The 59,986-nt window shown below is 41.0% G+C and overlaps 5 protein-coding genes and 1 long non-coding RNA gene across 8 annotated transcripts; 5 read left to right on the top strand and 1 right to left on the bottom strand.

Moving 5' to 3' along the window:
- The first annotated feature begins 10,623 nt into the window (after positions 1-10,623).
- LOC145450850 (regulator of G-protein signaling 21-like) lies at positions 10,624-16,408 on the top strand. 2 transcript variants are annotated; one of them, XM_080329356.1, is made up of 4 exons: positions 10,624-12,633; positions 13,091-13,155; positions 13,390-13,553; positions 13,853-16,408. In XM_080329356.1, exons 1-4 carry the CDS (start codon positions 12,467-12,469, stop codon positions 13,997-13,999), a joined length of 543 nt encoding a protein of 180 aa, XP_080185482.1. In that variant the 5' UTR covers positions 10,624-12,466; the 3' UTR covers positions 14,000-16,408. The 2 variants fall into 2 exon arrangements, with proteins under 2 accessions (XP_080185482.1, XP_080185483.1); XM_080329357.1 differs by having other exon boundaries at positions 13,390-13,476; positions 13,853-13,996.
- Positions 16,409-16,764: 356 nt separating this feature from the next.
- Positions 16,765-18,869, top strand: LOC145450848 (uncharacterized). Its single transcript, XM_080329355.1, has 5 exons — positions 16,765-16,983; positions 17,087-17,360; positions 17,706-17,770; positions 18,082-18,236; positions 18,541-18,869. The coding sequence occupies exons 1-5, from the start codon at positions 16,809-16,811 to the stop codon at positions 18,697-18,699; spliced, it is 828 nt and encodes a 275-aa protein (XP_080185481.1). The 5' UTR covers positions 16,765-16,808; the 3' UTR covers positions 18,700-18,869.
- A 14,239-nt stretch (positions 18,870-33,108) lies between these two features.
- LOC145451108 (uncharacterized) lies at positions 33,109-36,157 on the top strand. Its single transcript, XM_080329594.1, has 7 exons — positions 33,109-33,237; positions 33,302-33,529; positions 33,633-33,897; positions 34,052-34,189; positions 34,457-34,521; positions 34,846-35,000; positions 35,819-36,157. The coding sequence occupies exons 1-7, from the start codon at positions 33,198-33,200 to the stop codon at positions 35,975-35,977; spliced, it is 1,050 nt and encodes a 349-aa protein (XP_080185720.1). The 5' UTR covers positions 33,109-33,197; the 3' UTR covers positions 35,978-36,157.
- An 11,149-nt stretch (positions 36,158-47,306) lies between these two features.
- On the top strand, positions 47,307-56,318 carry LOC145449649 (uncharacterized). Its single transcript, XM_080328044.1, has 6 exons — positions 47,307-47,585; positions 47,690-47,972; positions 48,123-48,269; positions 49,117-49,181; positions 55,571-55,734; positions 56,027-56,318. The coding sequence occupies exons 1-6, from the start codon at positions 47,525-47,527 to the stop codon at positions 56,174-56,176; spliced, it is 870 nt and encodes a 289-aa protein (XP_080184170.1). The 5' UTR covers positions 47,307-47,524; the 3' UTR covers positions 56,177-56,318.
- Positions 49,701-52,705, bottom strand: LOC145450781 (uncharacterized). 2 transcript variants are annotated; one of them, XR_013918588.1, is made up of 3 exons: positions 52,259-52,705; positions 50,773-50,958; positions 49,701-49,879 (listed from the first exon to the last, which is right to left on the bottom strand). It is a non-coding gene; the product is annotated as an uncharacterized LOC145450781 (long non-coding RNA). The 2 variants fall into 2 exon arrangements; XR_013918587.1 differs by lacking the exon at positions 52,259-52,705 and having other exon boundaries at positions 50,773-52,248.
- A 2,585-nt stretch (positions 56,319-58,903) lies between the features above and the next one.
- On the top strand, positions 58,904-59,772 carry LOC145450050 (uncharacterized). The gene has a single exon (XM_080328507.1). It carries the CDS (start codon positions 59,140-59,142, stop codon positions 59,770-59,772), a length of 633 nt encoding a protein of 210 aa, XP_080184633.1. The 5' UTR covers positions 58,904-59,139.
- Positions 59,773-59,986: the final 214 nt, after the last annotated feature.

Raw genomic sequence — 59,986 nt, 5'->3', positions numbered from 1 at the left:
ACAGCTATTGTCAGTGGCTACGGATGGCTTAAACCAAATTGATGATGCAGTTCATCAGCAAAGATATATTCTACGATATCGGCCACGCTAAAGACAAATCTTATGTAAGGCTATGATTGGTAGCTCCTTCAAATGAATGGCGTTACACTCACAGTGAACCGTGAATCAACGAAATAAAGGGCCTCATCTTGACCCTAGAATCATCCCATTTCGGCATTTGTGAAGCGCCGGGTACCAAGTAGAGTTATATTGACTTATAGTGTATAGTTTCATAGGCGAATCGCAATGAGGAATTGGAAGATGGAGATTGTTATGTTCTTGATCTTGTTTGAACAATAACTCAATACGACGAGGTTGCAATATGAAATCAGTATATATTAACAGCAGAATAACTTAACGGCAGCGACACGATCCAGAGTTCAGTTAAATGAAAGACGCCGAGACAATAGAACACAGGGTATAAATACAACGCAAGACACACGAGGAAATAATGATTGGCGCTAATTACTAGTCCTATACAAAATAGAATGAAACGATACCAACGTTAATACACGAACATAACAGTCCTCCCCTATAAGTTGAAGGGTACAAAGGGATTCACGTCGGCCGATAGAAATCTGTTTGTTTTCTATTTCTAACGGGGTAACGTCTACCAGACGTACGTGCAGGACTAGCTGCAGGACGTTGTGCCCTATTACTGACCAATGGTTGCTCAGCTTGGGACTGTTGAGGCTGAGCAACTTCCTGTGTGGCTGTATCATTGCCAGCTGAAATCAAGCGTGGTTGGAGTTGGTTTTTGTGCCTTCTCCAATACCCGTGATCTGTTTTTACGATGTACACAACACGCCCCAGTATTTCCGTCACCACGCCAGCAACCCACTTTGGTCCGCTTCGGTAACTGCGAGCGTAAACCGCGGAACCAATCTCGAAATGAGTGACTGATTGTCCAGGCGTAACGGGTTTCGATTTGTCGAAGGGCGAGCACAAACTTAACAAATTGCGCGGCTGTCGACCATGTAAAATCTCGGCAGGCGTTTTCCAGTCTATGCCCGGGTGCGGTGCACATCGGTACGTAGCGAGAAGTGTTTGGAGCGCGAAGTTGGGATCTTTTCCCCCGTCGCAATTTTATTAATCCAGCTTTCAAAGTCTGGACGAAACGCTCCGCTTCCCCGTTCGAGGCAGGGTGAAAAGACGGTGATACGATATGGCTGATTGCTAAATTAGAGCAAAACGTATCGAATTCATTCGACGTGAATTGCGGCCCGCCATCCGTGACAATTGTTATGGGCAAGCCTTCGATAGAGAAAACTTCCCTCAAAGCGTTGACCACACACGAGGTTGTGGTAGAACCGACATTCATTACTTTAACGAAAGGATATTTCGAATGCGCATCGACGATGACAAGAAACATTTTATTGTTTATTGGACCTGCGAAATCCAAGTGAATTCGTTCAAAGCTTTCAGAAGTTTTTGGCCATTCGCGATACTGACGATCAGGCGCTTTCATTACCTTGCGGCAAGCGTCGCAACTCTTCACGAGATTTTCAATGTCGCGATTAATGGAAGGCCATGCGATGTAACGTCGAGCCATCTGCTTCATTTTCGCGATACCCCAATGTCCTTCGTGCAACAATGATAAGGCTCGCGAGCGAAGTGACTGCGGAATTACTACGCGCTGAAAACCATCAATGTTGAGCATGACTATGTCTTCGTGCAGAGAAAGCGAATGTTTGCGAGTCGAAAACCAAGAAAAATCATCATTGTGCGTCTTTGGATTCCAATTACCATGAGTGACAGATAATTTTACTAGTTTCATGGTTTCGTCTTTCAGCGTCGCGTCGCGAATAGGGCTGGGCAAAATCGAGTACCTGAGTGATTCGATTCTGAATCACGTAATATGCTTCGAGTCGAGTCGAGTAATCGAGTATCAGTCATTATGACGTCATAACAGAATGTAATATGTTAAAGTTCAAATATGTACCTTTTATGCTACCACAAAGAATATAATGCCTGTTATCCATCACATTAAACATAGTTTGGTATTTTTTCGACCATACCGATTTCATAGGACTTGGTGACAATGCTGTGGGATGATCATGACTTCGGAAATGTGCTATTTACAGTAATGTTCCTAGCTTTGTGCTATATATTTCGTATGCTACAATATGAAAAATCAGGTTTCAAGGCTTTAGCAGTGAAAATCAGTATCGAAACTATAATTCTCGTTGATAAATTAACTTTCAGTGGCGAGGAGCGTATAATTTCAATACTCGAAAAATTCGTCTTTTACTACTCGACTCGAATCATTAAAAATAATACTCGATTCAGATTCGAGTACTCGAATCATTGTGCCCAGCCCTAGTCGCGAATTTCATTGCGAGTTAACGGTAAGCCATCGAATGCCATATTAATAGCGTGAACGATCTCCGCGTTTCACGAATTTCCAGTTCGTCAAACTCAGGGTCTGGGCCCTTTGGTAGGCGAGATAAACCGTCGGCGTTTCCGTGCTGATTAGTCGGTTTATAGCGAATATCGTATTGATAAGCCATGAGCGTTAGTGCCCATCGCTGTAAGCGTTGCGCTGTAATCACGGGAATTTTCTTGTCTGGCGAGAAAATAGCTAAAAGCGGTTTGTGGTCCGTTACCAGCGTAAATTTTCTGCCATACAAGAATTGACGAAATTTAGTGACTCCGTAAATGATTGACAGAGCTTCCTTCTCTATTTGAGAGTAGGATTTTTGCGAATCAGAAAGTTTTTTCGATGCGTGCGCGATCGGTCTCTCTTCGCCATTGTGCTCGATTGAGAGGACAGCGCCGATTCCGAATTGAGAAGCATCAGTTGACAAAATGAGCTGCTTGTTTACATCATAATGAGCTAACTGCGTAGCGTCGATTACGTCGTTTTTAAGAATGCGAAAAGCTGCGTCACAGTCCGTATTCCAAATGAATTTCGCGTCTTTTTGAAGAAGGCGGTACAAAGCAGCGGCTTTATTCGTAAAATTAGGAATAAACGCGCGATAATAATTGACTTTGCCCAGGAATGCCTGTAGCTGGCGAACATTCTGAGGTTTAGGCAACTGTTTGATTGCTTCAACGGATTTGTGAGACGGTCGTTTGCCGTCCTTGTCGATTATGTGACCAAGGTACTCGATACTACTTTTGAAAAATTCACATTTAGCGAAGTTGACGGTAAAACCGTATTCGGTGAGGCGCTCAAAGAGTAGCGATAAGTTGCGAAAATGGTCGCGTTCATCAATGCCAGTAACGATAATGTCATCGATAAAACTAGCAACACCGGGTAAGCCGGCGATCATGGCATCAATACAGCGTTGAAAATTTGCGGGACTAGATGCGACTCCGAAACACATGCGTCGATAACGGAATAGACCGAATTGCGTGTTGATGACACACAAATTCTTCGCATCATCATCTAATTCTAGCTGAAAATAAGCATCGGCAAGATCAATTTTCGTAAAAATGCAACCACCCTGTAACTTGTGAAGAATTTCATCTAAAGAGGGCAGGGGATGTTGATCTATCTGAATCTGTTGATTCAATGCTTTGAAGTCACCACAAATGCGTACTGATCCATTTGATTTAGTGACAGCAACAATTGGTGCTGCCCAATCACTGTAATTGATTGGTTCGAGAATACCTTGATTGACTAATCTATCCAATTCGGTTTGAACAGCGATTTGCCTTGCGAAAGGCAAAGGGCGTGGCTTGTTGAATACGGGCTTGGCATTAGGTTTCAAGTGAATTGTCACCTTTGTCTTGGTGCATCGTCCTAATACATTAGAGAAAACGGAGGGAAATTTAGATTGAAAAGATAGCAATTTGTCGTTCGAATCAGAAATGTCAATAGTATTACATGATTGCGATTTGACCATCTGCGAAGAAATTGCATCCAAAGCAGGCGAAGAAATTGCATCCAAAGCAGACGTTCCCTTAGCGGTCATGGAGAAAGCATCGCTCCAATCGAGACCAAAAATGTTTTGCCCACGGTGTTCGTCGAGAACCACCAATTTTAAGCCTACTCGAACTTCCGAACCCACCTGCACAGTTACAGTGCAAATACCTTTCACTTTCAGTGGCTTGTCGCCATACGCTACGAAAGAGCAATGGTATGCTGAGAGTTTCGGAGAGCTCAAAGTTTTGTACCCAGTCAATCCCACCATGGCGGAGGGTGCACCAGTGTCCCACTGTGTCGGCAACGGAATGCCGTTGATGCTGGAGTTGATCCAGAGCTGGTTTCCTACGCGTCGATATAGTTGATCGATGTCGAAGGAGAGGAGTGGCACTGAGCAGAAATTGACGGATGTAACCTGTTGCGTGATGCTAGGTGTCGTAAACTGACTATTGCGTTGAATAACTAACTGAAGCTTTATTAAAGCAAAGGTAACCAATGTGGCTTTAAGCAACATAGAACACAACTGACAGCAGAACAGAAGAGAATAGAATGACACGGTAACGATAAGGCGACACTGTACTGTACAACGTAACTAATCAGATGAAAGTAATTATTGCCTAATTGCGGATCACCACATTCTACCCCCCTTTCATTTTGTAAATTCACATAGAAGAATGACACAAAAACATCAATGACTAACAAAATTACCATACCGATCCGGCTGGCGCCTAACTCTAGTTGAACGCCGAAGCTCGACGTCTAGATTTCTACTCGACTCATCTGGTGCATCCTCGGAATGGTTAGATTCTTGAGGCTCTTCATCAGATGACTTCAACTCAACGTTACAAACTTCGCGACTTGGCTCGTGACCATCGATATCAACAGAACAAGGTTCAGCTTGTTTCGTTTCAGGATTAGTCGATGGTGTGTCTTCTCCAGTAGGAAAACGGGCCAAATCGTTGAGTGAGACGTTTGACTCGCGGCCGTTAGGAAAACGAACACGTGCGTAAGTCGGGTTGGCTTCAAGAAGTTCGACCTCAGAACATAGTTCGTCGCCCTTGTTTCTGACGAATTTGCGTAAGAAAACTGGCCCCGGTGTCAATAGCCAGGATGGCACGCTATTCCCCACCATACTTTTTCTTGGAAAGGAAAAAAATCGGTCATGCGGTGTTGAATTAGTTGACGTGCAAAGTAGCGATCGAACTGAATGTAGCGCATGAGGAAGGGCGTCAGCCCAACATGATTCTGAGACTCCGGTTGATTTCAAAATGAGTTTGATAGTTCGCCATAATGTTTGATTAAGGCGTTCGCACTGCGAATTTCCTGTTGGGTGGTAAGGCGTAGTGAAGCTAGTTGCAACCCCGCGAGAATGTAAATAATCCTTGACTTCCTTGGACACGAAAGCGGTGCCTCGGTCACTGTGAACGTATCCCGGAAGTCCAAAAACAGCGAATAGTGTCGACAAACACGAAACGACGGTTAGCGCGGAAGTGTTGCGACATGGAAAGGCGAACGGAAAACGACTATATTCGTCGATGACAACGAACATGAAAGGGGATTTGTTAGATTTCAAAGGCCCTTTGAAGTCTACATTGATTCTTTCCCAAGGTTTCGTTGCTTTCACAAGCACTTGCGGATTGCATTTGTAAAAATTTGGTTTGATCTGAGCACAAATGCGGCAACGAGCGCAGGTCTCACGGACGTCATTTAGGGAGAACGAGAGATTTTTCGAACGAACGAAATGATGCAGCCTTGTGACTCCTGGATGACCCAGAGTGTCGTGTATGCGATTTAGATTAGAACCCAACTCACAGGGTGAAATCGATGCGCAATACGAAGATGTGGTCCGCGAAAACATATCAGCCGCAACATTCAGTGCCCCCGGTTTGTGTACGATATCATACGAAAATTGACCAAGTTCGACACGCCACAGCTGGATTTTGGTATTTTTGATTTTACCTTTAGATTTGCCGTCAAACATGAACGCGACAGATCTTTGGTCAGTAACAAGAGTGAAATGTCTGCCATGTAAAAAATGAGCCCATTTACGAACTGCCGCGATAATTGAGGACGCTTCTTTCTCAACAGAGGAGTATCGTATTTCACTTGGCGATAGTGCTTTTGACATGAACGCGACCGGTCGACCGTTTTGACTGAGGATAGCTGCAATGGCTGCATTGGAAGCATCACACTCTATTGTGAACGGACTTGTCTCGTCAATCCTACCAAGAGACGCGTCAACTAACTCGCGTTTTAAATCGTTAAATGCGATAGATGCATTTTCGGAAAGCGGAAATTTTTCGACTGAATACAAAGGACGGATTTTGTCGGAAAAGTTGGGCAACCATTTGGCATAGTAGGCAAACATACCACACACTCGTTTTAGTTCTGGGTTGTTGCGTGGCGGCAATAAATCGATTAACGGCTTTAGTCTTTCTGGGTCCGGTTTGATCACGCCATGCGACACGCGATAACCGAGCAAGTCTATTTCCGTAGAACGGATGATCGACTTCGGATGATTGAAAGTGAGGCTGAATCGCTGAGCGGCATTGAGAAACGCGTCGAGATTTCGATCGTGGTCGTCCTTATCCATACCGCAAACAGTAATATTATCGAGATAAGCGAATGTGCCGGTGAGCTTGTTGTCTTTTATGACGTTGTCTATTATTCTTTGAAATGCCGAAACTCCGTTGGTGACTCCAAATGGCAATCGACGGTATTGGTAAAGATTTCCAGCGGTTTCGAATGCCGTATACGGACGATCATCAGGTGATAGTGCCACTTGATAATACGCGGACTTCAGATCTAACGTACTGAAAACTTTGAAACGGGCGATGTTGTTGACTTGGTCATCGATCCTTGGTAAAGGATAGGCGTCTAGTAAGGTATACCTGTTGACCGTCTGAGAGAAGTCGATGACCATGCGCTTCTTGTGTCGACCGTCATTTACAACAAGAACCTGTGCTCGCCAAGGCGATGAGGACGGCTCGATGATTCCTTCCTTCTCGAGTTTCGCAACTTCCGCTTTAATGAAATGTAGATCGGCTTCGCTATATCTTCTGGATTTAGTGGCAATCGGTTTACAATTTGGTGTCATAAACTTGAAAATTTGCGGTGCTTCGACACACGCTTGAGCAACTCCGCATACACTGTACTTCTGATCTCGAGGGAGTTCCAAGGTATCTTTATCTCCGTCCATATTGAAAATGACCCGTTTATGCAAGTTCATGAAATCGAGACCAAGCACCACATCAGCGCATAAATCTTCCATCCCTTTAAGAGGGAATTCCGTATATTTCGTTTCGTTTACAAGAATGTCCGGTCTGTAAAGTTCTTCAATCTTGCGGGAATGGGATTTAGAAGCAAATGTAACCGTAGAGGAGTACGGAGTGGATTTCAGGTCAATTTCGTTGGCGTATCCAGTGCTTATGAAGCTTTCCGCGGAACCGGAGTCGATTAAAGCAAATGTTATGTGGCAGCCGATCTTAACCACGATTCTTGCTTTTATGAGACATTTGGGTACTCCGATGGCGCTGAAGTATGAGATCATTGCAGTTACTGTTTTCCTGTTGTCGGTGGCCTTTCTCATGCAAACCACTTCATAATGACCTAGGACTCCACAATAGCCACACTCGCTCCGTTTCGCTGGACATTTATATCGGGAGTGGAATGACTGACCGCAAAAAAAGCACTTCCGATCAGGTTTGATTGTTTTGCTCATTGCGTTGAGTTGACTGTGAGTTTCTGTGGATGATAGTTCGACTTCGGGATTCAAAGATTTTTCCAGCGGTTCGACGCCGACAGATGAACATGGAGTGTTGCAATAGATACTAGAGCTTCGCTGGGCGAATTCTAATGAGCGGGCTTTTGAGATCGCCATTTCGAGGGTTACAGCCCCGTCACTTTCTAATAATCTCTGTCTGATAACGTTTGATCGGAGACCAGTAACGAAAGCGTCGCGGATGGACTCCTTGCGATGATCTTCCGCCGAGATAGTCTTGAATGTGCAATCTTTCGCTAGATCTGCCAAGGCGCGGGAAAATTCCTCGATCGTCTCTTCGGGCTTCTGAATACGGGTTACTAGCATGTGGCGGACGAAGATTTCGTTCTTTTGCTTGATATAAATTTTGTCGAGAAGTTCTATTGCGGTATCGTAAGTCGAACTTTCTTCAAAATAGGAATAGACAGACGACGACACGAAATTTGTTAAGATCTTCAACTTGTCGATCTGTGTATCTTGATCAAATGATGAAAGAAAATTATCGAAGGTCTTCTTCCAATGCTTATACTGTTTTTCAGCAGAGGCGGAGTCCGGACTGATATCGAGCTTGTCTGGTTTCAGAATCCTTTGTGCCATAATTCTATGTTGCTTAAATTGTCGTAAACTGACTATTGCGTTGAATAACTAACTGAAGCTTTATTAAAGCAAAGGTAACCAATGTGGCTTTAAGCAACATAGAACACAACTGACAGCAGAACAGAAGAGAATAGAATGACACGGTAACGATAAGGCGACACTGTACTGTACAACGTAACTAATCAGATGAAAGTAATTATTGCCTAATTGCGGATCACCACACTAGGTTTGGTAGACATGCACACAGGTTTGATATAACCTTTACGACCACATTTCTGACATACTGAATGTCGATATTGACAGTCTTTTCTCTGGTGATCGATGAAACAGCGGCTGCAGGATTTCAGTCTTTCCGGGAAGTTGCCTTGGATGGATTTGGAAGGTTTTTTCCCCTTCTGATAACTTCCCGTCATATTGTTGACGATGGAAGTGTCTTTACCGCTACTCTCGCCCTGGATAACCCTATCAGTTTCCAGCGTTCTCACGTATGTTGCGGCTACCTTGAGAACGTCGTCAAGGGATGGATTGGTTTGTGTTAGACACTGCCGTCTCACATCCGCGTGCGGCGTTTCTTTAATGATGAGATCGCGCATTAGCTCATCAACGTAGCTTTGATCACAGCCATCCCTTGAGCATATGAAGTTGCAATCTTTGGAGATTCCGCGTTAAGTAGCGATCCAATCGGCGTACGATTGTCCCGGTTGCATTTTACAGTTGTAAAATTCGTACCTGGCTGCTTGCACATGAATTGAGTCCTTGAAGTGTGTAGACAACTTCTCAGTCAACGCATCGAAGGTTTGCGCACTGACATCAGCAGCACCAAACAAATTACGAAGGAGCGAGTAAGTTTCAGGTCCAACCCATGAGAGTAGACACGCTCTTTTCTTCTCCATATTGGAAATGCCGTAAATTGCAAGGTGATGGTTGAATCGTTGCAGATATTGGTCCCATTTCTCCTTTGATTTGATGAACGAATCAAACTTGGGAGCGGTAGCTTCAGATGTTGACGTACCGGGACTCGACCTCTGTGCTAATTGAGATATGGCTTCCTCATGCTGCAGCTTTTGCTGTGCCATATCTTCTTTGTGCTGTGCGCGTTGTTGGTCCAAATCTTCTCTGTGCCGGGCATTTTGCTGCTCCAGCTGTGCCTGTTGTTGCTTCAGCTCTTCTTTACGCTGTGCGCGCTGTTCCGCCATCATTTCTTGCTGCTTCTCTAGAAGCTTCAATATACTTGCTTCCATGATGTATCTCAGTCGCAGAAATAAATATGAATCCGACTTCTGACACCAATTGTTATGTTCTTGATCTTGTTTGAACAATAACTCAATACGACGAGGTTGCAATATGAAATCAGTATATATTAACAGCAGAATAACTTAACGGCAGCGACACGATCCAGAGTTCAGTTAAATGAAAGACGCCGAGACAATAGAACACAGTGTATAAATACAACGCAAGACACACGAGGAAATAATGATTGGCGCTAATTACTAGTCCTATACAAAATAGAATGAAACGATACCGACGTAAATACACGAACATAACAGAGATGTTAAAGGCAGGGCTTTGGAGCCGGAGCCGGAGCCCCGGAGCCGTGCATTTTTGCCGGAGCTGGAGCCGGAGCCGGAGCGGAGCTGGAGCCAGTTATTTGAGAGGTAGCTCCGGCCCCGACGTATTTCATAAGATGCTATTAGATATGCAACAACCATATCTGCTGAGTTCACATAATTCAATATCAGGCCTTCGCGAAATTAGGAATCTTTTCCTCTTGGGCTCTACCTTTTCCGACTAACCATGTTCCTAGGGATTTAACAGCAGAGCAGTCATATGTTCAATGTTCAATTTTCATACAGGAGTGCCGAACCTCGGTATGCGAAATATGCCTGTGAATTATGTGGGTATTCGGCATACCCGCAATTTCATCATCAGCACAACCTTGTTGGCCAATTGTATACGGTTCGAAAATAATGATCACTATATATTACGCGAAATGGGCGAGAGGATAAAAACGTGATTTCGTTGCACATGTCGATATCACGAGCACGAGCCGAGAAATTCTATCTTATCGTTGCTATGAATCGGATGAGCAAATACTCGTTCTTTCGTGATAGTTCTTTAATCAGGCCGCGAAATTGGACAGTGTTATTGAGTATGCAATTATGCATGCTAATTGGAATTCATTACTGCACATCATCGTCATTCACTCCAGTAAGGATTTTAGAGCGTAAATAGGGGATGATAGAAGAGTAGCCCAAAACCCCATGGTATTTTATGTTGAAGACAAATTACTGATTTGATACGCGATTTCCAATTTGTAATCATCTGTTCCGTTAATTCATTCTTGATGTCTGCTCAGGGTTCTAGATATTCCTGTGTCTGCTTGATACTCTAGTATTCCCGGATTATCGCGCAATGTGCATACTGCATAGTTTAATTCGTTTTGGGCATGGCGCAATGTGCATGGCACAGTGTTTAATTAGAATATTCGATTTGTTTCAACCGGAAAATATTATATTCATATAATCTTGATGGGCACTGGATGGACTGGTAACAAGTGCACCAATATCGAACGTCAAACCATTGGCCATTCGGTACAAATCGAATTTCTATTGATCACGTCGTAATATCCGCCCATATTGCTCTTACTACAGTTACAGTTCAATAATAATCGCACATTTAAAAATTGAATTGAGCTGTATGGCTTAATGTTAACGAGTACAGTGCCAGTGTTAAAACGCCGCATCAGAATTTTAATGCTGTACACAGCACTGGCACGGAGTAAAGTGCGTTCTAGTGCAACTATGATGTTATCGACAATTGACAAGTGTTCATTATGTCGTCACAAGCCGGTACGGCGGCACCTATGTCTTAGTTGCTGCATCCGATGTAACTGACGGCTGACATACTCTAGATTACTATAGATAACTAACCTACGGGTAAATTATTAATCTAAATAGACCAGGGGCGGCCCACCTTTTCGGCTATATAAAGGGCCACATGAAATTGACGAACGAGTGCGATGCCCACTAGCCGCGCCAGGCGCGTAAAATTTTCAAAGGTAATATTATTATTACTTGGGTATATTGCGGGTCGACTGTATACCGCCCGCTGGACACAGTTTGCAAGGACAGGACTATTCGGCATCTGGACATATCGATATCGAAGATTTCCGCTAATATACGACAATCATTTTGTGCCTACATTTCATCGCCGACGATCATTCTGCGAGCGCAAACGCGAAAATACTTTCTCTCGTAATTACGAATATAGTTAGACTCAATCGGCTAAATCAGGCGTTTATTCATTTTCAGGTGGGGGTAGGCTACAAAGAAAGAAATCGTGCGACAATTAAACACGCGAAGCGGGAAGAAAAATTTTACTACTATTTTAGTTTATTGTAATGTATGACGATTTACTAAAAATGTGACTGGACCCTGGATCTGCCAATGCGTCGAAACTGATATTTTAGTCATTAACATCCCAAGTGTCACTGGCAGACTAATCATATTTTTGGTTGGCCTTGCAAGTTCACAATCTGAGCAACTCAATTTCGATGATATAACAGAATTTAGATAATATAATGGGAAATTAGCTCGCGGGTTACTCAAAACCTTCTCGCGGGCCACATATGGCCCGCAGGCCGCGGGTTGCCCGCCCCTGATATAGACAGACAACTTCGATAGTTCCGGAGCCGGAGCTGGAGCCGGAGCAGTGGTTATAATGCGGCTCCGGAGCTGGAGCCGGAGCTAATGTATGATAGAAGAAAGCTCCGGAGCCGGAGCTGGAGTAATGCAAATTTACGGCGGCTCCAAAGCCCTGGTTAAAGGATTCATGTCCTAGTTTTCCACAAACTTCACCAATGGGTACCATTGCTGGTAAGTCATTCAAGTCATTGCTATCGTTATGGCTGGCGTTACTTTATGAGGTAAAATCTAGCTACATCTGCAAAGATTCGTACAGTTATATATTTTAGTTGATCACTACTCTTGTATTCCAGGAAGCAACTTTAGGACGCGATTCATCCGGTCCTCAGTCAGTAAGCGGCGAATGCGAATTCGGTTCAGGGCATCCACTAATCCACTACCATATTTTCCATCTCGGTTTGCTCATGGTGTTCCAAGTCCATCGACGAGCGTTGATAATAACTTGCATTCAATCAGGGCTGTCGCCCACGATGTATACATAAATCCCATGACAGTATGAATTTCAATTCGCAGGAACGTGCCGTGCCAGGAACAAGCAATGGGCTCGCGCAAAGTAGAGCACGGGGCCTGTCCGAACTATTTGCATTGCGGCAAAGACGCAACAGGAAAAATTCAGGACCGAGTCTGATTAATGCCGTGACGAAGAAAGTGAATAAAATAAGGTGAAAAGTTGAACGTCTTCACGTCTTACAACTACAGGTTTCAATTATTCACCCCGGGCGCCGAGGGTATAATTTCATGTGACAAGAATACATATATTTAAAATTGCTTTCAGTTACTTATCCGCACTGGGGTTTAGCATATCAAAATATTACTAGAGGAAAATATTATTGACAGTGGCGTACAAGGCCAGAAACAGCAACCGGCGTCACTGAAAACTCACTATTATAATAAGAAAATTAGGTTTCATACCAATCGATATATAAGACCGCTAATTGAAAATGGTTCTGGGTCGTTGCATATAGCTTAAAATTGTTTGACGCGTCAAACTTATAATGATTGGATTTCATTTCGGGTATCATATTCGGTACGTAAAGACTGGTAGTTGTTGTGTGAACAAATATGAACTATTCTTTATGTTATATAAAAATTATGCATGAGATGGTGTAATTTGTCCAGGTCGAAACGAAAACAGATGGCGATCAGACCGGAACTCAATCTACATGAGCTTCTTACAAATAAAGGTAACGCGATCATACAATTCTCTTTGAATGTAAGAGTCATGACAACAATTTCTCACTAAAATAATTCGTAAATTGACAGTAAACATAATGGCATCTGACTTTGGCCATCTCGAACCCATCAGCGCGATGTATATATTTCGTATACTCGCAAGATTTTTTGCTGACAAATTTCATGAGAATTTACCCTGTAGAATTTTGATGAGTTCTTTATGTCTATTTTCATATTATTTCCAGATTTGGTCTGTGAGTTCCGTACGTTCCTTTGCTCCGTGTTCAGTGTAGAAAATTTGGATTTCTGGAACGATCGTGAAACACACAAAGGTACGAAGAGTAGTAAGCAAAGGAAAATTGCTACAATGATACATCAAAATCACCTGGCATCTTACTCTCACAAAGAGGTAGGAATAACTCTTTAATGCGGTTAATGTTCATCGCTTATTATGCTAATGAATTACTTGGCGTTGCTATACCAAGACCAACTACATGGGGTTTATGATGTCTGTCTATCAATGAATTTGAAAAGTGCGAAGCACCTTATCCTTCAGACAAGCAAATTACAGCTGATCATTGTGCTGTATAATCAATTAACCAAAATAATATGAAATCTGTTATAGAAATGGTCAAAGATACTTCAAATTCGCTGTATTATGTTTTATATCGCAGATTCAACAGAATTATTTGTATTACTCATTTTTAGGTGAACCTTGATGCAGATACAAGGAGGAGTACCCTTAAAAGTCTTGAAAATCCCGATCAAAGCACTTTCGATGAAGCGCAAGACCACATTTTCCGCTTGATGCGAGGAGACACGTTCAGGCGACTCATGAAATCTTACGAACATTAATGAAGAAATGCAGGACCGGACCATGTACGGCAGCTCGCGATACAAATATTCGCGACAGATTAACTTTGTCGGAGTCGTGAATCAGTAGGCCTACATAATAATGGTTCGAAAGGGGCAGGTCGAGATTTAACTCGGATTGTGCGGTAGCTTCGATTCAAATTTTTGTTTTGATGAATGAAGTGTGGACTTTCGGTACTGGAGATTGAAGTAATCGATGACATTAACTGCCAAAGCTACTATTGATTATTTTAGCTGCTAATTGCGGATTGAGATCTCATCATAACGACGTCAAATGCAGACAGTTTAATAGACTTACAACTAGGGATGGAGTCAACCTCTCAAAGGTTCAGGTTCGTGTGAACGCGAACCTTTTTGAAAAGTTCTGTGAAAACACGAACGTGAACCTCATGACGTCACGTGACGTCATATTGCTAATTTCATCCCTATATTTCAATGAAGTGATAGCCTATATTAATGTACGCGATACCTGGTGACGACTCGGACCACGTAATGCCACAATGCTGAAGGACGTATTGACGTTTTACACGTCGCTAAATGTATCAACTGAGGCAATCAAATGATATAATAATCTCGTAAAATCAATATCTTCCATCACTTTGCCTACAATTTCGACGAGGACTTGTCAGGGAATATAAGCTTACGCCTTAACGGTCTAGACTCTAGAGGACATACCGGTCAATGTATTCGGCATGTGAGTAAGGCTATATTGATATTGAGAAGAGTGTAAAACTGGTTTCTATACATGCTACCGATATTACCCCTTTACCAAGTTATACAGCAGTAGTCAATACCTCTATTCGCAAGAATTTGGTTTTTATGATACAGTAAACTTATGAAGTCAACATTGACCCCGTACGCCTGCTAGATTTCTTACATCAGAAAACGATATCAATCTCATTGATTGGTTGAATAAGCATCATTCGCTGACTAAATGTAGTGTATATCGCTCTTTATGTTGTGTGATTGGGGGTCAAGCTTACAGCAGAGAGTCACTAAAACTTTTGTAACAGGCAAGTAAACTTTTTGAGATTTTCAAGGTGCATGCTCGTTTCGTGTTGATTTGTTATGCTGTCAGCGCCATGTATAGAGTGGCCTGCAGTTGAAATGCAATAAATTTGAACCAAGGATGTTATAGTGTAGTGATAATTGTAATCGATAAAAAAGGTTCACAGTGCAGAACCGACCAAGGTTCGTTTTGTGAACGTGAACCTCTTAATTTCCGAGGTTCACACACAGAACGCAAACGTGAACGTCACGTTCACATCATCCCTATACTTACAACCATACCTTCATCAATAAGTATCATGCGCTGTTGTATAGGACAAGAATCACCAAACGAGGTATCAGCAATAAATACATTGCATTGTGTGTCTTGTATATAGCATTGTACATTGTGCGTATGTCTTGGGCAGATGAAGATATATTCTAACGAATATCGAATAGAACGTAAAGACATTTATGGTATTGGCCTTTATAAGGGAGTGAAATGTGTACACTGTACGTGTACGTACAGTCTGTACACTGTACACTACTATGATAATTACAGTGCCTGTCAAAATTGCTGATTTGCTTCCCATCAATGGTCTGTTGTTGTCGTTATTTCTCTATTTCGAGTTGACTACCAAAATGCGTGAGGGGCCAGCACAGCCGTGATCCATCTCTGTTGGAGATCAGATCGACAACAAATATGCTCAACAGTGCGCACCCGCACCCGCCGATCCAAAAACAAACTGACAATTCAGATTGCTGGTAACAAATGGGGTTCGGTATATTGCTTACATTAATGAAAATCTCATGTTACTCTATAAATGGCAGCTTCTCCACATGAATGGGTTTCTTGAACTGGCATTGAACAAAAAATTATGGACCTGATTACCAAATAGCTGCAGTCGTACAATCTTACACCTTACACTCGAACATTGTACGCCGTAGTGTAAACCTTACATTTTGGAACCTGAATGTAACCTATTATTGAGTGATATAAGCCTACCATCAATAATTGGATGTTTTTCGATTGCATAACAAGCAATCGATGCATGATATTAGTATTTGCTTGGACAGATAGTTGCACTGCTCAAGGCAAAACATTTGTAGGTTACCTTACATGTAGGCCTAGTCTGTAACAATTGGGAAAATAAAATGGTCACGATAGTCTTTCTTCCGAAGGGTCGATGCCGAAAAATAGATCTATATGCCCAGCAGGGTGGTACATGATTGAATTGTCTCGAACATATTGATACAAGAATATTTCCCTGTCTGCGGGTTTCAGGCCAATAATACACTGCGGCAACAGTGGTGCTTATCGGATGTCCAATTGTCCATACGTTGTGCTCAGGACAATGCATTTCGTCTTTCCGATAAGAATGTATCCCGTGTACGATGAAGCTCTAATTGGATGAAATAATTCTATAGATTAGAAAACAAAGGTATTTTTTGATAAGCAATATGACGTATCCCGCACGTTATCGCATCGAGGAAGCGCCGATAGCTCAGAAGCAATGAGTTTATACATCACCCCCAACCCCTATATAAAGCTCTTCAGCTGTGGCTGAAAATCATTCCATAGCGGCGTTTGCGAAGCGCGAGATAACAAGTGCACGGTGGAGGCTATCGTTTTGCAAGCGAACAGCAACGAATAATTTGAAGATGGCGGAGTTACAAACTCCACCACCGTTTAATATTGCTCGTAAGTCATCTAGAACCGTACGAATATGATTAGGTTTTCGATCGCTATCATAATATTCCAGGAGGCAACTTCAGGAGACGTTACATTCGGTCCTCAATCAACATGCCAAGACGGAGAGTCCGTTTCAGGAAAACCAGGATCCCAGTACAAAATTTCTCGGGTCCGTTACCGGATGATTTTTCAAGCGTAAATAGCTCATGCGCGATCACAGCGACAGTCGCGGTGAACGAGTCCACCACGAGATTGTCACAAACTCCGCCAGTGCGCGGTAATTCTCGTAAGTAATTCATATTCATGTATAGATAACTTTTGTATCCAGAAGCACATTTCTGAAGGCTTGTACAGCTATGCATCTGTTGATCGTTTTCATTGTATTCCAGGGAGTAACTTCATACGGCGCTTTATTCAGTCCCTACTCGACAAGCGACGACGGAGAATCCATTCTAGGGGAGGTAACGCTCCGGCATGTGATTTGCCATCTCAGCTTGATCACGGTGACCCACGCTCATCGAAACGCGTTGATGACTTACGTGACATGACAGCAACTCCCCGCGATGATAGAGATTCTACTGTGAACGACAGAAAGAACAAGATCATTGCTTTCTTCTTACGAAAGACGACCTCGGAACAATTGCAAACGCCAAGAACTTCGAGGTATAATGCATATTATCACATTTTAAAGATATAGGTAGATATAGTTCTTCCTAACAAATAGAGGACTACGTTTACTGCTTTCGTATCTATGAATTCCTAATAGCTTACATAGTGTTTTAGCTGACAACTGTACTAATAAGAAAGGTATTGCTTGCTCATGCTCACAATATAGGAGATATGCCGCATCGCATTTCGTTTTTTGCATTGCACAATTGCACATGTATTACATCTGGTGCAGTTTGATTTAGGTGCCGGCTACAAGTATAGTTATGTCGACGACTAGGTCTATGAAATAACAAAAACAGTAAGCATCAATATCATACATAAAAAGTGAAATTAATTCAGGTCAAAGCGAAAATCAGAAGAGATTACTCCGGACCTGTCGCTGCGGGAGCTTCTCGCAAGTAAAGGTGAGATGATTTTTAATGCAAATTTTAGATTCTGTACAAAAGATATTGGAAAACAGAATATAAATGAAAACATAACAATTGGATATTTGATAACGGAACAACATTTTCCGCTATTCAGCTGACACCATGAGTCCGGTTTATTGTATCAATCGCGGTAATGCCATCAGTGCTGTGTGACTGCCTTACAGCCTTAGACTTCGGATACAAGCATGTGCAAAAACACATTGCGTACATTCTCATAATGCATTATACAGGCCAATTCCGCTTTTAATATAACTTTCATATTGTATCGAATTTCTCACTAAATTCAGCCTTGGCGCGTGAATTCTGGGCGTTCCTTCGCTCCAAGTCCTGCGAAGCCAATCTGGATTTTTGGAATGAGTGCGAAGCATACAAACGTAAGCAGAGACGCAAGCAACGGAAATATGCTTTGGCGATATATGAAAAATACTTGGTTCATTCAGAGGTGAGTATCAGCTCGGCGTTAACCAATGATTATATTACTTGTCGCTGAATTTTGCTTTATTGACGGTGATTGTCTGAATTTCGTTACTTGGCTTGTAAGCTTGGCAAATGACTCGGATATATTATTTTAGACAAAGCTTTGAATAAAAATTATACATATGCCTCTATCCAAGACGTACAAATTGCAACTGATCATTATTGGAGCGGTAAAGATGTATTATAAAATGAACGTGTTACGCAAATGCTCATACGCTGAGAGATGTCTGTAATTTCTGACGAATTTAACAAACACATTTTATATTTAGGTCAGCCTTGACCGCGACACTTTGTGCAGCACTCTGACAGGCATCAAAAATCCTGACCAAAGCACTTTCGCTAAAGCACAAGACCATGTATTCCGCGTGATGGAAACGGGTCAGTTCAAGCAATTTGTGACATCATCTGAACAAATCCCAGGCGAATAAGCGCAATCCGACGTTGACCAGTCGACAATATGTCGATATTAGCGATGATTGAACTTTGTTGGGATTCCTAAATCCGCATAGGCCTATAGTTTCTGAAGCAAATGTCCGCACGTATCATGTTAGTACCAGTAAATGGTGTTGTTTTAAGCTCAATTAAATCATGAATGATATACTGTTGCATAGTATTTCGAACAGTTATCCAGAAGGCAGTAGTAATATTAAGCTGGTTTGGTGTGGTGCAGTGCAGTGCAGTGCTAGTGACTATCAACTCTATAAACTGGAAGTATATATCATACACTCAGTCGTGGCGATATACTGCGTCCTAATGTGGTTATTTAATATTCTTGATGTTTCGACAGCTATCATCATTTTACACCGGATCGTTATTCCGTCATAGTACAGACTTATAGCACGACCCACTTTCATTCTAGGCTTTTGTAAGACACCGCTTAGCTGGATTAGAGGAGCCTAGATAAACCTTAAACTCCAACAATTAAGCAGGGATTCTTGAGTCGATACGAATGATGTTTTCTTTCAAGGTATTCAAGGTGTTTGCCTACTACCATGGTCATTTACACCACGCCAATTTTCTTCATTTTTATTCCGTAGCTATGCCGACTCGTAGCACGACCCACTTCTAGGCTTTTAAAATACACCGCGCACCGCCGTACACGGATGAGATGACTAGGAGGAGCCTATAGATAAACCACCAACACTTAGGTAGGAATGCTGGAATCGACCTCAGTCGGACTCGAACCCACAACTAGGGCTGGGCACAATGATTCGAGTACTCGAATCTGAATCGAGTATTAATTTTAATGATTCGAGTCGAGTATTAAAAGACGAATTTTTCGAGTACTGAAATTATTCGCTTCTCGCCACTGAAAGTTAATTTATCAATGAGAATTACAGTTTTGATACTACTATTTTTCATTGTTAAAGCGTTGAAACCTTGATTAGCCATATCGTAGCATGCGTAACATCTCGTACAAAGCTATGAAGGCTACTGGACGTAGCACATTTCCGAAATCATGATTATCCAACAACATTGTCATCAAGTGGAATGAATTCGGTATGGTCGAAAAAATACCAGAGTATCATTTATGAGAAGGATAACAGGCATTATATTCTTTGTGGTGGCGTAAAGGATACATATTTGCAATTTGACGTATCGCACTATGGTATGACGTCATAATGAGTGATACTCGATTACTCCACTCGACTCGAAGCATATTACGTGATTCAGAATCGAATCGCTCAAGTAATCGATTTTGCCCAGCCCTACCCAAAACCCGTTGGTGCTGCAGCAGCACAATTTACGTCGGGCGCTGAATGATAATCAACGGAATTGACTGCAGTAAGTCTACCTGGATTGGAGACAGTCGCTCCTGCGCTTGACATATCGTAGCAACCAATTGGAACACGGCGAAGAGACGTAATTCTACTGAGATTGAGAAGCGGCCATTGCAGACTGAATCAACATCTGCATAAGATCCGTTGTTCTGAGACTCCACTATGTCAGCAATGTAATGCAGAAGAATCTGTAGAACAATTTTGTTGCATTGTGTGAGATGGTACGTGGACATATTAGCATGCGACACAATAGCAAGCGACATTTGAGCATGCGACACTTGAGCATAGCGACTTTTGGCCATGTCGACTCGTGGGTATGTAGACATATCAGCACAGGGACATATTAACATGAGGACATATTAGCATGGGGACACATAAGTATAGGGACACACGAGCATGGATACACGTGAGCATAGGGACACATCAACATGGTGACAATTTAATAAGTGCCACTTGAGCATGGTGACACATGAGCATGCGATGCATGAGCCTGGACGACACATGAGCATGGGTACACAAGAGCATGGGCAGACAGGCGCATATGGACACATGGGCATGGGGACATAAGAGCAAAGGTGCACATGAGCATGGGGTCATGTACGCATTCGACACTTGAGCATGCGACACGTCTACATGCAGACAGTTGAGCATGCGACACGTGGATATGCAGACACTTGAGCATGCGACACTTGAGCATGCGACACTTGAGCATGCGACATTTGAGCATGTGGGCATGCGACACTTGGGCATGCGACACTTGGGCATGCGACACTTGCGTGTCTTAGGCGACTTTTGAGCATGCGACACTTGAGCATGTGACCGTACAGATTCGTCTGAAAAGCTCCAAATATCACGGTAAAGCGCGATAAAGGTTGTCATTGCTCCACATATATTGGAATCATTTACACGTATCAGACGAACTAAAAGAATATATCCTTTTGTGAGACGAAAGCGTTTGCAAATTCGCATTTCGACACGGGACTTGTTAGATTATTTTAGTTTTACGTGCCATGGGTGGGTAGGGGGAACATTAGGGTTGGAGGTGGGTTAGGGTTATGATTAGGGTTAGGTTAGGGTTAGGATTAGGGTTAGCTTAGGGTTAGGATTAGGGTTAGGTTAGGTTAGGGTTATGATTAGGGTCCATGTTGGGGTTAAGGTTTCCCAAGATTAGGGTTGGGGGATGGATATTAGGGTTGGTTAGGGTTAGGGTTAGAGTCAAGGTATCGCAAGATTAGGGTTGGGGGTGATGAGTATTAGGGTTGGGAGGGGGGATATTAGGGTTGGTTAGGGTTAGGGTTAAGGTATCCCAAGATTAGGGTTGGGGGTTATGAGTAATAGGGTTGGGAGGGGGGATATTAGGGCTGGTTAGGGTTAGGGTTAAGGTTAAGGTATCCCAAGATTAGGGTTCGAGTTAGGGTTGGGAATAGGCTTTGCGTTAGGGTTACGGTATCCCAAGACTAGGGTTGGGGTGATGGGTATCAAAGTTGGGAGGGGTGATATTAGGGTTGGAGGAGGGGAGATATATCATTTTCGGACGGGTATAAATCCATGATTTTGACGCTAGTTAACCACACACTAAGAAATGACAAATGCTCAAGTGTCGCATGCTCAAGTGTCGCATGCGCAAGTGTCCGCATGCTCATTTGTCACCATGCTAACATGTCACCATGCTCATATATCACCATGCACAAGTGTCAACATGCTGAAGTGTCCCAATGGTTATGTGCCCCCATGCTCACTTGGTACCATGCCCATGTGTAACCATGTTGATTAGTCCCCATGCTAATGTGTAACCATGCTCAAGTGTCGCATGCTAATATGTTTCCATGCCCATGTGGCCCCTTGCTCATGTTTCACCATGCTGATATGTCCTCATGCGCATGTGTCCCCATGCTCATGTGTCCCAATGCTCTTGTGTTACCATGCTAAAGTGTCCTCATGCTATAGCGTCGCATGCTAAACTGTCGTTTTTCATTGTGTCGCATGCTCATTGCTCAGCTCATATGTCGGGCAACAACATCAAAGGAGACAACTACGTCATGCTGCGCGAGTGAGCCGAATAAATTGGGAGTTGAAAGACGTTTTAACAGATCCAACGATATTGGATAATGTTGTACAGTTCGTGATATCTTCGGGACGACTTATATAGTATAGCTAATACATGTTGTATATTCATTATTTGTATAACCAAATGTCATGTTTGTATATTGTCGGCTATAGCTCCTTATATCGAATGTACATATTGGTATACCCATAGAACTGAGCGATGCTGTATATACTTGGATAATGCAAATTCATTGTAAAAACAAGTATAGAAGTGGCGCACAAAACCTGTGCCGTGATAAGCGCCACTATCACGATTTTTACTTATAATAATAATAATAATAAGTCTACCTGGATTGGAGACAGTCGCTCCTGCGCTTGACATATCGTAGCAACCAACATTGGAAGCGAGGCAAGTTCAGAGTCTGGACACGGTCTTATTGTGTCGTACTGAAACCTTAACTCTTGCGGTGAAAGTGAAGGGCATTTGGTCGATATAGCAGATATCGTTTTTTGTCACTTCTTTCGTGAAAACATCAAAAATCCTCTTAACGCGATTATCAGTTCTTATCCCATAGTAGAGATTCTCTGACGCGACGCGTGTGTGTTATTTTTATTTCGCTCTATATGCGCGATCATCTTTGGACCATATCGTATAGCAATTGTAACAATATTCCAACAATTTTTTATGATCTCAAATCCAGAACTGGTCAAAGTAGTCTGCCCCGCTACTCAAGTAGAGGTAGTATAGTAACGCCGTAAATTTCTACTCAATTAAAAAAGTAGAAGCAGCAACTTGCTAAACATGCCAAACTTACCTGAATAAAGCAGAAATGGGTAGATCTGTACGTAGCTTCAAAAAGTAGATTTGATGAAGATCATATTCCGCTTGATGCAAGAAGACACGTTCAATCGATTCACGAAATCCTATGAGCATAGATGAAGATAGAGATATTCGCGAAGGTTGAACTTTGTAGGGATGAGTAAATATGGGTCTACAACTCTACATAGTTTGTAAAGTAATAACACGAATGTATCATGTTATACTAATAAGTAGTTTTAATCAGTATTCAAGCATGAACGGTGTACTTGTAGGCCTACATTGTGAAGTCTGTACATTGTACAAGTACATGTAGCCTACATTGTACGAGTTGTGTTTTCAATTGGCGCACTCTGAAATTCGGAAGAAAATAACTGATGGCTCAACGCCTGCGACTAGCAGCTTCAGACGGGAAACTGCAGGACGAAAGGGACATGCCCAGATTCAACTCGGCCCATGCGGTAGCTTCGATTATGTTTTTTGGCTGTAGGAGCTGTGGAATTTCGACGAAATTAAATGCCAAGACTGCTTTGGATTACTTAACTGCTATCTTCGGATTGATATCTCAGCCTAACGAAGTAAATTACAAACGGTTTAATGTTGCCTACTTACAACCACAGCCTCGTCAAAAAGTCTCATACGCTTCTCTATAGGACAAGAATCACTAAACTAGGCCAAAGTAACAGAAATAGAGCAAAAATACATCATTGGTATTGGCTTTTGCAAGGGAGTGAAATATGTAGGCTTCTGTGATAACTGTGATTTTCAATCTGCCGTTAGAGTTATTTCCGTATTTCGAACCTACTACCAAAATGGCTGAGGGGCCAGAACACATGATCAGTTAGCACACCCATGATCCAGCTCTGTTGGAGATCAGGTCGATAGTCGATAGCAAATATGCTCAACAATAAGCACCCGCTGCGCCGCAGAGACGATGCTAAAGGATTCGATTCCCGCATGATATTCGCGGTGAGACTGATGGACTTTAGCAATCCAATTTATTTGTAACAATTGTGATTTGGTATATTGCTTACGTTGATGCAAAATCCCACGTTAGGCTACATATGGCATCTTCTCGACAGGAGTAACTTCTCACGTGACTCGAAATTTCGAAATTGGCATTTGACTCAAAATAAATTACTTGTGTACCGCATACCTGTACTGTACTGGGTACATTTTACATTTTGTAGCCTGGATTGGCCATGCCTGGATGCAATGGAGTTTACCTGCCGTCAATAATATAATTCTGTGTTAGGCGAGTACGGAGCTGAATATTGTGTTCTGAACAAACATTTCGCAAGTTATTGTTCTTTGTCGTATTGATGGTGTTTGTCGACTATAATATGGTCATTTACACCAGGCCCAGTTTCATCATTTTATTCCGTAGCTGCCGACTTGTAGCACGGTCCATTTCTTGGCTTTTATAAGACACCGCTTACAGTATACACGGATGAGATGGCGAGGAGGAGCCTAGATAAACCTCCAACACTTAGGTATAGGAATTCTGAAGTCGACATCGGTCGGACTCAAACGCGCAATCCATATTAGTGTTGCAGCTGTGGATTATATAACTATACGCTATCTCGCCACACATCTCACAGGTCTTTCGAAAACACAGATCCGACTCCCTATCGAGACAGCATGATTTACGAAGTTCAGAGTCTTTCCTTGCTTTAATGGTATCAAGTTGAGTTAACCCCGTGGTATTTGGGCGGTGCATAACACCTTCGTACAGAAATAAATACATTTATATAATGAATTGTTGAATCTTTGCAAGTGGAATTGATGGTCACATATGAACAGAATATATTCCGATCAGGATATTGAATTTAGAACTGGAAATGAGAGCCGGTGCGGATCTGTAAGCGGATTTGATCGAAACGAACTGAACTTCGATCCCGAAAACCGTGAGCCGTACATTTGTTCACCGATACCGTCGATATTGCAACGTCAAAAACGCCAAATAATCCTGTCCTTGCCAAATGAGCCCATTGCTATACAGAGGCGCCCCCCCAATACATGCAAGTAGGCCTAATATATTTAATGATCGAATTCATTCATTCCCTTTGAAAGAATTTCGTGCTTCGCTGGACCAGGGCACGACTGCACGCTGCACAGTTGCACACGGAGTTTTCATGACATAATTGTTATCAATTTTACAGCGTGATCATATAAGTCTTGTTTTCAATGTTACCTAATTCAGTTCGGACGACTAAAAAAAGGTTATCAAAATTCAATTTTCCCGCGCAATGGTTCGTAAATCTCATGTGGCCCTTTTGCAGAAAAGGTTGGCCACCCCTGACATAGATAAAATTGGACATTATTTGCCAATTACAATTCAGTTGCATAGAGGAAGAAAGAAGCAATATGCATCTTCGCGATGCAGTCCTAAGTTGATGCAGTTTTTGGAATTATACCATGATATTATGACAGAGCAAATATATGGTCTGGTTGTAAAATTGATGTAAGTATAACCAAACGCTCCTTCCAACTTGACAAAATTAAAAATATTTGTATTGTAGCTTAGATGCTCGGGTCGAACAAATGATTAAGAAAGACTGCAAGTCCTAGACCTTCAATACTTGAGTAAGTGTATGTAGACTAGACATTAGGGCTGTTCAAAAATAACTTTTTTTCCCGTATTCCAGCCATTCACTGATTAAATTGTCAGGTTACCCTAAAAAACGCTGCACACCTAATTTGGTGCAATTCTGACAAGTATAGGACTTCGCAGATCCAATTAAAATTTTAAATATATCAGGGAAAATAAAAAAAAAATCAATTTTTTTTGCCAGCCCCATCAAATTGTTGAGCTGTCTTCAAAGACGATGATGCGAAACAAATTTGACTCAATTCCGACCAGTAGAAGCGGAGTCATGTGAGTTTTTCGATGATATTACTCGGATTATCCTTGATCGGTGGATAATCCGAGAATTATCACCAAAAAGCTCACATAACTCCGCTTCTACTGGTCGGAATTGAGTCAAATTTGTTTTGCAGCATCTTTGAAGAGAGCTCAACAATTTGATGGGGTTGGCAAAAAATTTGAAATATATTTTTTTTAATTTTCCCCAAAGCAACACTTCGATTGTTTTATCTACATTTTAATAATAAAGGATGGGATATATGCCGTGTTTAAATGATTCATACTTATTAGGTTATTAGAGAGTCCATGTTATTAAAACTTATAAAATATAAAAAAGGAAGGATATTTAGAAAGGCAATCCTTCATGCATAGTAAATAATTCGAGCTGCGCCACAATGAAATAATTTTGCATGCCATCGTTAATCATATGTTTTCACGTGTGTAATGATGTTATATGATAGTCATTTAACCGTCACTGTGGCATATAATTTTCGAAGTACATTCGTATAATACTGTTGGTGTCGGGGTTGGAGTCGGAGTCGGAGTCGGAGTCTGTCCATTGAAAGTGTGTAGAGTCGGAGTCGGAGTTGGAGTCGGTAGTAAAATTTACCGACTCCACAGCCCTGCTCATTACGTACGGAGCGCACCACTGATGTAGTTAGCGAAAATAGAATCAACTTGTACTGTCATTAATTAGGCGTTCTTTTTTCGTATATCCTGTAATATCTCTATGCTAATTATTGTTTGTCAACAGATGCGAATTTCAGCTTTTACAGACTTCGCATTGCGACAAGGCAAAGCGCTCACTTATCGCTAACACCTGATCGAAGAAATAAGGTTATCACTTACATTGCGGGACCACAACGCACAACGGGGATTACATTAGGTTGTATTGTCCTTAGCGAGTTGATTATCACCAATACGTCACTACCATATCTCTATTGTTTCAACTTCCTTCTGATAAAACTGTATACCGCATACATCCCCATTGTTGTGATTCTTGACCTTGGGTCGACCGCATCGATTTATGATGTTAAAGAAGATTTAACCTGTGACAATAGAAATATTTCATCAGGTTATCGCCGACAAGAAGCGCATCCACATCGTATCTCCTCCTACCGATCTCAGATTGAGATCTCGTCCTACCGACGTCAAATACCTACCTACAGTCTTATATACTCACAACCATACCCTCATCAATAACTATCATAAGCATCTGTATAGGACATGAATCACTAAACGAGATTAAGTATCAGCAATAGATATATCACATTGTGTGTCTTGTATATTGCATTGTACATTATGTGCATGTCTTGGGCAGACGAAAATATAATCTAACGAATATCGTCTTCGAGAGCAAAGACATTATCGGTATTGGCCTTTACCAGGGAGTAAAATGTGTATGTGTAATATGTATACTATTATGAAAATTATAGCGTCTGTCAAAATTGCTGTTGTCAGTGATCTGTTATCGTTATATCTCTATTTCGAGTTGACTACCAAAATGCGCGAGGGGCCAGCACAGCCGTGATCCAGCTCTGTCGGAGATCAGGTAGACAACAAATATGGTCAACAGTGTGCACACTGTGCACCCGCTGCGGCGCAGAGTAGATAATAGGAGATTCTATAATCCGCGTCATATTCGCGGCGAGACAGATATAGGCTACATTAGCAACACTTAGCGATTAATGATGATCCATAAACAAACTGACAATACAGATTTTTGGTAACAAATGGGGTTTGGTATATGTTTTTCATTGATGGCATATGACTTAAACTATCTCGAATCCAAAAACGCGATGTATATTTCGTAATCGTAAGATTTTTTGCTGACAAGTTTCATGAGAATTTACCCTGTAGAATTTTTATGAGATCTTTATGTCTATTTTCATATTATTTTCAGCTTTGGTCTGTGGGTTTTACTGTGGGATACGTTACTTTTCCGGAACGAGTGTGAAACATACAAAAGTACCAAGAGTAGTAAGCAAAGGAAAATTGCTTCAATGATACATCAAAAATACCTGGCATCTTGCGCTCACAAAGAGGTAGGAATAACTCATTGATATGGTTAATGTTCATCGCTTATTATGCTGATGAATTGCCTAGCTTTGCTACCAAGCAGAGGTGATCAAAGTAGTCAAGGAAGCTACTTATGTAGAAGTAGAGACGAAAAAATTCTACTCAAGTACGAGTAGAAGTACTTCTTTCATAGACAACCTACATCTACTTGAAGTAGAAGTAGAATTTATTGACTTTAAATCTACTCAAGTACGTGAGTAGTTGTGAAAACGATGGTAATTCGTTCGCATGGACTGTCAAAAGCTGCAAATGGCGCTATGCGGAAGGTGTGGAGAGCTTGATTCATATTGATGCATCACAGGTTGAGTCAATTTTTGACAGAATAAGCTGCCGTCCACATCATAGGATGTAAATGTTAGTTTGTCTGTTTGTTTTTGGGGTATTCGTGGTGTTTGCCGACTACAATGGTCATTTACACCAGGCCGATATTCTTCTCATTTTCCGCAACTGCCAACTTAGAGCACGGCCCACCTCCAGGCTTTTGCAAGACACCGCTGACGCGGATGAGGTGGCGAGGAGGAGCCTATAGGTAAACCTCCAACACTTAGGTATCGGAATTGGGAAGTCGACCTCGGTCGGACTCGAACCCGCACCCATTGGTGTTGCAGCCGCGGATTATACCACTGCGCTATCTCGCCACATGTAAATGTTAGTATTGATATGAAATTGCGATACTAATCCTTTGTTTACTCGAACACCCGGTTTTAGAGAATATCGTGGCATGGCGCCCTTTCCCATATTATAAGGCCCTTAGTTCAGTCGAAGAGCAATGCGGAGGAGTTTATTCGGATACGGCTTTAACACTTTGCGCGATTAGTATACGTTAATTAAAAATAATGCAGATTGTAAAAATACCATATAGTGCAGTGGTTCCCAACCTTTTTCGGTGGCAGGGCCAAATTTAGAATTTCAGAGTACGGTCGGAGCCGCAAGAATACGAGGGCAATGAAAGGAACCCAAAATAGTCACCAAAATATGAAAATTGGCATTGTTCCGATCATTTGCTTGACGCCATTGGCCATTGTGTTGCCGCGCTCCCGTTGGTTAGAAGAATCAACCTTTGCTGGCTATTTCTGAGTAGTTTTATTGCCCTGGCGAGATTTCAATTCGTATTCGTGGAATCAATGCGACACTTGCTTTCGATAAACACCGACATATCAAATTATGCGGACGCTTGGGTCGCGAGCTATAGGACTACCAATTATGCTGCTTTTTGCCGGCTAAGCAGTACGCATCTCGACGTATTCAATCGTGGGTCACTTGTTGCACATCTATCCGTAAATTAGTTTTCAATACCCTGGGCCATAACAGCACTTCGTCAGCCCCCCCCCCCCCCCCCAAAAAAAAAAACGTTGTTCTTGGGCCCCCCATAGGGTGATAAACCGAACTTCGAAGCCCCCCAGACCGACTCAGGCTATGACTGTTTACCGCTATTTATCATCTAAATCGGGTGTCAGTTTTAGGCAGCATCTCTGGACTAATCGCGCAAGGTGCGAAAAATTTCTATAATTCATGATTGAATCGGTCAATATAATCGGGAATTGCATATATATCGGTATCAATTTTTATCCTCTCTCGGCTCACGTGATCAGATTGACCGGTTGAGCCGAGTGAGTTGTGTTTGAAAAGGTAGGACCACTCATATATAATTAGACGTCTTCGGGCGTACACCCGTTGGCAGGAACGAAACAGCACTTCGTCAGACCTAAGTCACTAAGTGTTTTGAAGGTCTACAGCTCCCATAGGGTGATAAACCGACCCCCGTCCCGTTGTTCGCATATGTCACGAAGTCAGGATCCCCGTTCAGTGAGCCAGAGTGGAGCGCGAAAATTTTCGATAATTCAAAATAAAATAGGTCAATAAGATCGGGAATGGCATATATATTGCTATCAATTATTTGTCCTCTCTGCTCCCGTAATCAGATTTACCGGTAGAGCTGAGTGAGGTGTCTTGGAAACTGTAGGGCCCGTAAATAATAATTAAACATATTCGGACGGGCGGACCCGTTGGTAAGACTTCGTTACATGATGTTACTTCATGACCTCCAGTCTGCTATATCAAAAAATATAGAATCGCCCAAACGTACTAAACTAAAAGATGCACACGATTTCAAATTAGTAGTTCTCCACTGGCATAGAATGCTTCCATGCGGGATGGTAGCCTATTTGTCTCGTGAGGTTCAGATTGCCAAGACAGGAACATTCGGTGCCAGTCATTTAGACGCCTATGGTCAATTATACCTATATGTATTTTGTATATAGCCTACATAACGAAGTTTTCGGTCAGCGTAAGGGTAGTCCTTTTCGGCCAAGGTTTTCTCGCTGCCGATCGTTCTGGCACACTTCTTGGAGTCGCATGTTACATGGCTTAAAACTTTATATGTCTTTGTGCGTCGTGGCGCGGTAATGGCCAACGCCGATATGCCCACTTCTATAAATCTTGCGTATCTTATCTTGGTGGAAGAGTACCCAATAATTAAGGTACTTGGAAACTTGAAATCGCGGCAGTTACGGTCCTGTCAATACCTATATCTATAGGTATTGCTCGTTCAACTGGAAAGTTAGGGCACATTGCATTGAAACAACAGTGACGTAGTCTGAGCTGTCTACTCACAACTTTCCTGCAATCCTAATTGAAAACTCAGACTCCAAACCAAGCAAGAGTATTTTATAATTTTTTTTTTTCATAAAGCGATTTCTCAATATTTTTGTGGGGGCTGCAAGAAGGCTGGCTGGGGGCCGCGGTTGGGAATCACTGATATAGTGCATAGCTTTATTTCAGGAAAATATATGACATTACTACACTTGCTTTTATACTTCAACATGTATGTTCTCCAGACAAAAGAACTGAAACTATAATTAGAGCTCAACCTATAATACTCGTAATTAAAAGAAAAATACAAATAGTCTTCTAAAAAGCGGAAAATATATTTCATGTCTTTTGTCCAGAAAGTTTCAACGGTTGTCTGCTAAAACAGGTCTAACGTTAAAAAAGTCAAAGTCCACTTTTCCAGATTAGGACACGTCATGGGCTGCTAGGTATAATTGGTGATTGCTAGCTTGCAAAACGGTATTTTCAAACGTTATGGGGGGCCATACTTACCGTTATTAAATATTTGATAGAGGTGGCAATGCTGTGTGAACGGAACCACGCAACCCGGTATCTAAATTATATTCAGCGACACTTTCGTGAAAACATATTTGTCACTCTATATCTGCTATGCGCGAAGCGCAACGAAAATTCTGGGTATTGCATGACTTTTATGAAAATTAAATGTTGGCACTACGTGAAAACATCCCCGAAATTCCTTAGGATATCTTTCTTATTGGGGGATTAAACTACTTCTACTTGACAAACTGAAAATAGCGAAAAATAAGTAAGTAGTTCACAAAATATTACGAATTAGAAGTAGAAGTAGCGAAAAAATATGAACTTGAGTAAGTACCAGAAGTAGAGGAAAACTACTTGAATTTACTGACCACCTCTGCTACCTAGACCAACAACATGGGGTATATGATGTCTGTCTATAAATGAATTTGAAAAGTGCGATTCGACTCATTACAGCTCTGGAAATAAATGCTGACTCAGTTCCAGCAACTAGCAACTTCAAATTGGAAACTGTGGTTCGAATGGGGCAGGTCGAAATTCAACTCGGCTTCGATTCCATTTTTTTTTAATCAAGTGGGGACTTTCGGTACTCGAGATTGAGAGGTATCGACGAACTTAACTGCCAAAGCTATTATTTTAGCTACTTATTGCAGATTGAGATCTCATTCTACAGATGTCAAATACAGAAAGTCTAATACACTTACAAGTTACAACCATACTCTCATCAATAAATGACATACGCTTCTGTATGGGACAAGAATCACATAACGAGATTAAATATCAGCAATAGATACATCGCATTCTGCGTCTTGTATATCGCATTGTACATTGTGTGTATGTCATGGGAAGATGAAAATATAATCTAACGGATATCGAATAGAGCGCAAAGACATTTTCGGTATTGGCCTTTGCCAGGGAGTAAAATGTACATTTGTAATGTGTATACTACTACGAAAAGTACGGTGTCTGTCAAAATTGTTGTTTTGCTTTCCATCAATGATCTGTCATCGATATATTTCTATTTCGAGTTGACTTCCAAAATGCGTGAGGGGCCAGCACAGCCGTGAACAAGCTCTGTTGGAGATCAGGTCGACAACAAATATGCTCAACAGTGCGCACCCGCCGCGGCGCGGTGAGACAGATATACTTTAGCGACACCTAGCGATTAAGGATGATCCACAAACAAACTGACAATCATCATCATTGGTTTATTAGCAATTTTATCAGTTCAATACACCACAAAAAATGCGATACAATGAAGAGAAAGGAAGATGTCGAAGCGACTAGGAGTTGTCTATGGAATCAGACACCCACAATACAGATTGTTGGTAACAAATGGGGTTTGGTATATCGCTTTCATTAATGAAAAATCCCATAGGCTATAAATGGCAGATTTTGCACATAAATTAGTTTCTTTAACTGGCATTGAACACAAACTTAAGGACCCGAGTACGAAATACCAGTGTAGCCTACTTATAGTCTTACACCGTACACTCGAACAGTGTACGGCGTACGCTCTATACGTTGTAGTGTAAACTTTACATTATGTAACCTGAAAGTAACCTATCATGGAGTTATGTAGGCCTACCGACAATAAATAGATGTTTTTCTATTGCATAGATAACAAGAAATCGATTCATGATATTATGATTTGCTGGGACAGATAGCTACACTGCTCAAGGCAAGACATCTGTAGGGAAAATAATATGGTCCGGATACATAGTTTTACTTCAGAAGCGCCGATGCTGAAAAATGGATCTATATGCCCAGGAGGGTGGTACATGATTTAATTGTCTCGAACATATTGATACAAGAATATTTCCCTGTCTGCGGCTTTCAGACTAATAATACGCAGTGACAACAATGGTGCTTATCGGATGTCCAAACGTTGTGTGCCACGACAATGCATGTCGTATTTCCGATAAGAATGTATCCCGCCTACATTAACGATGTTAAGAAGCTCTTAATTGGCTGAAATCATTGTATAGTGTAGAAAACAAGGATAGTCTTTTGATAAGCAATATGATATATCCCGCACGTTATCGCATGGAGGAAGCGCCGATAGCTCAGAAGCAGATGACTCCATACATCAACCACAAGCCCTATATAAAGTAAAGCTCTTCAGCTGTGACTGAAAATCACTCCATTACGGCGTTTGCGAAGCGTCAGATAACAAGTGCACTGCGGAGGCTATCGTTTTGCAAGCGAACGACAACGAAGAATTTGAAGATGGCGGAGTTACAAACTCCCCCAGTGGGCAGTTTTGCTCGTAAGTCATCGAGACCCGTACGGATAGGATTATTGGGTTTTCAATCTCTATCTTAATATTCCAGGAGGCAACTTCAGGAGGCGTTACATTTGGTCCTCAATCGACAGGCCAAGACGGATAGTCCGTTTCAGGAAAACCAAGATCCCAGTTCCCGATTTCTCAGCTCAGTTACCGGATGATTTTCCAAATCCATCAACAAGCGTAGATAGCTCATGTGCGATCACAGCGACAGTGGCGGTGAACGGGTCTGCCACGGGATTGTCACAAACTCCGCCAGTGCGCGGTATTTCTCGTAAGTAATTCATATTCATGTTTAGTTAACTTTTGTATCCAGAATCACATTTCTAAAGGCTTTTGCAGTTATGTATCCATTTATCTACTTCGTTGTATTCCAGGCAGTAACTTCATCAGGCGCTTCATTCAATCCCCATTCGACAAGCGACGAAGGAGAATCCATTTTAGGGGATGTAAGGCTCCGCCTCGAGATTTGTCATCTCAGCTTGATCGCGGTGACCCATGCTTATCGACACGCGTTGATAACTTGCGTGGCATAGCCCGCGATGACAGACATTCTACTGTGAACGACAAAAAGAACAAGATCTCTTCTTTCCTCTTACGAAACACAACCTCGGCACAATCGCAAACACCAACGACTTCGGGGTAATGCATATTATCATATTTTAAAGATATAGGTATAGATATAGTACTTCCTAACAAATGGAGGTCTACTTCACTGATTTCGTATCTACGAATTTCTAATGGCTTACATGGTTTTTGCCGACAACTGTACTAATAAGAATGTTTTAATTCACAGCAACACGCTGCGTCAGAAACGAAAAAATAGACTCTCGCGGAGTCTGTCAGATGTTTTCACTTTGAAAGGAGAAAGCAACAGCACGGAAAATTCAAAATCAAGCTTCAATTTCCTGAGAAAGAATGCAGCCAGATTAAGGTGAATAAGCCGTTACACACTAATCCTACAATTTGATTATATACTAAGGAAAGGTATTACTTGCTCATGCTCATTGCTCATGCTCATAATATAGGAGATATACCTCGTCGCATTTCGTTTTTGTACATGTATTACATTCTGGTGCAGTTTGATTTAGGTGCCGGTCATCACTGCCGGCTACAATGTAGTTGTGTCAACGACTAGGTCTATGAAATAAAATTAATAGTAAGCATCAATGCCATACATGAAAACGTATGATTAATTCAGGTCAAAGCGAAAATCAAAAGAGATTTCTCCAGACCTGTCGTTGCGGGAGCTTCTCGCAAATAAAGGTGAGATGGTTTTTGATTCGAATTTTAGATTGTGTAAAGGAGAAATTGGAAAAGAGAATATAAATCGAAAACAAAACAATGGGATATTTGATAACAAAGCAAAATTTTCCGCTATTTTACTGGCACCATGAGTCCGGTTTATTGTAACAACCGCAGTAATTCCATCAGTGTGTCACTGCCTCACAGCCTCACCGCCTCACAGCCTTAGACTTCTGATACAAGCATCCGAAACAACACATTGCGTATATTCTTAAAATGCATATGCAGGCCAATTCCGCTTTGGATATAACTTTCATATTATATCGATTTTCTCATTACATTCAGCTTTGGCGCGTGAATTCCGTGCGTTCCTTCGCTGTAAGTCCTTTGAAGAAAATCTGGATTTTTGGAATGAGTGCGAAGCATACAAACGTAAGAAGAGGAGCAAGCAAGGGAAATATGCTTTGGCGATATATGAAAAATACTTGGTTCATTCAGAGGTGAGTATCAGCTCGGCGTTAACGAATGATTATATTACTCGACGCTGAATTTTGTTTCATTGGCGCTGATTGTCTTAATTTCGCAACTTGGCTTGTAAGTAGGGCTGGGCACAATGATTCGAATACTCGAATCTGAATCGAGTATTAATTTTAATGATTCGAGTCGAGTAGTAAAAGACAATTTTTCGAGTACTGAAATTATACGCTTCTCGCCACTGAAAGTTCATTTATAAATGAGAATTATAGTTTCGATACTAATTTTGACGTTTGAAGCCTTGATTGAGCGTATCGTAGCATACGAAACATATAGTACAAAGCTACGAACGTTACTGGAAATAGTACGTTTCCGAAGTCCTTATCATCCCACAGCATTGTCACCAAGTACATTGAAATCGGTATGGTCGAAAAATAACCAAAGTATCTTTAATGTGATGGATAACAGGCGTTATATTCTTTGTGGTCGCATAAAAGGTACATATCTGAACTTTGACATATTACATTCTGCTATGACGTCGTAATGAGTGATATTCGATTACTCGACTCGAAGCAGAATACGTGATTCAGAATCGAATCACTCAGGTACTCGATTTTGCCCAGCCCTACTTGTAAGCTTGACAAATCACTCACAATGTATTGTCTTAGATAAAGCGGAGCTATATATACATTATACATATACCTATATCCAGGACGTACAAATTGCAACTGATCATTATTGGAGCGACAACATGTATTATAAAATGAAAGTGTTACGCAAATGCTCATACGCTGTCAGATGTCTGTTATTTCTGAAGAATTTAACAAACAAATTTTGTATTTAGGTCAGCCTTGACCGCGACACTTTGAGCAGCACTCTGGCAGGCATCAAAAATCCTGACCAAAGCACTTTCGCTAAAGCACAAGACCATGTATTCCGCGTGATGGAAACGGGCGCGTTCAAGCAATTCATGACATCGTGCGAAGGAAGCTCAGACGAATAATCGCAATCCGACGTTGAATAGTCAACAATATGTCGATATTAGCGATGATTGGACTTTGTCGGGATTAGTTAATCCGTATAGGCCTATAGTTTCTGGAGCAAATGTTCGCACATATCGTTACTATCAACAAATGGTTTTGTTTTAAGCTCAATTAAATCATGAATGATATACGGTCGCATGGTATTTTGAACAGTTATCCAGAAGGCAGAAGGAAAATGAAACTGGAGCACTGCAGTGCACTGATATAGTGACTATCAAGTATAGAAACTGGAAGAATATCATATATGCCTACTCAGTCGAGCGATATACTGGGTCCTAATGTTGTTCTTCAACATTCTTGATGTTTCGACACCTATCATCATTTTACTTTTTACACCAGGTCGTTATTCCTTAATATTACAGACTTATAGCACGACCCACTTTCGTTCTAGGCTTTTGTAAGACACCGCTTATGTGGATTGGAGGAGCCTAGATAAACCTTAAACTCCAAAGATTAAGCAGCGATTCTGGAGTCGATACGAATGAGTATTGTTGTAAATGTGCAGTGCAATTTACGTTGGGCGCTAAATGGTAATCAACGGTATTGACTGGCAGTAAGTCCACCTGAATTTGGGACAGTCGCTTCTTCGCTAGACATATCGTAGCAACCATCGTTGGAAACCAGGCAAGTCGAAAGGCTGGACACGGTCTTATTGTGTTGTAGTGTTGGGGTGAAAGTGAGGGGCATTTGGTCGATATAGCAGATATCGTTTTTTGTCACTTCTTCAATGAAAACAAAAAAAAATCATCTTAACGCGATTATCAGTTCTTATCCCATAGTAGAGATTCTGACGTGGCGCATGTGTATTATTGTCATTGCACCCTCTATGCGCGATCAACTATGGATCATATCGTATAGCAATTGTAACAATATTTCAACAATTGTATACGATCTCAAACCAAGAAGTGGTCAAAGTAGTCTACCCCGCTACTCAAGAAGAAGTAGTATAGTAACGCCGTAAATTTCTACTCAATTAAAAGTAGAAGCAGCAACTTCCAAAACATGCCAAACTACTTGAAAGAAACAGAAATTGGTAGATTTGTAAGTAGCTCCACAAAGTACATTTGATGAAGAGCACAACCATCATAATCCGCTCGATTCAAGAAGACACGTTCAAGCGATTCGCGAAATACTATACGAACATAGATGAAGATAAAGATATTCGCGAAGGCTGGACTTTGTAGGGATGAGTAAATATAGGTCTACATAGTTTGTAAAGTAAAGCACGCATGTATCATGTTATATTAATAAGTGGTTTAAATCAGTATTCAAGCACGAAAGGTGTACTTGTGCAGTCTGTACACGTGTACGTACAGTGTACGTACATGAGAGTTGTGTTTTCAATCGACGCAGCCTGAAATTTGGAAGGAAAATAACCAGGCCGTGTTATTTTTGGCATTTCAGGAGCCAGATGCCAAAACTGCCAAAAATAAAAATTTGAAAATGCCAAAAATAAGCAAAATAACACGGCCTGCCAAATAGTGTATTTCGTTCATGGTGTCGTGTTAACAGGACCGCGTTACAAGCGAGAATAGCGTTTGTGAAAGGCAAGTTTCTTAATCTGGGTCCAGCCCACCCATTAGGGGTGAAAGCATGGTGTCCTAAACAGTGGCGTAGCAGCCACTTGGCGGTTCTGGCTCTGCGCCAGGGGCGGCTGGCTACAAGGGGGCGGCAAAATGAGGCTGCAGCGCTGCACAGTGTACGTGTCGTACACATCCTGCTAAAAGCAGCGTAATTGGTAGTCCTATAGCTGGCGTCCCGTGAGCTAAAATTTAATCAAACTGGTCTCAATCGAAAGCTAGTGTCGCGCTGATTCCGAATATGTACAATATACAATCTTCTTTACTTTCATTCAGTGTGCATGCCTCCTCTGTACATCGCCTAGGCCAGGGGTTCTCAAAGGGTGGGCCATGGCCCACTGGTGGGCCACAGGCGTAATTTGGGTGGGCCACAGTGCTATTTGGAAAATTGGAGAATTAGTTAAAGTTTGATTGCATTTTTTTGTTCATATATTCAAAAATGTATTGATGTTATCGAATCATACGTGTGCTACATAAAGCTTTTCATTCGACTCTGACAAGTATTCCGGTCATATGCTTTATGCCAGGCCTGCGCAAAGTGCGGCCCGCAAAGCTATTCTGTGCGGTCCGCGAAAGGTTGCTTGGAATTCAAAACATAATACTTGCTTGTTGAATGACTAAAACCATAGGCTGCGTATCAACTCAACGGGAAATTAGTTTACTTCACTAATATATGCCACGATTATGCCGCCGACGTACCTCGCATGCGTAATCCAGATTCAAAATAAAGGCAATGTGATAAAGTATGAGTAGCAATTAAAATAACAATAAATCACTCTTTCCATATAGTTTAGTTCAAACCATCTTTGTTGCCATTGTCGCATTACGCGTTATACGGCATGTGTTTCAAATTGTAACGCATGCTACGTTTCCAAATTCCTAATTCGTAAAACAGGTCAATCAGTGCTTGCGATTATTATATGACTGATCAAGTCATCATATCTATCACCCATAAAGGATTAATTACCAGACATGCCAAAAAAGAAAGCCGAAAACTGAAATTCAATGAAGATTTAGACTTCAAACTTTCTAGCACTAAGTAGGCTATTTGTATATTGGAGTCAGGGGTAAACCGGTCCTTTTAGTTTTTGCCGAGCATGTCGTCGAGATTAAGGATTTTAATTATTGTCGGTCTTATGACAAAAATACGGAACACTCGGTCAAGGGAGGGCGAATTTGAGAAAAATGCATTCTTCGCTCAACATGAAGGCTATTAAAGTGCGGCCAAGAAAATAAGCTTTGTACTATTGCATATACATTCCAGTGCAGTGGTTCTCGAACGGGGGCGTGAAAGCATCACACGAGGGGCGCGAAGCCGAAGTTTAGTGAAAAATTTTTCGCGCTGGCGCGATCCACCCCAGCCTACAGTTATTGCTCTGTGTATTGTTCGACTATGATATTTATGAATTCACTCATCGAAAACCATGAACTCCCACGCTAACTATCCGTTGGGATTGCTAGCATTCTAGCTGCACTTTTTACTACTTTGTGATATCATGATAAGGGGCGCGTAAATTTTTCACTATCATAAAGGGAGGCGTGCCTAAAAAAGTTTGAGAACCACTGTTCTAGAGACTTAATGTAATAACGTGGATAGCGGTTGGAAGAGAGTTAAAATGTATCATGTTTGATATTGTTTCGAATCAGGACAGCAAATACATATTTTTTAATTAACCGTCAATTTCTCATTACCTGACATGAACGCAGTCACTGATCAGCATTTATGAACAATGTTATTTAGAAATAAAATTGAAATACGGCCCCCGGAGGAAAATAATTGCCCACCCCTGCTGCATGCCTATAAAAAGTGTGTGCATTGAGCTTTGACTGAAGTGCATTTCATGTAGATTTACGGCACTCCAGCAGGTCGCATTATAGTAACATAAAAAATAACCACAATTGCAGTGTATTATCAATTTTCAACTTCCTCTGGAAGTATACAGCAACACCGCGACGTATCGTAATGGATTAGGGAGTTTGCACAGCACCTTAATCTTCGGAGTCGGTCTAACAATGTCCGGCCTTGAAATCATTGTACATAATCTCAGATACACATGAATTGGTGGTACCATTGGATTTAATGTTGTGACATCGCAACTTCAAAAGGTACAAGACATATACTAAGTAGGCCTACATTGTATTAATGGCATATTTAAAAAAATATTTCTCCACTTCTCTGTAGTATCCCATTCACCAAAGAATTGTTTGAAGCGGGCCCAGCATGGTTATGTTATTCCCCACCGGAGAGGAATTAAAACCCAAATCACACAGTGAATGCGGGGATTGGATCATTGGGTTTCGCAACTTGAATGAAACAGAGATTGTGCACAAGAGTTATACGATACTGCAGGGCCGTAACTATCGCACCCCTAACCCACAATTGGAGGAGCTCGAAGTTGCCAAAATTATTTCGTTGGTTGTCTGGTGGAGATACATATACCCGAAAAATTTTCGTCGCGCTTCGCGCGATTTCATGCTATTAGCCTACCACACATGGAAAGGCACAATGACTTTATAGGAGGTGGGCCACAGAACATTTTCAAGCCGGAAAATGGGCCACAGCCAAAATATGGCTGAGAACCCCTGGCCAAGGCCAAGGTGGGTGTCCGATTCCATAAACAACTCCTAGTCGCTTCGACATCTTCCTTTCTTTTCATTGTATCGCATTTTTTGTGGTGTCTTGAATTGATAAAATTGCTAATAAACCAATGATGATGATGATGATGTTAACACGGCAATGAAACCACTCCGAAATAGCCGTCAAGGCCGATTGTTCCTAACAATCGGAGCGCCGCAACACGATGACCAATTGACCATGATAATGGAAATTATATCGAGCGATTATTCGGAACAATGCCGATTTTCAGACCAGCATTCAAATTGTATTTCCGGAATCAGGCCAACGATAGCTTTCGATTAAGATCAGTATTGTTAAATTTGAGCGCTCGGAGGGCCTGGCCAATAACTATAGGATGACCATGACCAATTATGCTGTTTTTAGTTGTCTCAGCAGGAGGCTTGTCTGGGAATTCAAGTGTGACAACTCGGTTGCCCATCTATCCGTAGGTTAGTGATCTACTTTCTGGGTTACGATTTGGTACAGCGGACCGAGATAGCTGTGAAGGTAAACCAGTCCTGATTAGGTTGATAATAATTGTCCGATTGACAGATTGCGCTTAAATTTATACAAATGTTAATTAGGACTCGAAAATGAAATATATTCGTTCGCTATTTCTTGTCCTTATCATTTTCGGCCTTATTAACGTTGAGACGATGAGGCTGAGACGCGGCATATAATTTGTAAAAAATGTATTGAAAAGATTGTTTGCACATGAATCTATGTCGAAATTGCTGCGGTCTACATAGGGAGGGGAGGGGGGCGGCATTTTAAGTGGGAGCCAGGGGCGGCAGCACATGCTGCTACGCCAGTGGTCCTAAATGGTGTGGGCACAGCGAGATTGAACGGCTGACTGCATTTGGTTTACGTCATACTTTCCATTTGTCAAAAGGCAATTTTACGATCATTTTTGACCGGCTTGTCGAGCGCTAAATTTGATAAAACGGGTATCAATGAGAAGCTGCCGCAGAACTGATTATTAAAATATAAATTATATTCTGCTCATGGAACTGGAACCCCCAAAATCAACCACGACTTTTGCATCGTGATCGAGTTGAACATTGTGACGCAACAAACTGTCTGGCTATTTCTGAGCTGCATAGTCTCGTTTTGCCAGACAGTCTTGTTGCGTCAATGTTCTTAAACAAGCTAACCTTCCCAGGACTCTTCCATGCGAGTTGGTAATATTAAAGCCACCTGAAGTGACAAAAGTCGTTCGAAAATATATCGGTAGACTGAAGGAGAAATGATAGTCGGGCTACTAAATAGCAGTGTTGGGATCAAGTCACTACCTTCGAGTCACGAGTCATTTCGAGTCATTGCACATTTTGACTCGAGTCAAGTCAAGTCAATCGATTTTTCAAAGTGACTCGAGTCAAGTCAAGTCACTCGATTTTTGGAGGTGACTCGAGTCAAGTCGAGTCAAGTCAAGTCAAGTCACGAGTCAAGTCACAATTCAAGTCAAGTTGCCTTTTTGAAGTATGAGACATGATTACGTCATTGCATTTTGCTAGCTGTTTAAAATACAGGTTGCATGAGTGGTCTCTGCAGTTTGAACAGACGAACGAATATAGAGTACGCATACACGCAGGAAAGAGTTGTATCACTCATATATTCGTAGAACTGTTAAACTACGTAAGTAATTGAATAGCCTCAGTTTATAGCTACGAAGTTACCGGCCCAAAAAGAGAACAGAGAAACGAATTGACAAGATGCAATACATGATCCACCTACTTCAAGGGTCGGCAACCTACGGCCCGCGGGCCGGATCCGGCCCGCCAAGCCAAATCGTCCGGCCCGCGACATGATAATTAGTTATCACAAGAATACGGCCCGCCGCTTCATAATGAGTTTCAATCTGCAGTGCAGCGCTGCATGAAAAAAATGCGGCATTACTACGATATAATAGTAGCCTACATTGTATTAGTCAATTGTTACGCCATAAAACGAAGGTGGTTGAAGTAGGAGATGGAGATAGACTAGACTGGATCAGTGCTTATTAATCGCGTGTATCTCGCAACCGAAGGTGTTCCATGCTCTTTAAAGGGCTGATCACTCTAACGGGGTGTGACAACAAAGGTGTTCTTGCTTAGCTTCAAAGCGCTTGGAGCATCTCAGACGCAATGACGGAATCTCGAACTATTCAATTATAGATAACTAGCCTCCGTATGTTAGTTAGCCTGTCTATAGTTTGATTTTCCAGAAGGCATTGTGTGCCAAGACAAAAAACCTGAATAGTGTTTTGGCCACAATGGTGAAAACTGTTAATATGATTTTTGTCTCATCAACTGTATCAGTTACGCCATATATCACTAGATGCAGAGAATCAATATGGCGATGTCATGTAGGCCCATATCTGTCATGTTCGCTCATTGAGTCGAGCAGCTATGCTTACACGAGTGTATGATCTGCGAAATGAAATAGCAACTTTCCTCGAAAATACAAATATCGCCGACTCATAATCTTGTAATCGAAAATGGGTATCTCATCTTGCTTTCCTGGTACATTTAACGTCACATCTGAACAAATTGAACTTGCAACTTCAGGGGGAAAACAACTACATACATGAGATGTTGAGGCGCATTCAAAACAAATCTGTGACTCTGGAAATGTCAACAGTACAACGAAAATTATGCTCACTTCCCTATACTGGAGGAGAGAAAACCTAGTACCAACACTACATTTGTAACTGTGATACGAAATCTAACTACTGAATATTCACCCGCTTTTCCGACATTCCTTGTCTACAAAATGAATTCTGACTATTCAGTACTCTGTTTAATATGGACGCCAATACCATTGCCTGAAAATTTCAAATGGGCCTTTCTGAAATGCGATGCAGTTGAATTGAATGACAAATTTCATACAAAGAGCATATCGCTGCATGACTTTGACAAAGAGTACGTTCTTGAAATTGGTATTTATCCTAGCTTGACCAGCAATGCAAAAACATTGCATCGATTTTTGAAAGCACGTACGCATGTCAACAATAGTTTTGAACAATGAAATTCACGAAGAGCAAGCTAAGATCACGTATTTCGGACGTTCATTTTGAATAGGGTCTGATTCTTGTTTCATCTGACTTGTTACCAGAAGTTGAAAACCTTTCACAAAGCAAGCTGCGTCAATTGTCACAATTATTCTGTGTCGTTGAAGTGTAAATACATGTGTCTTCGGATTGGTATGATTGAGATTGCAGCAATGTAGGACAATATACCGAAGTGAGCGTAAAATATAGTACTAAGAAAAAATCCGGCCCGCCGAAAGGTTGTACACCCGAAATTTGGCCCGCGACTAGCAAAAGGTTGCCGACCCCTGACCTACTTCATGCGATACAATTCGAGCCCGCGTCAATGGTTGACGAGTATATAAACTATAGATTCTAATTCAATTTGAATAAAACAGAAAAAACAGATATTTTACTTTTAAATTACTTTACTACAAATATACGACAACGTAAGCTGTAAGCTCCGATCACTTCGTTTGTGGTAAATTTATTTGTGCGAGAACAATGGATGCATGAGTGGTCGCTCTCACGGGTTACAACAGAGTTTCGCGAACAATCCGAAAATATGCAAGATACAGTGATTTTTTACGACACCGATTACTTGATGACTTGAAATTGACTCGTGAATTTTGCTCCGAGTCACGAGTCAATCCACATTTCTGATGCACCGAGTCAAGTCAAGTCAAGTCATTTTTGCAAAGTGACTCGAGTCAAGTCAAGTCATACGAAAAAGGTGACTCGAGTCTGACTCGAGTCAAGTCATGACTCGAGTCATCCCAACACTGCTAAATAGAATGTGTTCAGAGACAACACAGGAAACTCCTGGGAAAGGATCTGGAAGAAAATTCTTTCCGCGATGAGATCGATGGCACTGGCGAAGTGATCTCTTTTCATGATGCATGGAAGCCGGTTCGGCCCTCCAAAGATTTTGAAGGTCTGAAAACCTTTTGTGGATGACTGGCAACATTCTTTCCCTCAACGGCTACTGTTGAAGCCGATATTTCTCAGACTCGCTGGGCGAGAAATGAATTTATGAGAAACTAAGCTGACCTGAGCTTGGAAGCACTGTTACAGTGCAAACGATTTAAGTCTATTCGACAGCTGTAACAATCAGCTGTTGAGCGTGTTTGTTAGGCTTTTCTTTTTTTTTTGGCTTATTGGCACCGATTCCGATGGATACTGCACATTTTGTGGTTTCGTTTGATATTAGTAACCTATGAAATCGTTAGGTTTTTTCTTCTTCTTATTGTTTGTTGGCACTGATTATACGTGGATGCTGTACATTTTGTGGTGTCTTTTGACAAACTAGCCCAAATAAAGCGTTTTTGTGACTAATTCGAGGCTGAAACTATCTATTTAGATGACGATGCCAAAACTGCCAAAAATAAACATCGAAAAATGCCAAAAATAACTTATTTTTGGCAGTTTTGGCATATGCCAAAAATAACACGGCCTGAAAATAACTGATGGCTCAACGCCTGCGACAAGCAGCTTCAGACGGGAAAATGCAGGACGAAGGGGCATGCCTAGATTCAACTCGGCCTATGCAATATAGATACGATTATATTTTTGGATGTAGCAATTGTGGAATTTCGATGAAATTAACTGCCAAAACTGCTTTGGATTACTTAACTGCTATCTTCGAATTGATATCTCAGCCTAACGAAATAAAATATAAACAGTTTAATGTTGCCTACTTACAACCACAACCTCATCGAAAAGTCTCATACGCTTCTCTATAGGACAAGAATCACTAAACTAGGCCAAAGTATTAGAAATAGAGCGAAAATACATCATTGTTATTGGCCTTCGCAGGGAGTGAAATGTGTAGGCTTCTATAACTCGGTGTATGTCAAAATTGCTGCTCTGTTTTCAATCTGCTGCTAGAGTTATTTCTGTATTTCGAACCGACTATACCGAAATGGGTGAGGGGCCAGCACACATGATCAGTTAGCACACCTATGATCCAGCTCTGTTGGAGATCAGGTCAATAGTTGATAGCAAATATGCTCAACAATAAGCACCCGCTGCGCCGCAGAGACGATGCTAAAAGATCCGATTCTCGCATAATATTCGCGGTGAGACTGATGTACTTTAGCAATCCAATTTGTTTGAACAATTGTGATTTGGTATATTGCTTACCTTAATGGAAAAACCCATGTTAGGCTACATATGGCAACTTTTCGACATGGATAACTTCTCACGTGACTCGAAATTTCGAAATTGGCATTGAATTCAAAATAAATTACTTGTGTACCGCATACCAGTACTGTACAGTACTGTACATTTTACATTTTGTAACCTGGATCATGGCCATGCCCCGATGCAATGGAGTTTACCTGCCGTCAATAATATAATTCGGTGTTGGCGATTTACGGATCTGGATATTGTGTTCCGAACGGACATCTCGCAAGTTATTGTTGTTTGGGGTATTTGTGGTGTTTGTCGACTACTATGGTCATTCACACCAGCCCAATTTTCATCGTTTCATTCCGTAGCCGCCGACTTGTAGCACGGCCCACTTCTATAGGCTTTTATAAGACACCGCTTACACGGATGAGATGGCGAGGAGGAGCCTAGAGAAACCTCAAACAGGTAGGAATTCTGGAGTCGACATCGGTCGGACTCAAACCCGCAATCCATATTGGTGTTGCAGCTGTGGATTATACCACTACGCTATCTCGCCACACATCACGCAAGTCTTTCGAAAATAACGATCCGACTCCCTATCGAGACATGATTTACGAAGTTCAGAGTCTTTCCTTGCTTTGATGGTATCAAATTGAGTTCACGCCGTGGTGTTTGGGCAGCGCATAACACCTTCGTACAGCATAAATGCACTTACATAATGAATTGTTGGATCTTTGCAAGGATTCGGGGAATTATCGAGGAGCTGTCCAATGTCCACTGATGGTCAAATATTGACGGAATATATTCCCATCCGGATATTGAATTTAGAACTGGAAATGGGATCCGGTGAGGATCTGTAAGCGGATTTGATCGAAACGAATTGAACTTTGATCCCGAAAACCGTGAGCCCTATATCTGTTATATGTGTCGGAATTGCGATCATACGACATTGAGAATGTTTTCGTTTGAGTTCGTTCAGAAGTTTTCCTTTTAATGTAAAATTATTTATGGGCAACCGCATTGATATCGATTATCGAACCGGTGATCTTGCGACGAGGTGTATGGATGTCATCATTTCCACTCGGAAGGTGGAAAATAGCATAAGGAGATGTCTTGATCAGGTTCTGCCATGTTTTTATTTGAACCTGCTGTGAATTTGCTGCTACGTCAAAGTGCCTTTCATATTGAAAATATTTAGCTCCCCTGAAATTTATGTGAGTGCAACGTGTTGCAACACCGACCGGCCGACTTCTTACAGGCATTAATAAATCCGAGGATAATATACCTTCCTTCTCACCATGGATTTCGCAGCGTTAACTGATAGATTTATTAAAATGTAATGGGCACATTGCACAAGAACCAGGGTGAAGAACTAAATGATTGAAAGGTCAATTTCAACCACATCAACCGCTAACAACAACTACAGCACGCCGTCTTGACCAAATATCGTATAGCTTCTATAAATAATATTATGTTCCGTCAAGATACATACCAATAGAAGCACGAACTATTCGATATTAGCTCCAAGTCCTATATCAGATACTCATTGCATACGGAGCGCACCACTGATGTGGTTAGAGAAAATAGAATCAACTTGTACTGTCATTAATTAGGCGTTCATTTTTCGCATATCCTGTAATATCTCTATGCTAATTATTATTTGTCAACAGATGCGAATTTCAGCCGTTACAGACTTCGCGTTGCGACAAGGCGAAGCGCTCACTTATCGCTAACACCTGATCGAAGAGATGAGGTTATTACTGATATTGCGGGACCACAACGCACAACGGGGATTACATGCGGTTCTATTGTCCTTAACAAGTTGATTATCACCAATTCGTCACTACCATATCTGTATTGTTTTAACATCCTTATGATTAAATTGCATACCGCATACATCCCTATTGTTGTGATCCTAAACATTGGGTCGACCGCATCGATTTATGATAATGTTTAAGAAGATACAACAGGTGTCAATAGGAATATTTCATTAGGTTATCGCGGACAAGAAGCGCCAAGAAGCCAAGAAGCCCTTCTACATCATATCTCAGTTGTATATAATGTCCCTCCATTTCCCATGAAGACCATTCCATCACCGCAGTTGCACAGAGTCAGACATCAGATGCAGTGTCAGTGATATAATTTTGCAAGCGAATTACATCGAAGAATTGAAATGGCAGAGTTAAGTGATTCTAGTTTTGGATGTCCACAAACTCCACTACGCGTATTATCTCGTAAGTCTCTGGTGGTTTTACGATTAGTTACTTTGGCTGTTATTATGCGAATATCACCCAGAAACACAGCTATTTTGAAGATAATCACTATCCTTATATTCCAGGGAGCAACATCGGTAGCAGGCGCCTTACTCAGTCCGCGGATGGTATGCGACGAATGAGAGTCCGTTTCAGACCATCCATCAATCCGGCACCTAATATGGCATCTCCATTCTCTCACGGTGTCGCAGATTCGTCGATCAGCGTCGACAACTTACAGGCGATATCAGCGATTACTCACGATGGCGGCGATTCAAACGGGAGCAATTTCGCCAACACGAGGAACAGGATATTTGCTTTCTTTTCCTGGAGGTTTCGGCAACATTCGCAAACGCCGACTGCTTCAAGGTGATGTATATATTCTCCTATATTAGCGACAATCACAATTCTTGCGAGAAAATGATATCCTTCAATATTTGGATTAAGAAATTTTTACATTGTTCTAGTTTCTACTAGGAGTTATTTGAATAAAGCACTTATTCGAAATTCGATTCACAGGGGTTCGCAGCGCCAGCAACGAAGAAGTAGGCCGTCGCTAAATCGCGCGACTAGTCTGTCGGCACTTTTTACCTTGAGAGGAAAACGGAACGGAACAAAAGCGGAATCAAGATCAATTTCCAAAATTGCGAAATTTACTAAAATAAGGTGAATATGAGTAATCGAGTATCCGTCGTCAAACCTAGTTATCTCTAACGACGTCTTATACCACTTTACGGATAGTTGGTAATGGAAAATGTTGTTGGCTCAGTATATAGGCCAGAGTTGCTCCGTATGACGAAGCTCTTCTACTTTTTGGCAGTATTCAAGTTGTGCTATGCTTGCAATACTTACTCAAGGGGTTGTGTTTTAAGGGTAGCGTAATTCCACTTCCGCTATAACAGTTTTTATGCAATACCGCTTACTTTCTACAATTTGAATTTAAAACGCAGTCTTGGGATAAACTTGCAACCACTTCTATGAGCTAAATTGTCTTGCGAACCGTGTGAATTAGCCCCTGAATCGCGATAACCGAATATCTTTTCGAAAGATTCTGTCTATCTTGAGCGTCATCAGTCATTTCACGTTAGGCGCCGGGATATAAGTAACAACCTCACTATAACTGCTAAAGGTATGCATGGCCGGCATGCCAACCCTTGACCAAATCTACCTTTTCAAGCTACTTAATGGAGTACTTTTCGGAACTTCACATTCCGCTTTCATTTTAAGTAATTTTAAATGTCTTGGAAATTGCAACTTCTACTTGTGATTGAGTGAAAATTACTTGTATTTCTACTTGAGTAGCAATGCTGAATACTCTGACCACCTGTGGTATATAGGTCATCTGCGGCGTCCGTTATTTCGCTTATTAAAATTAGAATTAGGTTCGATCGGGTTTAATACCGGCTATCGAACTCTATCGGCGCAAGTAGTAGTGGCGACGAAGAAGATGACATATAGATATGTATCTAAAGTTAAATATCAACACTAATCACTAGACGTGAATTTATTTCAGGACAAGGCAAAAACGAAAAGACATCACGCCGGAACTATCGCTACGTGAGCTTCTTTCAAATAGAGGTAAGATTTTTATTCAAACTGCATTGCAGGACCATTAAAAGGACATATTAAAACACTGGAATGACTATCGAGTCCTGTGGCTTGGTGCCACAGAATACCTCCCACTTTCTGCTTGGGGTAAATGAAATTAGACTTTGTTGAGCTGTAAGCCTATGAAAACGACTGGTATTTCATTCGCAAGATGTATTTCCAAGCGACTTTCGTGCAAATGGACCTTGTGGAATAGGTATCCCAGCAAACACAGTACAGACCAAAGATGTAGAAAAGCCGAGCCGATATAGTAGATATTAGATCTCGGCAGGTCGTAGAAAGGGGGATTTTGTGTCGACTCAATTCAACGTCTTTTCCATGTCCTTCAATAATGTAAATATTATGCAGATGCTACAGCCTTTAAACATGGTGAGTAGAATGTAGATCCTACGTTAGAAGAAGAAGATCCTAATATAATAACCTGTTTTCTACCACTATGGGCTTAACCTGATCACGGCTGCGTACACACACCACATTATTTACTACATATTAATCACATTTGTGATAATTTAATTTCAAACGAATTGGCAATAATGCCGTTGTAAAAAATAAAACAAACAAACGAACGAATGTCTTTAGAAAGAAAGTGAAAACAGTCCTTATCATCAGGTTTCATCTTCTGATGAGCCAGTTAAATAACCAGCATGCGGCCTTTTTTTTTCAACACCCTGCAGAAATAAAATGAAAATGATGATTAATAGCTAAGACATTCGTACTGCGAAAATGGCAGAGGTAGCGACTAACGAATGACTCCTACATTTTTTTCGCCCATACCTACTAAAATGGATTCGATTCTGAACTATTTCCACTCAAGTTTTCAAGTTTTATTATTATATTTTTTAATATTATATGACTAGAGAACTGACTTCAATCGTCACTTCTACTTGATTATCAAGATCAACGATGACTACTTCAGCACTCTTTGAAAACAGCCACTAACACAAAAAGAATTCTTGACTAAAATTTCTTCACATTCTGTCCAAAATGATCAATTCAACAATCCAAATGAATCAGTTATTTGGCAGCTAGTTGGAGAGATATATACTCAAGTCTAGAAAGTGGAATGATACTCTGCCTGGAAAGCTGAAGACCTAACAATATTGTGTACAGAGAACAAAACATTTGAGTGGCGGCACTGGTATAGACATTAATAAATTATTAGAATTGACAGCAAGATAACCAGCAAGACATTAAAATGAGAATTAGTGCAGTTTCTTAGGCTGTAGTGATACTCAGCCAGTAATTGACCTAGCAGAGAGCAAAACGTTGTAAATAAAGCGAGCGAAACCTCCGACAAATGATACGATAAAACATTAGAATCGACAGTCTTACTAGAAGCAGAATAACAATCATGAGGGGTTAGAGAACAGAAGCCCGGGAAGTGACCATCAGAAATTACTGCATACTGGCCGAACAAATCCATGACCACTAACAAATAGTCTTTCAATAGTCAATATTGATACCAAATGACACCACACCTATTTCATAGCAACATTTAGCAAATACAGCGCTGGAGTCAACCTTATATAAGCCCTAACCAAACGCCCATTAGTTTTCCCACCTACTACTTCGCGGATGGAAATACGCATTAAAGCGAACGGACGCGACTTGTCACACTCTTGCTATTTCTGCTCCTTTTTTCTCTTCGTTCCTCTTCTCTGTCGCTTCCGCTTGAGGAGAGAAACAGTCGGCCGCGTTTACGGATCGTGAATTCCCGGTGGGTGATTCTTCCTCGAATGGTCAGCACCTTGAAAATTGAGAACAATGTTGTTGCAAAATGCATGACAATTTGAAAGTTACATCATTCTAATTATTCCAGTTATGGCCGTGAATCGTTACAAGTGCGGTAACCATAAGAATTATTACTATACTTCAACTACAAATACAATATATTGTATAAAATGATTACCAATTCTTTTACGTTGATCGAGTCCCAAATAGATGAAATATGTCAAAGAATTTGCTAAATTTTTGTATAATTTGACAGATTCCGAAATCTTCTCAAAGTGCACCTTTCAAAAATTTGATATCAAGACTCCCAAAATTTTACAATTCGAAGTTGGATGGCTTTACCAATACAAGCAAACAGTTTGTATCGCAATTGACAATTATGTAGAGAACGCTGCGAGACATATGAGTAGGCCTACCCTAAAACGTTTCTCTGACATGGACATTAGGGCTCTTAAAATATGACTTTTTTTCACAAATCGTTCTGGCTACTTGATAAAATTGTTAGGTTACCTAATTTAAGCCTAAACACAAAATTTGGTTCAATTCCAGCCAGTAACCGCTTTGCTACAGGAGAAGAAAGTTTCTATTTATTATATAAAAATAAATAGGTAATAAAAATTTGAGAATTTTCTGTTCACCCCATGAAAGTGTTAGGCTGTCTATAGAAACGATGCTCACCAAATTTGGTTCAATTCCAACCAGTGGAAGCGGAGATATTGCCGTCGAAAAATTTGGATTTGAATAAAATAGTATTTACGGTGACCGATTCTTTGTTTACTTATTAAAGTTGTGCTCACCGTAAGTACTATTTTATTAAAATCCAAATTTTTCGACAGCAATAACTCCGCTTCCACTGGTTGGAATTGAACCAAATTTGGTGAGCATCGTTTCTATAGACAGCCTAACACTTTCATGGGGTTAACAGAAAATCTTCCAATTTTTTATTATTCATTTTTATATAATAAATAGGAACTTTCTTCTCTTGTAGCAAAGCGGATACTGGCTGGATTTGAACCATATTTTGTTTGTAGGCTTAAATTAGGTAACCTAACAATTTTATCAAGTAGCCAGTACGATTTGAGAAAAAAAGTCATTTTTGAAGAGCCCTACTGTTCATGACCGTCCACGTTTAGAGTTGCATCTCAAAGATGCTAAAATAAGCCTAAATATAATCCAAGCAATACGATCGTCCACTTTGACTGACTGAATTTCTAAAAACACCTTGATAGCTTCCACATCTTACGTTTATATATACTGTCTGCTATCGGCACAACAAAGTAGGCCTATTTAAAAATACCAAAACAGATTCAACATACCACATTTCTTGCAAAGGCTTTTGCTTTCATTCAATTTTCCATCAAACTTCTTTAAATCCTCCTTTGTGGTGAGTTGCTTTGGAATTCTTCTAGGATCAATTCCGATATTGTTTTATCATATACAATCTATGGCGGAATAAAAGTTTCGGATAAGTTCTAAAACGAACACAATTTTCCACACAAAAGTCAATTGCCACACGAAATGCCAAATGCTACGGTCTCATTTTACAAGGTATGGCGAGGAAACGTAGTGGTACGTTCCATTATAGCTAAACACCAATGAATTGCAGGTTCGAGCGTGACACGTCGACTCCATAATTCCTACCGAAGTGTTGGCCGTTTATCTAGGCTCCTCCTCGCCATCTGATTCGCATAGCCATGTCTTAAAAAGCCTAGGAGTGGGCCGTGCTGTAAGTGGGCAGATGGTTGCCGATGCACCCGGCACTTGGTGAATTCGGCCGCACAAACTCTGCACTTGGTGAATTCGACCCTCGGGAAATTTTGAAATGAAGTGTATTTACATAGGCTTACCATACGTCCTCTTTTAAGAGGATTTGTCCTCTTTTTTGACTGTTTTGAAAGTGTCCTCGGAGGACGCTTTTTTGTCCTCTTTTTTGAGATTTTGTCCTCTTTTTTGAAAATTGAGGCGAGATTTAGAGGAAATTGCGAGTGATATGCCGCAAATTAGCGCAGAAGTGAAGCTCCGGCGGGTATTTCGGAGGGAAAAGTGGTGATTTCAGCTCTGAGCGAAAAGAAGACCTTTTTTTTTTTTTTTTTTTTTTTTTCAGTCATCCACCTGGCAATGTGGACTGAAAAACGTGATTTTGAGCTCTGAGCGGAAGTGATGACCTTTTTTTTTTAGTCAACCGATCATGAAGTGGGCAAAATTTACCGGTTTTTGAGAATTCTTCTCCAGTTTTGCATGTCTGAAATTTCTGAAAAAGTGTCCTCTTTTTTCATTTCCGAAATATGGTAAGTCTAATTTACAGCTATTAATATGAATTATCAAACTAATAATAGTATTATCAAGTGATTCGTCAATCTTGTAAGGAGGTCAGGGCATCCGTAGATCGCGCAGTCACGGCGTGTTTAGATCACGGATTGCGTAGCCACGGGAAATAACACAGCGCTCATATACCGACCACGCGCGGTCTGCTTGGAATCGATGGCGTGAGTCACGGGCCTGTGTCGTGTAAGTTTTGAGAAGATGGATCTTGGCGTTGTATGTGAGATCAAAACTGTGGAACATCAAGTGGCGCTTCTTCGTTTATCGATCACGACAAGCCAGTGTTCCTCATCAACAAATGTTTCGCATGATCACGTCAAAATAAATTATTTTTTGCCTTTGGAGAGACGATTCCACTCTGGGATTAGGGTGACTCGATAACACGGTTGAAGGATCCCAAGATTACGAGATCTACCACGAGCCACGACACGTTTAAATTTCCTTTTTGATACTGTTCATTCATACTTAATGCATTTCTAATGCGAAGGTGTTCTAGTGCCAATTCCTCCAAGGGCCGAGTTCACCAAGTGAAGAGCGTCGCGTTATTTCCCGCAATTACGCAATCTGTGATCTAATCACGCCGTGACTGTGTGATCTACGCATGCCCTGACCGCCGTACAACATTGACAACCACTCAAAGTGCCAAGTTCACCGGCAAACATTCCAGTAACCAATCATGGTGACCGGTACCGCTACGAGATCTACCACGGCCGAATTCACCAAGTGCCGAGTTTGTGCGGCCGAATTCACTAAGTGCCGAGTTCACTGGTAATCGGGCAGATACAGAATAATAAGAAGAAGAACCGGCCTGGTGTAAAATGACCAGTGTAGTCGAACCACCACCATGAACACCACAAACAAACAAATAAACATCTAACAAGGAAAAGAAATTACCTTTGCAGCCTTTGACAAACACAGTTACCATTGAAACCAGCAATTAAGGTCTTATTCGAAAGCAGAATAACAACTGTTTTAGTGGACATATCAAATCAAATGTTGGAAAGTTCATGTAAAATAGCCCAACATATTATCTTACTGTGACCATATTCCATCAATATGGTCTGGCTAGCCAAATTCTCTGGGCCAACATAATCAAGCTGCGTTTGATTTCAACGATTAATAATCTTGTCACTGGATTCGAGGTATAATTGCACTTAAATATCAAATTTTGCTCCATTAATCAACATCAAGTTGAAAATGTCCATTCTTGCACCAACTTTTATAAAATCATGAATCAGTGTTCTACAGGAATGTATCTATATGACTTATATACCTAGAAAATTCAAGCATAAATATTATGATATACCGTAGGTATAGGTACCGGTAATTCAGATGTTTGAAGCGAATTATAGTGGTCTAATTTCACTAAATTAGAGCGAAATGCCAGCAATATAATTGTAATCTAATTCGGAAAAACGGTTTAGCTCTAATTCTAACCTGGAAAAGCTGAAACTTTTCTATAGTTGTCTACACCTGTTTTGCAGAAAGTCAAACAGCTCTAGGCGTCATATACTACAGGCAATTCGAAATACCCCATAAGCTATATGCTACTGCATATATACCTTTAACCCGCTACCTCAGTCAGTCACAATTCCTATATATTTACGGCATTTACCATACAGAAAGAGCGAACTATGCCCGGCTGCGACCTGTTGCGCTTCAAATCTTTGTATGGCGCGATGACATAAAATTTGAATCGCCGAAATATTCTAGAAGTCACGCATCGATAATCATATTCCTAAACGTACAACATATCACTTATTTAGTTATTCTCTGAATAAAACTATTAACCATACTCGTTGAACATGCGAGATTACCGAAAGAGCGAATATATATATAATGAAGATCATATATATCAGAGGAAAACAAAACTATTCGACCTTAGAGCAACAACACGAATATACAACACCGGTGACATCCTCACGCAATAAAACGAAGGGAGAACATTGTTTTCTAATGGATAGAACGAAGCTACCGCATGGGATCGAACAAAACCGGATAGAATTCATCGTTATTGAATGTACCGAAAAAGTCATCCTTTCTACGTATTTTAGTCGTACCCGCGAGAGATAGAAAATTTGCATTATTAGGTTAACTACCGGATATAACGAAGCCTAATGCATGAGATGGAACAACACCGAGTATGAATTTATTCTGATTGAATATAACCACAAGACCATCCTACTACGTATTTTAGACATTCCCTCGACACTTAGAAAATCAGAACCTAATCGAGATGATCCCGGATGATCCTTTTACGGTTTTGTGTTTGCTGGGTGTCACACGAATTTTCTCATAACTTTCAGCTTTGGTGTGTGAATTCCGGGCGTTCTTGTGCTCCGAGTACAACGAAGAAAATTTGGATTTCTGGAATGAGTGTGAAGCGTACAGACGCAAGAAGAGTAGAAAGCAAAGAAAAGTTGCTTCGAGGATATACGACAAATACCTGGCTTCCTATGCTGCCAAAGAGGTAGAGATAAGTCAACCATGCATTCAATGCTCATCGCTTTATTGTGCTAATTGGTTTTCTATCACTGCAGTCGACACAAATATTTGGCAAATGACTAAAACATAATGCCTCTCACTAAGAGCGGTTGTAATTTATAAATTTCATCAGCGGATCATTGGCTATGTACATGCGTATTATAGTATTAATGTGAAATCCTTGCACAGTTGCTCAAGGAACATTGTAATTAGTTGTATTGAGGATCATATAAGTATTTTTTAAAGAGGGTTAATTTATACGCATTTTGCGCTTATAGGTCAATCTAGATGCCGGCACGATGAGGAGCACCCTAAGACGTCTTGAAGATCCTGATCATTGCACGTTCGATAACGCACAAGATCACGTTTTCCGCTTGATGGAAATGGGACCGTTCAAGCGATTCCTGAAATCTTACGAGCACAGATGAAACATTTGGAAAAACAAACGCCACTACGATGAAGAATAACCGTCGATATAAATACTCACCATGGTTAATCACTAGGCCTATTGAAACTGAAGTGAATGTCCACGTGTATCGCGTTATAGGCTACTTGTAAATGGTTTCAAGCGCAATTCAATTATTATTATTACATTCTTTATTCATTCATTCATATTCTTTATTCATTCATTCATATTCTTTATTCATTCTTTATCCGAAGAGCAATTTGGCCACTAAGGAAAATGGCGAGATTGTGGTAAACTTCAAAATTTAAGTGATAGAGTCAATTTGTTATTCTTATATGCCATACATAAAGTGGTTAAACTACAAAATTACAGTACAGATGAAGAATTGGCAAGGGTCGCATAGGTAGATATGATTGAAAATTAACAATCGAAATTACAGAAATTAGTCTGCTATTTTCGAGTATATAAGTTTAAATTAGTCCAGGGGTACATTTCACTCCAGGTCTTCCGAAGAATATGCACAGTACCCAATAAAGTGTTCTTCAATATATATGATGCATTATTATTACTATTACTATGTATTATAGTGACGCTCATCTCGATGTTCTTTTGCAACACAGTTAATTTATTTGTTACGAGTTATACTTATTACTCCATTTCACGAATGCCACAACAGTGATCGATAACCAGGGCGGAGACAATGTTGTATATACGTTAACTATAATGTGAAGGGGTTGGGGGTGTACGGCAAAATTCTATGAGAACGGTGTGAAAGAAGCTCGATTCTGACACTCCGAAAGAGAGGCTGTATTCAACTGTACGTTTTTGAAACTGCGCCGCCAATTACTCACAACTAGGGTTGCATTTAAAACAACTATGGTTGTTCAAAACACTTTGTTTAAAACATGTTTTAAACATGTTTGTTTTAAATTGATTTTTGTTTCAAATGCGATCCTACTCAAACCAATGCGAAACAAACGTGCCGCCAATCCAAACTGACCCGTTTGAAGGCGGCACAAGATACGTTGATAAGAACAATAATGGAGCACTGTAAACGGGAAGATGAACGATAGATTGAATGATGCACGCTTGTAGCTCGAGCTACATTTAGTATGCGTTATGGTTTTCAATATGCCAACAAGAATGCAGTAAGAAAAATGGTGCATGGTTTCGTGAAAGTGTATGAAACTATTGTCTTCAATCGATTGAGACTTTGGTGCTTTTATTTCAAAGTGCAGTATAACCGAGAAGGGCGAGAAGTACAATAACCAATGATATATATACAATGATTGGAAACTCCCGTGAGCTCTGCGTTTCAGCGTGTTCCGAGTCACGCTTCATCGCATACACATTTACGTTGTAAACAAAACTGCCCTCTGCAATACTTCTTTGACGAACTAGCAATAATATGATAAAGTTTGCATTATTCATCACTGGCAGCCAGCGTTAACGTGCTGAATATAGTTTTAGAGACGTATTTCTTTCTAGCGTTTGGTATTTATTCCTGACTAGACAAGCGGACCGCAGCCGTGGAAGCAGTTTTTTCTCGATCATTCAAGTCGAAATCTCTGCATGTGCATATTACGCTAATTTTATTCACATTTAACATGGACTTGATATATTGGCAAAACCGATGTCCCAATGAGCCTGCGTGATGTGCAATATTGGTTTGGCGAAGTTATCAAGCATTTAACAATGGTGGCTAATATGTAATATGGGTCAGAAGACTCATTTTAAAATTTATTGAGTCGAGGCAATCAGGCAAATTTTCATAAACTTGCCACTGTCCAATCAAAGTGTGATGTACTTTTTGTATAGGTTAAACTTTTCATCGTTATAAGATGGCCTCCTCATCTACTTTAACTGTCGTAGTTGACATGGAAGTTGCAATGGGAGACGAAATTGAGGCAGTAGCGGAAAAAAGCAGGTTAGCATGCATTATAAGATACATGCCGCAAGTTATTCACCCTCAACACACTTCCAGACTTGGGCAGCACCATCTATGTGACGGAACTATTTCAACAGTTGAAGTTATTATGGACGAAAGAAAGTAAATTCTACCGTAGAAGTAATAAATTTCTAATTCAACAATTCAATTCCACTTCCTTGCAGTTATTTGTCAAATCAAATGGTCACCAGCAGTTCATCAGAGGGGTATCAATGTAAGTAAGGCGCCACTTAAAGGGGCACTGCGCTCTAAAAGTGATGTGGTCTCAAATTGAAGATAAAAACGAACAAAAATATTTGGCCGCGGCCATTACCTTCAAAACGCCACCGTAATGGAGCTGCAATTTATTGAAATTTCTACAAGACCAGCTGCAGCGGCTCCTTAACCCGTTACATGGCACGATGTCTTCATCGTCGCACTTGCTCGACGCGATAGGGCAGTCAAGCAGAGAACGAAACTTAGACACCTTTCCTTCATAACATCGGCTGACAACTATCTAAAATTCGTTCTCTGCGTGACTGCCTGATCGCGTCGAGCAAGTGCGACGGTGAAGATATCTTGCCATGTAACGGGTTAAGCAGCCGCGGCAGCGGGTCTTGTAGAAATTTCAATAAATTGCAGCTCCATTACGGTGGCGTTCTGAAGGAAATGGCCGCGGCCAAAAATTTTTGTTCGCTTTTACCTTCAATTTGAGACCACATCATTTTTAGAGCGCAGTGCCCCTTTAAGGTAGCAATTGTCACTAATGCTTTGATAGAATCAACTACAAGATATGAAGTACTATTTGGATGCTTTGTATACAGATTGGAGGCTAAAACAAGACCGCATATTCAGTTAGGCATAACTAAATACACAATACACGCTGATTTAGGCATTCTGTCCCTTTAGTTCATTCATGAACCTGAATTTCCTAAATAGTTACAGATGATGAAATCAAAAGTGCATGGTCCAGGAGCACCAACGGTCAAATACTACCAGACAACTTGTTCAAGTATTTGAAGAACACGATTGAGAAGGCCAGTAGTGGTAGCCAGTTGATGTACATGTTCAGCTGTGATGGTATGACACTTCCAGAACAGTTCCCAAGTCAGCCAAGAGTATTTCTACTTCAAAGTGTGCGCAGAGTATTCGACATAGCGTCATCCAAATTTCACAGAAAGAAACTTAGTAAAAAGGAAGTTAATTGTGACCTGACCAAGGATGAAATGTATATCATACAGTATATTGCAGGCTATATACTTCAGAAGATGAAAAAACGTTGCCGAGATACATACGAATTCGATTTGATATGCCAGTTGATTGAAGACGAGCCCGATGACAACGTGTCACCAAATTCATTAATATCTGTATTGCAGAATAAGGATTTTGGCCAGTTGACCGTACCTGTCCAGGGGTTATTAAATGCATTAATGGTTATTGAGACTAAATTTCGATCAGGATACCAACACCATCATATTATTGAAAATTTAATGCAGGATATAGATTTGACAACGTTCACTCTAGCACTTCGAAACTCCATAACAAATCAGTTGCTTGAAAAAATCTTTCGTTATTATATCAGAATTCGTTGCTACCAAAAAGCAAGAGTCATCAACTCAGAACTTCAGAATAACAAGGACCAAAATATTAGTCAACGGAAGGTGTTGAAGTCCATTTGCACCAAGAAGTGATTTGTACGCAGTGAATACACTGTTATCAATTTTCTTTCTCGAATTCCGAAAAACAGTGCTATAGTGATTCATTGAACAATTGTACCACACGACCACAATAAATATGCACAAATGCAATTTACTTGAGCATTTCTGTTCAGTTGATGACACTGCAGTGGGGAGTAGACATTTGATTCTACTCAGTAGGCTTTTGACCCTTGGCATCAGATTGTAT

This window comes from Botryllus schlosseri, chromosome 11 (genome assembly GCF_051294905.1).
Source record: "Botryllus schlosseri isolate E-star chromosome 11, Bs_hap1, whole genome shotgun sequence".
Taxonomy (NCBI): domain Eukaryota; kingdom Metazoa; phylum Chordata; class Ascidiacea; order Stolidobranchia; family Styelidae; genus Botryllus; species Botryllus schlosseri.
The sequence above is the reverse complement of the archived record's forward strand: the minus strand, read 5'-3'. Positions and strand labels throughout refer to the sequence as shown.

What these genes read in the sequence shown, in the direction of transcription:
- LOC145450850 (XM_080329356.1), top strand. Translation starts at nt 12,467, where the DNA reads ATGAATTTCAATTCGCAGGAACGTGCCGTGCCAGGAACAAGCAATGGG. An exon ending in AAGAAAGTGAATAAAATAAG is followed by an intron (nt 12,634 to 13,090) that starts GTGAAAAGTTGA and finishes TAATTTGTCCAG; the next exon opens with GTCGAAACGAAAACAGATGG. An exon ending in CATCTTACTCTCACAAAGAG is followed by an intron (nt 13,554 to 13,852) that starts GTAGGAATAACT and finishes ACTCATTTTTAG; the next exon opens with GTGAACCTTGATGCAGATAC.
- LOC145450848 (XM_080329355.1), top strand. Translation starts at nt 16,809, where the DNA reads ATGCCAAGACGGAGAGTCCGTTTCAGGAAAACCAGGATCCCAGTACAA. An exon ending in GGAGCTTCTCGCAAGTAAAG is followed by an intron (nt 17,771 to 18,081) that starts GTGAGATGATTT and finishes CACTAAATTCAG; the next exon opens with CCTTGGCGCGTGAATTCTGG. An exon ending in AATACTTGGTTCATTCAGAG is followed by an intron (nt 18,237 to 18,540) that starts GTGAGTATCAGC and finishes TTTTATATTTAG; the next exon opens with GTCAGCCTTGACCGCGACAC.
- LOC145451108 (XM_080329594.1), top strand. Translation starts at nt 33,198, where the DNA reads ATGGCGGAGTTACAAACTCCCCCAGTGGGCAGTTTTGCTC. An exon ending in AAGAATGCAGCCAGATTAAG is followed by an intron (nt 34,190 to 34,456) that starts GTGAATAAGCCG and finishes TGATTAATTCAG; the next exon opens with GTCAAAGCGAAAATCAAAAG. An exon ending in AATACTTGGTTCATTCAGAG is followed by an intron (nt 35,001 to 35,818) that starts GTGAGTATCAGC and finishes TTTTGTATTTAG; the next exon opens with GTCAGCCTTGACCGCGACAC.
- LOC145449649 (XM_080328044.1), top strand. Translation starts at nt 47,525, where the DNA reads ATGGCAGAGTTAAGTGATTCTAGTTTTGGATGTCCACAAACTCCACTA. An exon ending in GCGAAATTTACTAAAATAAG is followed by an intron (nt 48,270 to 49,116) that starts GTGAATATGAGT and finishes AATTTATTTCAG; the next exon opens with GACAAGGCAAAAACGAAAAG. An exon ending in TGAGCTTCTTTCAAATAGAG is followed by an intron (nt 49,182 to 55,570) that starts GTAAGATTTTTA and finishes CATAACTTTCAG; the next exon opens with CTTTGGTGTGTGAATTCCGG.
- LOC145450050 (XM_080328507.1), top strand. Translation starts at nt 59,140, where the DNA reads ATGTACATGTTCAGCTGTGATGGTATGACACTTCCAGAACAGTTCCCA.